This window comes from Natator depressus, chromosome 7 (assembly GCF_965152275.1).
Source record: "Natator depressus isolate rNatDep1 chromosome 7, rNatDep2.hap1, whole genome shotgun sequence".
Classification (NCBI taxonomy): domain Eukaryota; kingdom Metazoa; phylum Chordata; order Testudines; family Cheloniidae; genus Natator; species Natator depressus.
The window spans coordinates 105,001,732-105,062,679 of record NC_134240.1 but is presented as its reverse complement, the minus strand read 5'-3'; the positions used below and the strand labels follow the sequence as shown (position 1 = coordinate 105,062,679).

At 42.2% G+C, this 60,948-nt stretch overlaps 1 protein-coding gene across 1 annotated transcript; it reads left to right on the top strand.

Moving 5' to 3' along the window:
- The first annotated feature begins 462 nt into the window (after nt 1-462).
- Nucleotides 463-50,797, top strand: HTRA1 (HtrA serine peptidase 1). Its single transcript, XM_074959210.1, has 9 exons — nt 463-1,026; nt 28,986-29,085; nt 29,484-29,688; nt 42,419-42,613; nt 43,347-43,379; nt 45,623-45,737; nt 45,882-45,939; nt 46,362-46,457; nt 50,120-50,797. Exons 1-9 carry the CDS (start codon nt 564-566, stop codon nt 50,286-50,288), a joined length of 1,434 nt encoding a protein of 477 aa, XP_074815311.1. The 5' UTR covers nt 463-563; the 3' UTR covers nt 50,289-50,797.
- The last annotated feature ends 10,151 nt before the right edge of the window (nt 50,798-60,948 follow it).

Sequence of the window (60,948 nt, the reverse complement as noted above, 5' to 3'; positions counted from 1 at the left end):
TCCTTTTCCCGGCTTGCTATCTGCAAAGTACTTTGCCCCCTCGTCGTGTTGTCCTACCCCTACCTTCTGCCCTGTGTCTCACTCACCTCTGCCCCGCCTGCCCCTTTTCTCCACCGTCACCCGCCAGCTTACGAAAACTGCCGTCCTTCCCCACTCCCCATCCCCTCCCAAGCGGTGCAAACCAATGGGCCGCTTTCGACGCAGGCGAGATGGTTTATAAGGCAGCCCCAGCCGGGCCCCTCCCCTCCCCTCCCTTGACCCTCTCTCGCCGCACGCCCCAGCCCAGCGCGCGCTCCTGGCCGCTTCCCCACAGCCCAGCAGCGACGTCCCGCCTTGTGCTTGGTGCAGCTCCGGCTGGGGGGGTGAGCGCTGCCTAGTCTCCTCCGTGCAGCGCTCGCCTGGGGGGGCGCCCTTTGCACCGCTCCCCAGCTCTCCCCGCTGCAGAGCGGGGCTCGGGTTTCAGCGGCTTGGCAGCCCGGCGCTGCTGGTCTTCGCTGGCCGCTGAGCATCTTGGGGGCTGCATCCGTCTCCGCTCCGGCCGGCTCTCGGTTCCCCGAGCCAGGATGCTGCTGTGGCTGAGCTGGACAGGCGGCTGCTGCCTGCTGCTGCTGCTGCTCCCCGGCGGCGGCGGGGCTGAGCGGGCCGCCGGCTGCCCCGAGCGCTGCGAGCGGGCGCGCTGCCCCGCCGTGCCCGCCGACTGCGCGGGCGGAGAGGCGCTGGACGCGTGCGGCTGCTGCCTGGTGTGCGCGGCCCAGGAGGGCGAGCCCTGCGGCGGGCCCGCCGGGGAGCCGCCCTGCGGAGAGGGGCTCCAGTGCCGGCTCCCGCCCGGCGGGGGAGTGGCGGCGACGGCCACGGTGAGGAAGCGAGCCAAAGCCGGGCTCTGCGTCTGCACCAGCAGCGAGCCCGTGTGCGGCAGCGACGCCAGGACCTACGGCAACCTGTGCCAGCTGCGGGCGGCCAGCCGGCGCTCCGAGCGCCTGCAGCAGCCGCCGGTCATCGCCATCCAGCGGGGCGCCTGCGGCCAGGGTAAGAGCCGGCGGGCGCCTCCCCAGCCGCCGCGGGAGTGCGGGGCGGGCCGGGGGGAGCGAGGGTCTGGGATTCCCTGGGGCGCTAATCCAATGGGCAGCCGCACACTTAATGATCCGTATTACCTGGGCGGATGTCCGCTCCGCTGCCGAGCTTCGTAGCGAGCCCCGGGCCTGAAATCGGCTCCGCTGACCGCAAAAGAACCTCGTCGCCCTGTAAGGAGCGGGGGTTGTATTGGGCGCCTCTGTCCGGGCGGCGCCCAAAGCCTGCTCAGGGCTCGGCCAGCAACCCAGGTGCCTGCTGCTAATCTCGTCTCCGTTTTATAGTACCCCATTAACAACGGCTAGCTGTGTTACTTGTGATCTCGCCGTTGATCTCAGTTTTGACTGGGTAGGTGCCCAATAAACTGACGCATGTAAAGGAGATAAACGAGACTCTGAATGTTCAAGTCTCAAGACTTGGTCAAGGATTCCAGAGCAAGCCCCTTTGCTCGTGAATGGCCTTGTCGAGCTCGATTTTTAAGAGCTCACCCCACAGGCACACAGTAAATTGCAAAGAAGAATGGAGTGTTAATCCAGGGTGGTTTTTTTGTTTTTTTGTTTTTGTTTTAGTCTGTGGTTTCCGGGAATCCATAGTTCAAACCATTCAGTGGCCATTCAGCCTGATACAGTGTACTGGTCCTAATAGAGACTTCAAACCTAAATTTATAACAGGTTGCTGCTCAACACCTTTAAAAATGACCATGTAGACTGTTTTTCATTTATGCATTTCTGTAGGTTTTGTAGCAAAACGAACATTAGCAAATAAACTATAATTCTCAGCCTCTTAGAATTTAAAACAATTTTAAATAACATTTTGGGGTGAGGGGAAGAGGAGATCTTCTGCTCTTGCTTGAAGTGGCTTCCCCTTCCAGTTGTAGTTTACATACCGGGGTGAGTGGGAGTGAAAAAGTTTTAGCCACGTGGCCTCCCACTAAATTAGTATAGGGGAGTTGGGAAATCTCTGAGACAAACTAGCAAAATCTCAGTCTTATCAATTGTCATTGTCGTCATCATGCAGGGAACTGTCAATATTGAGTAATAAGGCTCCCTAAGTGCTTTATAAATTGGTATATAATTTCTACAGGAAGATTGTACCACTGAAATGCAGCCACCTTGGTGGTAAAATAAGTTAGTTTTATTATATATGCATAAAGGAAAGGGTTGTCCTTGACCGATATTTGGCTTTCAAGTTTGGTCAGAAACTAGGGCAAGAATGCAATATTTTTAGTATGCAAAGTAACAAGGAAAATTGTTTTTATGTTCCACTTAAAATAAAACAAATACCCCCCCCCCATCCTTTAAAACTAGATACAATAAATTTTATCTGAATGAAATTGTATTGCCTGATGTAGGTTCTGAGAAATACTGGTGAGGGCATTTATAACTGGCTACTCTTTCATGAAGAGATGTCATGGAAAATGAAATAAAAATACTAAGTTGGCAGCTTCTGTTGTAAAACCAGGTATTACTAAATGAATGCAGTATGTCCATGACAACAGAGCAAGCAGTGAGCTGCTGCCACCCACCTCATCAGATGTTTTATCTTGTTCTGTTTAGTAATAATACGTTTAGGTGGGAGTGGGAAAGATATAAACCTAAAAGCACAATAGGTCAACTTTCTAAATTCTCTTCAAAAGGAACACAGGATCAGCACAATACAAGTAACAGTGCACATAATAATGAAGAGGCATAATGTTTTCTCTTTGGTATTGTTTATAAGCATTTATGGTTATGCTAATTGAATCTGACAAATTAGGGAAAGTGAATATTTATTTGTAGTTTAATGAGATTATTTTTCCCCATAACAAAAATATGATGGGTTTTAAATTAGTTTTGTTAGGTATAGTTAAATGTATTCCAAGGTAGAGTTCTGTAAATTTGAGCGGTTCATTGAAATGAGGTCTCCTCACATATTATATCAGGATAAAAAAGGTAATAGCATTCTGTTCTCATATACATGAGGCCCTACCAAATTCAAAGTCCATTTTGGTCAATTTCACGGTCATAGGATTTAAAAAAAAAAAATCATGATTTCAGCTATTTAAATCTGAAATGTCACTGTGTTGTAATTGTAGGGGTCCTCACCCAAAAAGGAGTTGTCGGGTGGCGGGGGTCGCAAGATTATTGTAGCGGGGGGTTGCGGTACTGCTATCCATACTTCTGTGCTGCTGCTGGCTACGGCGCTGCCTTCAGAGCTGGGCAGATGAAGAGTGAAGGCTGCTGGCCGAGACTCCAGATCTGAAGGCAGCAGCGCAGAAGTAAGGGTGGCATGGTATGGTATTGCCACCCTTACTTCTGCACTGCTGCTGCCAGGGTGCTGCCTTTAGAGCTGGGCGCACGGCTCACAGCCGCCATTCTCCAGCTGCCCAGTTCTGAAGGCAGCGCAAAAGTAAGGGTGGCAATACCATGACCCTCCTAAAATAACCTTCTGACCCCTGACTCCTCCCTTTTGGGTCAGGACCCCCAATTTGAGAAACGCTGATCTCCCCTGTGAAATCTGTAGAGTGTAGGATAAAAGCACACAAAAGACCAGATTTCACCAGGGGAAACCAGATTTCACGCTCCATGACGCATTTTTCATGGCTGTGAATTTGGTAGGGTCCTACATATAAATAACAGTAAGAAACACATAATGAAGTTACATGACTCTATTATACTCTTGTACATGGAATTGCCATACTGAATCAGACCAATAGTCCGTGTAGTCCAGTTTCAAGTCTCTTAACAGTGGCCAATACCAGATGCTTCAAAGGAATATGCAGTATCTCCTCCAAACTCATCCTTAGGCAGGAGTGGGATAATCTGTCCCCCATTTCTCTAGAAGGTTTCATCTTAATCACTTACAGTTAGAGATTGTTAAACCCTGGATCATAAGGATTTATATCCATTCCAAACTACCCAGCGCTTTTGGAAGTTGTTTACAAAAAATAGGATAGAATATATGGCTCAGTTTCTAAAATGTTAGTCATGTTTAGTTATTCAAATGTTGTTCCCCTTGAGGTCAATCATTCTGATAAAAAGCATGCAGAAACTTTTCATCATCTTTCTTCACAGAAACATCTGCAACTGTTTGAATGTTTTACTCTTTCGTGTTCAATAAAATAATATCTGTGTGGCTCAGTGCATGTATATTCCAGCTCTGAGTGAAAAACTTTTGTGGAATAGGTTTTGAGTTTCAGAAGTGATTGATATAAGTGTAGTGGTTATACAAATCTTGCTTTAATGGAGCATCGTATTTGGTACACAAACAGAAAAGTGAGATCTGAGTTTTGTACCTCTCGGTACAAATTTTTTAAAATTTAAAAGCTATACTACATTCTATTAGAACAATCTCAACCAGTTAACTTCAGCAAACACTCAAAGCTTTCATTTCCTCAGTAAAATATAAGCTTTTGATTTTAGATCTCAATTCATGAAAACAATATTGTCTCTTGGTCTTTTTGCAGAATGGTCACAGAATTTGGGCTGTGTTTGAGCAGTAGGGAAATACCACTCTGCTGTTGGTTATGCAGATAAAGCATAAGCCTGAATTGACTCATTCAGTTCATAGTCTTACGTTTTCAGTAGAAAACCTAAAAGTTAGTTTTTAGGGTAAATTTTCAATAAAAAAACATCAAACATCCAGAAATAGAGCATGTCTGGACAATTATTCTGCTCCTGTAGCATTTCTGATTAGTGCTTTGTTTGATGTCTGTATCAATGAGAACAAAAGGGAGGTGCTGGAAAAGCAGACCAGTTGTGTGACATCTCATCCCTGGTACAGAGCAAATGTTGTTGTAAGCAAAAATGTTTCAAACACAAAAAATTCCAAAACAAGGACACAGAGGCTAGTCTGTAGGCAGGCGAGAAGGGAGGGAGGCTTCTAGTGATTTCTGATAAAGCAAGCATTGCCTACTGCATGACTTGTAAAACTTTAGCTGTGGCTTTTTTTTTTTTCCCCAATCCTATTTCTAACAAGAAGGTTTTTTTATTCATATCCAATGAAGTTGGGTTTCCTAACTATAAAATTGAGGAGAGGAGGGAGAAATCCTATAACAGTCTTTTATTTGTAGAATAAACGTACTGAGTGTATCATGAATTGCATAAGGAAACAGGGCAGTGGATTTGTAACAGTTTCCTTCAAATTCAGAAAATACAAAGCATTTTACATAATATTGGGTCATTTTAACAACTGATATAAAACAATCCATAGTGCAAACAGTCAAGTACTATGTTCAAAATCCCTTTTTTCTTGAAGTTGTCTGAAGATATGCAGCTGTTGACCATACAGAACAACTTCTCCTCCAGTTATTTCCCAGGAAAGCATATAGGAAATTCTATCCCATCTTTAGTTTTGTAGGATATGGAATTACTACCTCTGCCTTGTTCTTCACAAAAGGTCCTCAGATCAGAAAACCTGCTTGCCTTTCGGTCTCAGTACATGGACCAGCATTAGGAAAAAATGAAATGTACTTAACTTTGTACCGCCTATCTTTTGGTTCCCTGGGTGTTGTAAATATTCTTTACTTGTCCCAGGAGTCTTATCACAATGCTGCATAACTTGCATCTGTACTAGCCTTTTTCTTGGTTCTGATATTCTGTTTCATACACAGAGGTCCAGGCATGATGTCCTTTTCTTAATATGGCACACAGAGGACCGCAAGGATCCAAACATTATGATAATACATCTTATTCTTTAGCTATCAGTTATTCAGTACTTAAACTTAGGCATCACACATTTTGCTCATTGTTTAATCTATCGCAGTCTATGCTGAACATTTGCATTGGCTGTCTGCCTGATTGCTGCTGTGGGATATCTTTCTCCTCTAGAAATCAAACATTCAAATACATTTTATTTAACTCTAGGGCTATGTGTGTGAGTGTTGTGTTCTCTACAGAGAATGCAAAAGTGGGAATTTGAGTCATAGGTGAAAAGTTGTAGAAGGCCAAGTAAGTCTGGAACGTTTTCTTGTGCTTCCTTATCCCTTCTCTTCCCCTGGCCTTCAGTTACAAATATTGTGAACTCTAGGGAAGAGGCAGTTCACTTCAGGGTCTCTGGCAGGTACTAAGACCCTGCCTAAGGATGCAGGGTCATTCTGCCGGCTTGTCCTGGAAGCCAGATGAGCTTGGGAGAGTGAAAGTTGAGAACTTCTTGAAGACAGAAGGAACTAGGAGCCAGGACCCGCAGGGAGAAGTCCTAGGACCAGCAAAGTGGAGGTGAGAGAGCCCAAGCTGAATTGTTTGTTGTTGAAATTACCCCCTTCCTTGGGTTTCATACAATGGTAAGTTTGAATCAGATGAGATGGACCAATTGAGGAAACTTATGTACAGGGTGCCACATTCCACATACAAACAGGCTATTTGAATTTTTTTCATATACAAGCACCCCCTCATCTCCCCCCCCCCAAATGCATCCACAAAATTTTAATTTGTGAATTGCATGCCATTTTCATGCCAGTATATTGCAAACTACTTTAACAAAACAGAAGAAATTCTCCATCTTTGGAAAAGCATGAGAAATGTCAGCCTAGAGGGTTCAGAAAGATATTTTAATCTTTGTCCTATGTAGAGAGTCATTATGAAGACAGATCTTTTTTCTTCGGCAGTGTTCAGAGGTTTCAATCAGGCTTTGGGACCCCATTGTGTTAGGTAGCGTACAAGAGCATACAAAGATATTGGTAATGTCGCTCAGCCCTGGTAAAGGGGAGCTTATCTATAAATGCAAATGTCATTATACTATAAAAATAACGAGGAAAGTGAAACAAAGTATCAGTACTTGGTATCTAGATACTGCAGCAATGAGGGCATTAGAAATAGCTAAGGCAGATCACCCTGAGTTACTAGGAAATAAACTTTCTGTTGCTTCTTCCTCCACAAGGATGTGTTTCAGTGGCTCTAACTTCCTCCTGGTCCTGTAGGTCAAAGGGAAGAAAATCCTAGACCTTTGCAAATAACTTCCTAAATATCATTTTTCTTTTTGCTGTCGCCTCTCCCATTATACAGTTACAGGCATTCGAGGACAGCATCCCACACAATTTTGTATCCTTGCTTGACATTCTTATGGGGTTACAGCATAAAGTTTGGACAAATTTGGATTTTTTTTTTTTTTTTTTTTTTTAACATTTGCATCTAGTAGGAAGGATAGAAACTTTCTTGTGAATGTTGTAAAATATTAACCCTTTTCTAACAGCTCTTGTTCTGGAACGTTAGGACTCTGCCTTCTATTCTATATAGGTTCTTATACTGCCCTCATCACTGTAGTATGTGGGTGCCTTTCAATAGTGCATTAAGCAGTGTGACTATGGGCATGTCTACACTTACCTCCAGAGAGAGCGATTGATCTAGCAGGGGTCAATTTATCGCATCTAGGGAAGACGCAATAAATCGGCCGCTGAGTGCTCTCCTGTTGACTCCAGTGCTCCACCAGAGCAAGAAGCATAGGCGGAGTTGATGGGGGAGCATCAGCAGTCGACCTACCGCAGCGAAGACACCACGGTGAGTAGATCTAAGTACGTCAAGTTGCGTAACTTAGATCGATTTCTTCCCCCCTTGTCCCCCCCCCCCCCCCCCCCCACACACACACAGAGTAGACCAGGCCGAACAATGTCACATGTGGTTCCTCCATTCTCTCATTCTGTCCCCAGGGGGAGGATTGTGTGTGCAGTGCAAGGTTATGTTTTGGTAGAGTTTTATTTTGTGGTTTTTTGAAATGTATATTCTGCCCTATGTTTGTATGAGAAAAGGCAGATTGAAGAGGCGTGCCTTGCACTGAGAGCAGAAGGTAGTGAGGTTTGGGATGTTCCTTAGTTCTTCTGGGACTCTGTCTCAGACCAGCCCCTGAGAAGGCTCTGTGTCCTACACAGCCCAGCTTTATGGTTTACTGAGTTTTATAACCTCCAGTCAGCACATCTTCCTTTCATAGTTTCAGAGATGGAAGAAGTTTATTCATCGCTAAAGCTGACTGACTTGATACTTTGAAATGCACTAGAGCCATACATCTTGTCCAAATAACACACTATAATTATCTGACAGAATGATTTAAATGGAAGGTCAATAACCAACCATTTGTCATTAATTCTGAGTATTTTGAAAACAACAGAGAAATGAGAACTATGCAGCAAACGATGGGAAAGAACAGTAAATGGAACGACTTAGATTCTTTAGCTTATAGGGCTGAAGTGGCTGAATGGTTTTGGCAGTGGAAAGCAGTGGAATAGTGGGGCAGGAAGAGAAACTCAGCTGAGAAATCTGGGAAGGTCAAGAACTTAGCCAGATATATATCAAGGGGAAAGCTGATATGGTTTGTTGTGAACTGAGCTTTCAGCTGTTTTCCTGAAGATAATAATAGACATGTCATGTTTCACATTCTGGAGGGATTTTAAGAGAACTCCATAGGTTACTTAGTACACACTAAATCCACAAAAATGATCTGTGTTAGACTGGGGGGTTGAATACAATGGGTGCACAAAATAGAGCTCTAGAGCAAACGGAATAATTGACATAGCTTTCTTCTCCTCCTCTCCTCCCCATTGTGGCTACATCTTACTCTATGTAGGTGGCCTGAATTTGATTTTTTCCCTCTCTCTCTCTTTGTCTGGTTCTTTCTTACTCAGTGGGGAGTTGTTTTTTGTAGTGGAAATACAACAACAAAATATTTCCTGAAGAACAGACGGCATTCCCAAACTGTGGGTATTGAAACTTCTCTGAAGCCAAATATTCAGATTAAGAGGAGTGGGAGCTGTGTGAAGTGGATTGTCTGAAGTAGCTCACCTTTTCCCCCCCTTTCCATTCTAATCCTTCCTTGGTGGGAGTCAGCAGCAGTTTTGGAGTTACTGTAGGCTTTCCTTCAGGTCCTTATCAGCAAATAAAGCTTTGGAGGGTTGGACTTAATCCTCTTCTCCCCCTGGATTTGAAATTTAAGAGCACCTTACAGGAATATATTAAAAACCAAGAGTAAGCGGCAAGAACTTTAAAAGTGGAATTTGAATGTGGTGGGGCATGTTATAGTCTTACTGTTCCTGGAAAATGTTGTGCTGTCCAAGAAAATGGAGACCTTGGAAAATATTTTTTGCAAATAAGAGCTTGTGTGTGCTTGAAGGGTAATGTTGGAAATAGAATCTGTGAATGGCATGCAAAATCTCTCTGAAATTTTGTTGAAATAAAGTTTGGGCCACTCTTTCCTCCCACCTCTCCCCAAACTGATTGGGCCTCTGGGATCCCTGGCCTGCCGGGGTGGTAGTACAAGTTTCAGGGTATATATAATTGGGTCCAGTCAGAAAGTGAATGCATTGCACTATTGTAGTGATTTGGCTTCAGAATGTGGCAAAGGAAAGGAGGGTTCTTTATGGGGTTGCAGGTGCATGTGTTTCCTGACTTTGCTCGTGTGTCTTAATTTAGGAGAAGGAGTTTAACTTCTTTAAAAAATCTGACTTCCCTGTACTGGAGGAGCACTACAGGGTATTGCCTTGATTTACACAAGTTTAACATATAATCTGCAGGTGATTAAAAAAAAAATCTACATTGTAATAAATAGCACAGTTCATTACTGCTGTAGTTTTTGGAATCCATGAAGTGAGAAGATTTTTGTGCCCGATAGCTACAATCTCATAGTGAAGATGAATTAGGCAGTCAAACATGCTAGGCTTTGCATTTCTGGATTATTCTAGCACACCTTGGCTGGTGGTAAAAGGTAGAAGGCTGAAGGCCAGCTGACACTCTTAAACTGCTTGGGTTGTGTAACACCTTATGAATGCTCTGCCAAGGAAGTGTTCTATTTCTGGGAGAAGTCATTTATAAAGGAAAATTAATTGAATAAATACCTATAAATAAAAATACACAGTGTTGTTGTAGCAACAGAGCTCTGGAGAAGAAGAGCTATGTGAATGCTCGAAAGCTTGTCTCTCTCACCAATGAAATTGGCCCAATAAAATGTATTACTTCACCCACCTTGTCTCTAGAAATAAAATGAAATAGGAAAGTCAGACTTCTGAATGTACACCTCAATCCTCTAAAACAGTGGTCTCCAACCTTTTTACGCCCAGGATCACTTTTTGAATCTAAGGGCAACCCCGGATCTACCCTGCCCCTTCCCTGAGGCCCCATCTCTTACCCAAAGCCCCGACCCGCTCACTCCATCCCCCCTCTCTCCGTCACTCGCTCTCCCCCACCCTCACTCACTTTCACCGGCAGGGGCTTGGGTTCGGGAGGGGATGCAGGCTCTGGGCTGGGGCCGAGGGGTTCGCAGTGTGGGAGTTTGGGTGCAGGAGGGGGCTCCAGGCAGGGGCAGAGTTTTGGAGTGCAGGAGGGGGTACAGGGTGCTGGCTCTGGGAGGGGGGTCAGGGCTGGGGCTTGGGGTGCAGGAGGGGATTTGGGGTGCAGAAGGTGGTGTGGGGTAATGGCTCTGGGAGGGGGCTCAGGGATGGGGTTTGGGGTGCAGCCTCCCATCGGGCAGCACTTACCTTCGGCAGCTCCCAGTCAGCGGTGGGCGCAGTGAGGCTAAGGGAGGCTCCCTCCCTACCCTGGCCCCACACCGCTCCTGGAAGGGGCCAACATGCCCCTGGGGGAAGGCAAGGGGGCACGTGGCTCTGCGTGCTGCCCCTCTTTGCAAGCACTTCCCCCGCAGCTCTCCCAGCCAATGGGAGCTGCGGGGGCGGTGCTTGCAGGCAGGAGCAGCGCACTGAGGGAGACTCCTGCCCCGCATTCCCGGGGCTGTGCTGGCCACTTCCAGGAGTGGTGTGGGGCCAGGTTAGGCAGGGAGTCTGCCTTAGCGGCAGCCACACTGTGCCACCACAGATCGCAATCGACTAGGAGATCCTCTAGGATCGATCAGTTGATCGTAATCGACTGGTTGGTGACCACTGTTCTAAAACGTTCCCGCCTATGCTTAACCTTCCCACAAATAGTCCCACAAATGGGTATAGTAGTCCCATTAAGTAAAGTATGTATACCCATTTGTGGGAAGGTTAAGCACATGTTTAGTATACTTTTTTTGTTTTGTTAATTTTTCCTCATGAATAGATTTTTTTTTTTTTTAAACAGGCTGCTTATAATGTACTTAATTGGTCTTCCTTTATGCTGTATTTTCATCTTTTCAGAGTTCAGGTGTGATCCCTGAAAATATATTCTTTTCATCACCAGAGTTTGAAATCCAGTTCTACCGACTTGCATAACTTCTCCACAATGAGCTATTTGTAAGATGTTACCAGAAACACGGATGATGCCAAATTTAGGAGGGGTTTACATAGTAGTTGGAATTAGTAAATACACTTTAATTTTTAAGGCATCCATGCTTCATGCCTTACTTGGATATTTGTGTTTTTAAAGAAATGAGTAAATAATTTTCCAGAGTAGAACATAAGTTTTTGAAATTTCTGCAAAATAGGTTTAGGTGTACAAGCTTTTCTGTACACCTCACTTCTTTCAATTTGATGCCTATCCCTGGCCTTTTTATTGCAATAAATGCACCTATCACTTCCTGATTTCCTGGGGTTTAGTAATTAGAGGTAGGCAAAGAAACTATTTCAGTTTGAAAATAACATGGGGAAAGAATGAATGTGGGCCCTGCAGGACGTAAAGTAGCATAGACCTATGGATGAGAAGTGCTGTATAAGAATAGGTATTATTAATAAAAATATGTTGTGGCTGTTACACAGTAGCTTTAAAATCTCCAGATAAGACTACAGTCCCGTCTTCTTCTGTGATATCAACCTTTTTAGCATAGTAATTTGTATGTGTCTTTAACTTCTGCCATTAGGGGAAGCTATGCAAAAGTTGGGTTTGTGTTTTTCCCCTGCTTTCTTGTCCTTGATAGCCAAATATTCCTAGAAAATGAAAAAAAAAAAATCAGTCTCCCCAAAATAGGGACATCTGTTAAATATTAAAAGCAAAAGTCTCATGCTTTCAGAATGTGACTTTACTTTTTTTTAAATACTTAAACAAAATGTTCTGGATAACACTTTTGTTGTTTACATTTGGAATAGGTAAACTTGCAATGTGATTGTTACCTAATACCATTTAAATGGGCATTTTATTCATTCTCTCTATGAGGCATATGGAACTGGGAAGGAGAACAGGATGATGACCTGAATTGGAAACTTTAAAAGCTGTAAACTGAGCTGGGTGGAAAAAGGAGAAGGCGGAATGATTGCTGACTCATCCGTCGTGTTTTCAGAATTCTGCAGAAAAGAAAATAACACGTCTGCTTTGAATCCTGTTGTCTGAAGTGCTCATTGCTTCTGCCTACAGGATCTATTACAGATCCTTTTCCACATCTACCAGAAGTACATGTCTTAATATTTCTATTTCAGACAGGTTTTCCTCAGTGATGTTTTCCAGTTCAGTATGCCTCACTCTTTTCCTGAATATCTTTCTTCTACCTATTTAGCTTTTTCCTAGCTCTGGTCCAGATGTTGAGCAGAACTTTCTGGGGGTACATAAAACGCTAGAGAGTGGGACAACTGTTGGATGTTTAAGCTCCATTTCTATTGTTTTTTCCACAATGGAAGTCCAGCTCTCCCCATCACCACTTACATTTACAATGAGGGTCTTTCACTCCTGATTTATTTTAGTTGTTTGTCACTGTGCTCTGCAGTTTCTTTCCATTTAATCATCCCAGCGTGTCTCCCTCATTGATTTGAAAATCAATTGGTTTGATGTGGATGTTTCCACTGATGTAACTTTTAGATTGTTTTGATGGCACACTAATGCTGCACAGTTTAAAGAAGAATTTCTGGAGGCTTTGAGCATTTATGTAGCAGCTTCATTTGAGGTTCTCCAAGCATTAGTTAAGCCTGAATATACTTCATTTTAAAGATAAACTTGTAATATTGAGAGGATAAATGGCACTTCCATGATTGCACAGTGAATCAGTAGCATAGCTGAGAAGTCCTGAATCCCAACCATAACCACGAGACACACTTCCTTCAGCAAAAAATGTTCCGGTTGATGTTTATCTAGCAATCCTGATATTACTTTGCAGCAAGAGTCATAATCATAAGGATGTTCCCCTGATTCATACACCACTAATGGTGTCTTTCATATTAGCAGTGAGAAGATCTGCTTGAAATACATCATTAAAATCCTAGCCAAATAAGGAATACACTGTAATACTCAATAAGAAAGTCATAGGCACTTTATCCAAGAGAGGACATTTACCACTTCTACTCAGTGATAAGGAGATACAATATTTGCACGGGCTGGGTGTCAGTAGTCGGTATGTGTCCACAGATGTCTATTTCATCCTCACTAAGAACCTAGAGTAATTTATGGATCTGAAATAACAAATTCTTCGAAGGCTTCTGTGGTGGATAATTAAATTCTCTAAAGATGTTTGCACGTTTTGACTCCAATTTTATAAATATGCAAGTGCATTGCCTATGTTACATTGTTTACATAACATGATTATTAGTAAATGTCCAGTACCTATGCTTGTTCCTTAATAATTTGTCTCCAAAGCACTGCTCCTTTTTAGACCCCTTTGAAATGAGTAAACTTTACTGTCCATGTTATAGTTTGGGGGAGAGGAGGAACAGAAGTACAGAGTGGCAAAGTGAGCTATCCAGCACCCCACAGCAAGTCTGTGGTATAATTCATGTTAGAACTTCCTGGCTGCCAACCCTCAACTCATCCCTTCAGTCCATTCTGCCTCCAGTCAGAAGTTGTGGGAGCTATTTAGTTCTATAGCCTTTGGTATAGATTCCTGTGTTTGTTTAACCATGAAACAGACTACAGTTAGACATCAGTGCTTTTTATCCACAAGGGAAGCAAGAGTTTTCAGGCTGACATTCATAGGAGCATGATCAGGCCATGTGACACATTACTTGTAAGAAGATCCTGACAGCTGGCCAAGAAAGAATTGATCCTCATGTAAATATTATGAGGATGAGAATACAGTGCATACTGTTGACACCAAACAAGAAGCTTTACTTTAAATCCTCACGAAAGCTTATGCTCAAATAAATTTGTTAGTCTCTAAGGTGCCACAAGTACTCCTTTTCTTTTTGCGAATACAGGCTAACACGGCTGCTACTCTGAAACCTCTTAATCCTGTAGAGTTTCTAGCTTCAGGAAACCTTTGATGAAGTGAATACTAGATTTTGGTCAATTTATTATTCACTTGACTAGGACATTTGAAATGTCTCCATGGTACTCTCTGTCATGCAAGTATATTCTTTGTTAGGGATATTACGTGATGGGTATAGCTATTTCCTAAGCAATTGTCAGTGAAATCTCTTTAGTTTGTCCTCTCTAGTTTGTTAGCATAATAATGCTGGCAGTATTGACAGACCATCTCAAAACCCGCTCCTTTGATCTTCATTTATGTTGTTGGATCCCACTCTTGATCTTTTTTTATGCTGTTAGATAAGTAAGTGGGTTGTTTTTACAACATGTAAATTGCTGCTCCTTGTTTTATTAATACCATCGTTTTCCTTTATAGTGAATTACACTATATTTATCCTTCAATAGTGCGTGGAATATTATGGTTTACAGTTTGATGTAATTTTAAAGATAAAATGGAAGAGATGGGGAGAAAAATTTCAAATATCATTTTTCTTTACTTTCCAATGGGGCAGTAAGTACCTTTACCTGTGAGCTAAATAAATACGCCGCACTTCAAAGAAAAAAAAAAAAGAAAAGAAAAACTACAGTTATAGAGCTTTAAAATACAGCTGTTCTGGATGACTAGACATTTTACACTGCAACTCATTGTTCAGTGGAATTTTTCCCCACAGAGTTGGAAATCACCTACAGGACGGATAACATTTTCAGGTTCTGTGGCCCCGAATCAGCAATCCATCCTTATTCAAACAAAGCACATAATCGTGCGCTCAGGTCCTATTGACTTCTTTTATGCGGGGAGTATTGTGACTTCAGTTGGGTTTAAGCATGTGTCTAAAGTTAAGCATGTGTTTAACTACTTTGCTGAATTGGAGCCTATAACCATAGTGTGTATGTAATGTTAAACAAGTAGCAGGTAAATGAAGTAATAGTCGATCGGCAGCAAGTCGATTTGCTCGTGCAAAATTGATACCGTTTGTAGCTTATCAGTAGACAGCGGAGCAGGATACTGTGGGTATAAATTTATATAGAGGGCCAGTTGGGGGGGGCGTGGCCCGGCCTCCACCCCCCCCCCCCGCTTCTTGCCTCATGACCACCCCCCCTGTTCCCTGACAGGCCCCAGAACCCCCATCCCTGACTGCCCCCCACCACCCCATCCAACCCCTCCTCTCCTTCCTGATGGCCCCCCTGTGACCCCTGCCCCATCCAACCACCCCTTCTCCCTGTCCCCTGACTGCCCCCGAACCTCCGCCCCTGACTGCCCCCCACCGCCCCATCCAACCCCTCCTCTCATTCCTGACTGCCCCCCCAGAACGACTGCCCCCTATCAACCCCCCTGTTCCCCACCCTCGGACCGCCCCACCCCTCCAAACTCCCCTGCCCTCTATCCAACCCCACCGCTCCCTGCCCCCTTACCCCGCTGCCTGAGGCACCAGTGGCTGGAGCCAGCCACACACCGTGCAGCACAGAGCACCGAGTCAGGCCGGGCTCTGCAGCTGTGCTGCCCCAGGAGCTCACAGCCCCACCGCCCAGAGCATTGCGCCGGCGTCACGGCGAGGTGAGGCTGCAGGGGAGGGGGAACAGCAGGGGAGAGGCGGGGGGGGGCGCTAGCCTCCTGGGCCAGGAGCTCAGGGGCCGGGCAGTAGGGGCCCGTGGGCCGGATGTGACCCACAGGCCGTAGTTTGCTGACCTCTGCTTTATATGGTGCAAGGACCTTCTGGAAAGAATTTTGATAACTGTAGCATTAACAAGGAAAAAGAGATTAATCCTTGGATATGATTCTTACTCTCTGAAGGGCTACCAGGCACCAGCCTGGTTTTAGCATACCACGGGATCTGCTGCTGAGCACACAGATCTGTGTTGTTAACAATGGTTCTGATGAATGAAGGAAAAAAACTCTTGAAACCAAATCTTTTCATTGAGGATGCTACTGCTTCACAAAGAGTCCTAAACAAAATAAAGAAAAACAAAAAACCCAAAACCCATTATTTCATTGAAAGCACCAGGGTGTTGGTGGTAGAGGAAATCTTTTTCAAGTACAAAACTACAATTAGACCAGCCAGATGCCCCGTTTTTCTAGGGACAGTCCTGGTTTTGGGGACTTTTTCTTATATAGGCACCTATTACCCCCACCCCCGTCCTGTTTTTTCACAGTTGCTATCTGGTCACCTATTTAGTCATCATATTTCAAAGAGGATGCTTCAAACAATTAGCATGTATATGCATGTACACTATCTTTTATTTTTGTTTTAATAAGAGTACTGATAATCAGAGCTGTCCAGAGAATAATTCTGTTTTGCAGCAGTTTTTGAGGTTTCAAAGTTTGTTTAGGTTCCATAATGAAAGAAAACCCATTGAAGATTTTCACACAAATAGAATTGCGTCTAAATGTCTGTTTTCTGATTGAAACGTAAGCTTTTTGGTTTGGAAAGGTTTTTTGGGTACAGGGGTCTCTGGTTTACCCTCCTGTTTGAAACAGCATTACTTCAAAGCACACTGCAGAACTTTTAGTACATGATGTACTGTCCACATGGCCAGTTAGTGTGCTGTAGAGTCACACCCCATTTTGCCACACACTAACTGACCTGATTCAGAGTGTTCTGGGATGAAAACTATGTCCTGAATCAGGCAGAGCAGAGCCTTGAACTCTGGATTCCTACATCCCATCCCAGTGCCCTAACCACCAGACAATAGAGCATGATCATCTTTCTTTGTCTTTCCCTTTCTTGAAGTGTCCAGAGACTTGGATGAATTTAAATTGTTCATCCAAATGTTTCCATTCCCTTTATTGCTAGTGTTCTTTGACTGCTCTGTTTCTTTTCTGAAGTCTTTGATTAGAATCCATACTGGTCACTTGCCGTTCCAGCACTCTGTTACTCTGCTGGGAAATGCAAAGATCAGAGGTGGGATAAACCTTTAGTCTAAATCCTTCAAGGTTTTGAAGGTAGGGTATGAATGTTTGTTGTTCATATTGCAGTAGTCCATAGAGACCTTTTCCTGATAAGGTTTGTGGAGTTACTGTATAAACACACTGTAAATGACAGTCACAGCTCCAAACTGCTTACACTTTATGTAATGTGGGTGAAATAAACAAAGTAAAAGGTGGAGAGGGAAGATGGGGTGGTAATAGGATGTTTTAGCATATATTAGCTGTGGGGTGTGCAACTCGTAGATACAGGAGGCTGATCAATAATAGTGATCACAGACATCAATTTGCCACCTGCCCACAGGGTATTGAATGGAACCCAACCCCTACAGTTCTGGTACCAGGTTGGATTCAGAACTGGATGGGGAGGGGAGGGAATCTGGATAGTGAGGGAGTCCTCCTGAGTGTCAGCCCAAGATGATGAGAAGCTCACGTCATAAGATTTCCAACACGCGAGATGGAAATCTCATAAGAGTAAATGACCTCCAAAGTTGCCTTCCAGTTTGGGCCAAAATCTTAAAAAAACAAAAAACAAAACCAGTTTGCAAGATATTGGCTCTACTAAACACTATAGCCTTGATTCAGTCTCAAACTAAATCTAACATAAATCTAGATCCAGATATGCTCTTTGGCTCATCTCTTTTCAAGGTAGGTTGTCACTGGAGAGTTACTCAGGACAATGATTTCAAATACTTGACTTTCCCAAGTGTAGTATACAGCAATGGTTCTCAACCAGGGGTATGCGTACCCCTGGGGATACGCGGAGATCTTCCATAGGGTACATCAACTCATCTAGATATTTGCCTAGTTTTACCACAGGCTATATAAAAAGCACTAGTGAAGTCAGTACAAACTAAAATTTCATACAGACAATGACTTGTTCAGACTGCTCTATATGCTGAAATGTAAGTACAATATTTATATTCCAATTGATTTATTTTATAATTATATGGTAAAAATGAGAAAGTAAGCAATTTTTCAGTAATAGTGTGCTGTGACACTTTTTTGATTTTTTGTGTGAGATTTTTCTAAGCAAGTGAGGTGAAACTTAGGGGTACACAAGACAAATCAAACTCCTGAAAGGGGTGCAGTAGTCTGGAACGATTGAGAGCCACAGGTATACTTCATGTAAAGTATGTGTGAGTGCATTGCCCTCTAATGGCTAGTCCACTGAAAATGGCCGCCATGCTGACAGCTAATAGAGATTTTCTTTATGTCCAGTTGCAGAGAGCCATGATGTTTTCCAATTATTCTTTGAAAATTAGTTGCCTCAGGAAATTTTCATGTTGTAACCTATTAGTGTTTTAGTCAGTCAGTCATCATCTACCAATTAATCATCACTAACTTGATGATCATCCTCGTAACTTCATTAATTAATCACCACTAGGCATTGTATAATAGTTCAATACAAGAATTACAAAACCCAATAAACAGTGTGCTATAAATAGAGATGGGTCCAATCTGCAAAGAACCAAACTTCCCCAAGTTCAAAAGTATTCAAAGTCAGAGTTTTGTTCAGGCTCCTCTCTCAGTATAAGGCTTTTTCTACACTGCCAATTGAACTTTTGTCGTTCACAGGTGCTTAAGCCTCCCCTCCCCCAAAAGAAGCAGCCGTGTACGTTGTCTACTGACAATGGTATTTTGTCAGCAAAAGTGCCAACAAACGGCGTTTACACTGCCCGACTTTTAGCGACGTGACTGTGTTGCTAAAAGCAGTGTAGTGTAGACAAAGCCCTAAGACACCATCAAGAAAATACCAAGTGGAAAGGGAAAAACAATAAGGGTGTGACAAAGAAATAAGAAAATAAGCACAAAGGTTTTAAATATGGAGCCAATAGTGTCCATACCAAATGTAGGTTAGAAATCTAGATTTTAATTAAAAGTTTACAAGTGGGGAGAGATCCACAGAAATGGAAATAAAGTGGGCTCTAATTACAAGCCTTATCTAATAGTGGGCTCCCTAAACAGCAGGGTGAAGGTGTCTGCTTATGCATATCAGCATGAAACACAAGGAGGAGTTAAAATTTGTAAGAACCTACACCTCTAAGGGCTTCTGTATGATGCTTTCTATATTAGTAGGTGGAAAGTGGTGGGAGTAATTAGATAACATCTCTGAGTTTGGAGGAAGAGACATTATCTTTAGTCAAAATAGTAACCCAGTCTATTTGTATTTTTTGTTTTGGTAGTCATGGCATAGTAAAATACAACGTTCTAAAATGCTGCAGTTAAAGAGAGTAACTTTCATTATTTGAAATCAGGAAGTACTTTGTTTGCAAAAGGAACTTGTAAAACCCTGTAAATCACTCTTTGCACTCACTTTTCTGTCGAATTCCTTGCTGTCACCAAAGCTGGTTGGAAAATTTGGACAACAATGAAACAAATGAAATTGCTCAAAGTTGAGAATTTTTGACCCCTGTTTTCCAGTCAGCTCTAGCTGTTGCAGCAATTACCTTGTGATTCAATTATGAGCAACTATTGTTCATATACAGTTGTGTGAGTAGAGATTACATGATAATTTAGACTGCTATGTGGATGTCTTCTAGTGATTTGTTTTCCTCTTGGTTTAGCCTGTTTATTTTTGGTATAAAAGATACAATGACAAATGTACTTAATGGTCACTGCCACTGTTATAGGAAATAGTAAATATATATTTACATACATAACAAATAGCTGTGCAAGTAGCATTTTAAGGAAAAGCAAACTTTGGGGTAGGTTTCAGAGTAACAGCCGTGTTAGTCTGTATTCGCAAAAAGAAAAGGAGTACTTGTGGCACCTTAGAGACTAACCAGTTTATTTCAGCATAAGCTTTCGTGAGCTACAGCTCACTTCATCGGATGCATACTGTGGAAAGTATAGAAGATCTTTTTATACACACAAAGCATGAAAAAATGGGTGTTTACCACTACAAAAGGTTTTCTCTCCCCCCACCCCACTCTCCTGCTGGTAATAGCTTATCTAAAGTGATCAATCCTTACAATGTGTATGATGATCAAGTTGGGCCAATTCCAGCACAAATCCAGGTTTTCTCCCCCCCTGCCCCCCAAACCCACTCCCCTGTTGGTAATAGCTTATCTAAAGTGATCACTCTCCTTACAATGTGTATGATAATCAAGGTGGGCCATTTCCAGCACAAATCCAGGGTTTAACAAGAACGTCGGGGGGGTGGCGGGGGGGGAGAGATTTGTGCTGGAAATGGCCCACCTTGATTATCATACACATTGTAAGGAGAGTGATCACTTTAGGTAAGCTATTACCAGCAGGAGAGTGGGGTGGGGGGAGAGAAAACCTTTTGTAGTGGTAAACACCCATTTTTTTCATGCTTTGTGTGTATAAAAAGATCTTCTATACTTTCCACAGTATGCATCCGATGAAGTGAGCTGTAGCTCACGAAAGCTTATGCTCAAATAAATTGGTTAGTCTCTAAGGTGCCACAAGTACTCCTTTTCTTTTTGGGGTAGGTGTCACCCTGTCTCTGTGGGTCACAACTGAGAACTCCAAATTCAGGACAAACCCCTAAGAAATATGGTAGACACACTGCAAAATTGGTGGTTATTCTTCCATAAGAGATACCAAACCTGCAAGAAAAGTAAACTTCTGTTTTACCACACTGGCTAACAAGAAGTCAGAAAAGCAATCTCCTTAGGCATTCCAGTCCTGGATTCAACACCAAGACACTAGACTTAAAGATGAGTGGTTATTTAAAACCAATTTCATCAAACAAAAGGGTTCTTCTGATCCCAAAGGACCAGCCACATACCCAAGTCAATATACAACTCAGATCTTACCCAATAATCACGCTGTTGCCAGTTCTCTAGTATCTAATATCTAAATGTTTATTTATAGAAAGAAAGAAAGAAAGGTAAGAATTAAAATTGGTTAAAGGAATCAAATACATACAATAATCTACTCCTGGGGGAATTCTGTGCCACTGCATGTGTGCAGAATTCATGTCCCCCACAGATTTCTTTGCTTCCCCGCAAAAAAATGCTTCCCCTTTCTCACAGGGAAGGAAAGAGAAGCTGCAAGAGCAATCACGCACCATTCCCTAGCTGCGCAGGTACATCGTTTCAGGCAGCCTGCAGAAAGGTAAATCACCACGGTGATGGGGACACCTGAGCCAGGATTAGCTGCTAGTCCCAGCTGGGCTGGAAGCAGGAGAGGATGGGACTCTCTCTTCCTCTGCAAGGAGTGGCTGGGGCTATGTCAGACCCACCCCCAGAAACTTCCCCCAGCTTCAGGAAGCTCAGCATCTTCCCCTGCTTCCTGCCCCCATCACTCCTCAGCTGCAGAGGGGAGTGGTCACTGTATGGGGAGCTGCTCCCCCATCTTTCCGACCCCGTGCATCCAGACCTCCCATACCCAGATACCTCTGCCAAGCCTCACCCAGTACATCCAGAACCCCCCTAGCCCTCCATACCTGAACCCCACTCCACTGAACCTCAACCCCTGCATCTGGAGCCCCCCCTGCACCCAGACCCCCTGCCTCCGGACCCACCCCCCACTGAGGTCCCTGCACTCAACCCCCCACCCTGGTGAGTCCCCCCACACCACCCTGAGCCTCCACATCTAGACACCCACGCCACTGACCCCCCAACTAGTTGCACCCAGACCCCTACCCCACTAAGCTCCACTCCCATAGCACTCAGACCCCTCCGCTGAGCCCAACCACCATCACCTGGAAGCCCCTGCAGAGACCCATTGCCCCTGCACCTGGGACCCTCCTGAAGAGCCTGTGTGCATCCAGATTCCTCCACAGCTAGAGCCCCCACTGAGCTGCCTGCACCCAGATTGTCCTACACAGAACCCTCTCACCCCACACCTGGATCCTCCCCACCCTGAGTCCCTTCACACTTGGATCCTGCCTGGCTGAGCCTGCCTTCCCCACACCGAGTGTGCCTGGCGCAGAGGGTTGTTTCTGGGGCAGTCTCGGGCCTTGTGCTGGGTCAGGATCTGGTGGAGCCTCACCGTTCAGTCCACGTCCCAGGGGTGGGGGGGCTGTAAGGTGATCTCCCGCCTTCATGCAGCCAGTGTTCTGTGCTCCCCACTGCCACGCTGGAGCCTCTGCATTTATTTATTGACAAAACTTGCAGAATATTGTGCACAGAATGCCCTCCGGTGTAAATAATTGCAAAGTTCTTGGATCAGGCTTGTAGCAATGATAGAATAAACTGCTGGCTGGTTAAGTCTCTGGTTGCTTCCAAATCATTGGAAGGTCCTCAGTGCCTTGGTTAGAATGCTCCCATCAGTATAAATTCATAGTCCAGAGGTTTGAGCAGGAAAGAGGCCAAATGGAGATGTTTCCAGCTTTTTATGGCTTCTGCCAATTGAAGGGAAAACCATTGTTCTTACTGTGAAAAATTACAGGAAACAAGATGGTGTTTGGAGTCACATGTCCGTGCATGCTTAGTCATAGTAGAGGCCATCACAGGAAAGTCCATTAAGTGTAGATAGGTATCTCCCCTCATCCATTGTGAGTTAAGTGTTCTTTGATGAGCCTTTTAAATTGAATAGTCCATTCAAGATGTGCAGGCTAAATACCTTGTGGGCGTTACCACAGGAGCAAACATATTTGAAATACAGGTATAGACCCAGTGCTTATAACTTCAAATACAAAAATGATACATGCATACAAATAGCATAATCATATCCGGCAAATCATAACCTTTCCATGGACCCCTTATTTGACATACTTTGTACAAGTCCCATTGTTAAGAATCGATCAGCGTTCATCAATGAAATCTTTCACTGGATAGCACTCTGATTTTTGTTTACGTATTTTAAAAAAACAACAGGTGTCTTCCATTCCATTTTTAAACCATTATTGCAAAACCATATTATACAACACAAGACTCTTTAATACGTAAGAAGGGAAAAGGAAGGTCTGAGTTATTTAGGTCACCATGCCATGACTCAGTTTTTGTTACCTAATGTTTTCAGACAAAATATGAATAATTTTGGCCTTTCAGTTGTGTATGCAGTTTGACTGGAGACTGCACAATAGCCCAAATTTTAGACCGTGACAGTCTTAGCTCTAAAGTTCCTTGCAATTATAGATTCAAATGTAAAGTGAAGACGACTCATTTAATATCCTTACCATGTATGCATTTGTTATAATGAAAAAAAAAAGGAAAACAATTCAGTAATGCTACGTACTGTCTGTCTGTGAAGTTCCCATCACTAACAGTGCGAGTTCTAGATATGTTTCAGTAACCAGATATATAGCCCTAAGTGCCTACAACATTGTTATTAATATCCAGTTATTTTATAAGTGATGTACAAAAAGTAAACTGATTTAAGTGGCAGTGTCCATGGCTTTTTTTAGCCAAACAGAATAGTCATCCAAGCTGACAATCTGTCAAGCTTCTGTTTAGTCTGAATGAATACTTCCAAAGTATAATTTTTATTCACCCAGTTTCCAAAATAGCTTGGTAGTACAGCTGGTCAGCAGAGCTTTACAGATGATGGTGCTGTGGTTCAGTGGGCAATGAATTTATCCAATAAGCAATACGAATCTCATTTAAATGAGATATTAATCAGCCATCCTTTATGCCCTGTTCTGATGACTACCTAAAATGAAGTTCAAGAGCCTGCTGCACTTTGAGGAAGAGATTATGTGGTGATAACTCTGGTATCCTGGCCAACATTCTCTTTGTAATACAGATTCTTATGTCCAAACTGAGAATTGTCGCTATAGTTCAGTACGTAATTACTACTGCTTGCTATTGTCCAGTGAACAAAGTGCTATATAAAGCACTTCGGGGGCTTCAAATATTATGGTGATGTGGAGAAGCGAGGAATAGCAGATGATACTAAACTGGGAGGAGTGGTAGATACGCTGGAGGGGAGGGATAGGATACAGAAGGACCTAGACAAATTGGAGGATTGGGCCAAAAGAAATCTGATGAGGTTCAATAAGGATAAGTGCAGGGTCCTGCACTTAGGATGGAAGAATCCAATGCACCGCTACAGACTAGGGACCGAATGGCTAGGCAGCAGTTCTGCGGAAAAGGACCTAGGGGTGACAGTGGACGAGAAGCTGGATATGAGTCAACAGTGTGCCCTTGTTGCCAAGAAGGCCAATGGCATTTTGGGATGTATAAGTAGGGGCATAGCGAGCAGATCGAGGGACGTGATCGTTCCCCTCTATTCGACACTGGTGAGGCCTCATCTGGAGTACTGTGTCCAGTTTTGGGCCCCACACTACAAGAAGGATGTGGATAAATTGGAGAGAGTCCAGCGAAGGGCAACAAAAATGATTAGGGGTCTAGAGCACATGACTTATGAGGAGAGGCTGAGGGAGCTGGGATTGTTTAGTCTGCAGAAGAGAAGAATGAGGGGGGATTTGATAGCTGCTTTCAACTACCTGAAAGGGGGTTCCAAAGAGGATGGCTCTAGACTGTTCTCAATGGTAGCAGATGACAGAACGAGGAGTAATGGTCTCAAGTTGCAATGGGGGAGGTTTAGATTGGATATTAGGAAAAACTTTTTCACTAAGAGGGTGGTGAAACACTGGAATGCGTTACCTAGGGAGGTGGTAGAATCTCCTTCCTTAGAGGTTTTTAAGGTCAGGCTTGACAAAGCCCTGGCTGGGATGATTTAACTGGGAATTGGTCCTGCTTCGAGCAGGGGGTTGGACTAGATGACCTTCTGGGGTCCCTTCCAACCCTGATATTCTATGATTCTATGATATGAGACATTAAGGATGAGGGACGCAGTGCAGACTAGCTGGTACAGTGTCTTGTCTGTACAAGCCCGCCGGGAATCTTGGGTGCCGATTTGCGTTGCTAATCTGTGCCAGAGTCCAAGCTGCTGCATCTTCACTTCTATTTTAGCCATGCTACTTAGATTAAAGCTAGCATGGGTATTCCCACCTGAGCTGCCATCACACCTCCGGTTGCAATATAAGATGTAACCTAAAACTCACCAGACTTCCCGGGGCTTTCCTTTATTCTTCGTTTAAGAACAACCTGAGCCTGAGATCCCCCTTGAACTGACTGCTTCTAGGTTTTATATTTTCTCTGCAATGCTTCCCTCTCTTGCCTTAGAAATCATCTACTTTTTGTTCTTCTGAATTGTAATTAATGAGACTCCTCCATGTATGATGCTGGGGTGAGTCATCACAATAGCCCTGCATCTCTCACCAGGGTCCTAGAGTCTGATAAGATATCACAGATACCTATGACAGGTTTCAGAGTAGCAGCTGTGTTAGTCTGTATTCGCAAAAAGAAAAGGAGTACTTGTGGCATCTTAGCGACTAACAAATTTATTTGAGCATAAGCTTTTGTGAGCTACAGATCACTTCATCGGATGCAGTCAGAGCCAGAAGAGTACCCAGAAGTCACCTACTACAGGACAGGCCCAACAAAGAAAATAACAGAACGCCACTAGCCATCACCTTCAGCCCCCAACTAAAACCTCTCCAACGCATCATCAGGGATCTACAACCTATCCTGAAGGACGACCCATCACTCTCACAGATCTTGGGAGACAGGCCAGTCTTTGCTTACAGACAATCCCCCAACCTGAAGCAAATACTCACGAGCAACCACACAACAGAACCACTAACCCAGGAACCTATTCTTGCAACAAAGCCCGTTGCCAACTGTGTCCACATATCTATTCAGGGGACACCATCATAGGGCCTAATCACATCAGCCACACTATCAGAGGCTCGTTCACCTGCACATCCACCAATGTGATATATGCCATCATGTGCCAGCAATGCCCCTCTGCCATGTACATTGGTCAAACTGGACAGTCTCTACGTAAAAGAATAAATGGACACAAATCAGACGTCAAGAATTATAACATTCATAAACCAGTCGGAGAACACTTCAATCTCTCTGGTCACTCGATTACAGACCTAAAAGTGGCAATTCTTTAACAAAAAAACTTCAAAAACAGACTCCAACGAGAGACTGCTGAATTGGAATTAATTTGCAAACTGGATACAATTAACTTAGGCTTGAATAGAGACTGGGAGTGGATGGGTCATTATACAAAGTAAAACTATATTTCCCCTTGTTTATTCCCCCCCCCCCCCCCCATTCTTCAGACGTTCTTGTCAACTGCTGGAAATGGCCCACCTTGATTATCAGTACAAAAGGTACCCCCCCCCGCCCCCACTTTCCTGCTGGTAATAGCTCACCTTAAGTGATCAGGTCGTTACAGTGTGTATGGTAACACCCATTGTTTCATGTTCTCTGTGTATATAAATCTCCTCACTGTATTTTCCACTGTATGCATCCGATGAAGTGAGCTGTAGCTCACGAAAGCATATGCTCAAATAAATTTGTTAATCTCTAAGGTGCCACGAGTACTCCTTTTCTTTTCACAGATACCTATAGTATTATAAAACCACATTTTATTCTCATCTATTTGACAGATCAAAGGATTACAATATGAAGGAAATTTGGCTAGAAATTTACATTTTTATAAATTTATGTGCATAACAAAACAAGTTTGAAATTAATGTGCTTAATTCTATTAGGGCAAAAATCTCTCACATATGGACAAAACCCAAATAATTAAGCTTTGTGTGGTTCGTGTAAGAAGAAGGGGATCCCTGTCACACAGGCAGAGCCTAAGACATTTCAGTAGTCCCTCCACACTCACTACTTCAGACCGTGACATATTTAAACAGTTTTGGGGAAATTGGTCAGAACAACCAAAAAATTGTTTATGGAACCTTGCACTGCATTTACAGGGAACACAATGTTTCTGCACTGAAAAAAAAATTAATGACTTACGTAAAACATAAATGGTAAAAATACTTTAAACACTTACAGTAAGGACAAATAGAGAGGAAGGGGAAATACTACATTATAGGATAAGAAGAGTCCCTTACTTTTTCTGTTTTACCATTTCTTTTTTGTGCTTTTGTAACGTGAGATCAGTGTATGAGATCAAAACAGTCACATTGATGAAAACAAAGCAATTGTATTTGCCTCTAGGCACATGCAGAGAACACACGTGTTGTTCCCAACACTTCCGTACCAAGAAACAAGGCTTTGTCCTATAACTGTAGCAAGCTGTGGTTAAGAGACTGAGGTTAAAACAGTGGTGGCTAAGCTCTTACCATATGGGGCACAAAGGGCCACTAAAGATGCAGAGAGGCACCTACTAGGACTGTCAAAAGTGCCTTGGTACCAATGCCCATTGGAACCAATGGAAGTTAGGCCCCAGGTGCTTTTGAATATCTTGCTAGAGGCTATGTTCACAAGGGGAACTTAGTCACAAAGTGGCGGTTAGGCTCGAAAGTCTAGCGTTTAGATGCCAGTGGCATTCATAAAACCATGACTCAGCTTTTGCCTAACCCTGTAGGTGCCTACTGTCCTCCAGGCACCTGTATTTCTGTTGGGGGAATGCACACAGTCCTGATACCCTCAGCAGCTCAGCACCTAACTTGTACCAAGCCATGGGAAGATTCACAAATTAGGAGATCCCCCTGCCTGTCTCACCTCTAGTACCTGATCTTATAAGTGTACTTTGAACATACCTATCCCACACAAAGGACAGCCAGCAGGAGTAGATGTGATGGTGCTGCACATTGCTCCCCAAATTCCCAGTGCTTACGGCACTCTCCTGGGAGGTGGAAGACCTGGGTTCAAATCTGTCCTCTGCCTGATTCAGAGCAGAGATTTGAACCCAGCTCTCACATCTAAAAGGACTGTGCTATAAACACTGGGTGATAGGGTATTCTGGGATGTGAGATTCTCTCTGTCTCTCCTGTTGAAGCCATTCCACTTTATATGAAATACTTTAGTCACTGGCCCAGTGACTAAAGTGATAATGACTCTAGCCTGGTGGTTAGGGCACTTACCTAGAATGTGGGAGACCCAAGTTCATGTCCGGCTCCAATGACTAATTATTAAAAATAGAACCACTTCAGCAGGAGTGATTAAGAGATTTCCATACCTCAGTGACTGCGGTGCCCTTCTGCAATGTGGGAGACCCAAGTTCAAATCACATCAGGCAGACAGGGAATTGGTACCTAAGATCTCAGGTGAGTGCCCTGTACTAAAAGTTACCAGTAGGACAACATCCCCAGCCACTTCCTTTGGTCATTTTGTGAATCTAACACTTTAAAAATACCCAATAGAAAATGGTTTCAAAGTAGCAGCCGTGTTAGTCTGTATTCGCAAAAAGAAAAGGAGTACTTGTGGCACCTTAGAGACTAATTTGTTAGTCTCTAAGGTGCCACAAGTACTCCTTTTCTTTTTGCCAATAGAAAACGTTTCAGATCAACTACATGTTTCATTCAACCCAGTATGGATTTTTTGATTCACTGGAGGGTTTTCTTTTGCAGTTTTCAGGTTCAGTTCAACCCAAACCATTTAAAAAAAAAATCGGCACTGTCAGTGAACCAAAAACGTAGTTATACTCCCAGCTCTACAGGCAATTAAGTTACAGCCAAGCCCTGTATGAAGGGGTCAGGAGGATAGAGGCCAAATTAGGTAATCTCAAATTTGAATTAATATTATTACTTGTATTACAGCAGCCTCAACTGAGATTGGGGCACTGTTGTGCTGAATAGAACAGAGAAGGGTGAGAGGGGAAATGGAGGCACATAAATATGAACTGACTTGCCTACAGAGACCCAGAAGGTCAGTGGCAGAACTGGGACTAGAACCCAGGTCTCCTGATTTCCAGCCTAGTACTCTGTCCAATGGCTGTCTCCCCCTCTGGTGCAAGGGCATTGGATATAGAAGGAGGTTCCATATCTATTCAGAATTTTCCATAGACCCCTTTGCCCTATGAACTGGCTATGTTGCCAGTAAAACTTTTCCCAAAAGTTAGGGGAATGGTTTAGGGCGGGAATCAGACTCAGAACTACAAGACTCTTTTGTTCCTTTTAAAAAGTCATCTCTGCCTAGTGTTTTTTAATACAAGTGTTTTGCAACAATTCTTCTCGTGCCATTTGAAGAACAACATGTGTTTTCTGTGTCTATTCTCAGGCCAGGAAGATCCTAACAGCCTACGGCACAAATACAACTTTATTGCAGATGTGGTGGAGAAGATAGCCCCTGCTGTGGTTCATATTGAATTGTTTCGCAAGTAAACAAGATATCCAGTTTTGATTTATATTTCTGTAGCTCTCAAGGATTAAACTTGCCAGAATTGGTTAATATACTGATATATAGATATAAAAGAAAATGACGCTGTTTTCAAGATATTTATTCAAGATAATAAATATTTGTTACATTTAAGTAATATAGTATGTTTCACTTTTTAATTTTTTTGCCACATATTTTGACGATAGTGGACTAATGCATGTCCAATTAAATGTTAACGGATATACTTAATAAATTATAATAAATTTTCTAAAATATTTTTAAAAGTGCCAAATACTTGTTGGCAGTCTAGGAACGAAAACAGTAATCACAAATGATTTGTCATCTCTGAAGAAAATTCAGGTTGTTCAAACTTAAATGTTTATTTCCCATATTTTCTAGGCTTCCTTTTACAAAGAGGGAGGTTCCTGTTGCTAGTGGTTCAGGCTTTATTGTCTCAGAAGATGGACTAATAGTGACAAATGCCCATGTAGTTACCAATAAACATAGGGTAAAAGTGGAGCTGAAGAGTGGTGCAACATACGAAGCCAAAATTAAAGATGTTGATGAAAAAGCAGATATTGCACTAATTAAAATAGACACTCAGGTGAGTCAAGACATTGTCAGTTTCTCTTGCTACACTATATTATTTCTAAAAGTGATGGTTAATTCTAATGTTTACAGAAAACACAGCTTAATGGCATGGACCATAATGTATCTGTGTGATCTGACAAGATGAATAGATTTTTAAAAGCTGTGTCACAGTGAATTTTGGTAGTTACATTCTTCTGTACAAAAACTCTGTACATTATAAAAGCAAGGGTATTTGGTCTCCCAAAAAGAAAAGTATAGTTTACTAAATGGTTAACCCAGGCTAGTGTAATCATTAGAGCCATGAGAGGAAATTTTGTCTTCTGGCTAGTACGGGGCTGTAGCAGTACATATCTCATGTACATATTGTGAAATTGTCAGTTAGAGTTTATAAAACATGTTGACATCCTCAGATGGAACATGCTATATTAACACCAAATGTTAAAATGGACAATATTTATATTTGGTATCATCTTTTATAAAAATTTGCTTAAAAAATACCCATATCAAAAGCATTCTTTGGGAAGAATACTGAGTCACTCTTCCATTGAATGTGGACTTGTGAATAAAGCAAAGGCATGATTTTCAACACTTCCTCCTATCTGCAAAAATGCTACATTTTGTTTGAACTTAATTGTATAATTTAAATGTTGCTGGATTCAGATGATTGCTTGAGATGCTTATCATACTGTTTACTTGTTTGGGCTTCCTATTTAAATGAACTTCATACATCCAGTGTAAGAAGGCAAACCATATTTAGGAAGAATATTAACATAAATACAGCAGGCAAGTAGGCATCATCTGAAACACATGACTCAAAAATGTGTAGCTCCTCCAGTGTTTTTAGTTCTAATCTATTCCACATCAAGGTCAGAGGATTTCAGTCCAGAGTTCATTAAAATAGCCGACATCAGTCATCTCGGAACTCTTGTCTAATTCATCCTATGAAATGATACAACATGCTTTCCCTACTATAACATTTAAAGGTTCCTTTTGCTCTTACCAGCAGCATGCCTGCAAAATCTTTACTGTACCCAAACATTCTTTCCTGTGTCTTTCTGACTCTCACTGGATCAAATGACTATGACATACAAATACAGACATTGTTTCACTCCATACTTGCAGGTACAGTTTGGCTTCACCTTCATTTGCGTATCTACCAACTTAATCTGAGAAGTCTTAAATTCTTCTTTGTACATTTATGGGTTAAGATAATCAAATACAAACCTGTTCTTTGGAAATAGTGACAGGGCAATGGGAAGGAGGCAAGAGGATACTATAGGTGAGAACAGACACTGTCAAGTCGAGTGGGATGGGAGAAGGAGAAGATAGCAGGAAAACAGGAAGTCAGAAAAGAGGAAGTGTGAGCAAATAGAATGATAATGTAATGGAAAGGCAGGACATAGGCTATAAAATGGTGGGAAAGGTGGCAGGCAGGAGTAAGAGAAGGAAAAGAGGATGGTGAGAAAAAGGTGTGGAGAAGATGATGAGGTAGTGGAAGAGGAGAAGAAAGGAAAGAGAAGACAATGGAGAGGAGTGGCAGGATGTGAGGTGGGGCGGACTGAGTTTTCTCAGGACAGGTTCTTTCCACTGACACTACCACCCACACCCAATAGATATGACTCCTGGATTTCATTAGCACTTTCAGGGAGTGAGATTAGAGTAGTTTTAGAAAAGAAAAATGCTCAGCTCTGCAGAGCCACACATGCTAAACGTTGTAAGGACTTGCTCTGCAGAACAGTTTGATGGTGGTCCATGGAGAACTAGCTGGCTGGCTGTTCTTATTTCCAGCTGCTTCTACAGCTCTCTAGGATGGTGGGCTGCCTAGGAAGGAAGAGCCTGGAGGCTGTAGAAGCAGCTGGAAAAAAGAAGAGTGGGAGGCAGTCTCGCTACATAAGAACATGAGTTTATGGTCCCTTGGAGTAGATAAATAAGGAAATGGCAGATGAGCATATATGCTAGCTAAGTGCCGGGGTCTCTTTGGGGTTTGTACATTGGTTTTTAGAAAGAGAAAAAAAGAGATGCATGAGTACAGTATGCTCCTAAAACATAAAGCACAATAATTCTGTTTATATACAGCAGGAAGTTAACTTGTTTGGATATCCTGACAGAGGTTATCCATGATTTTTATTACACCTTAGTTACAATTCATAGCTAGTAGATTATTTTATCAGTGCCATTTTTTAAAAAAATGTTTGCACAATGTCCACGAACAGTTTATTCCAGTTCATTTTTTGCAACTTTCTCCAGCAAATAATTGTTGATCAGCTGGTAACTTGCAATTTGCTATTCCAAATTCATGGTATGTTACGCTGTCCAAGCAGGGAACAGAAACAATACCATGTGACTTATGTAATTCATCAGTACATTGTGCATTTTGAATTTTATATTTAATTATAATATACCCAAATTGTTCTGTGTTGGTTAGTTACATAAGGCACATGGTATTGTCTGTTTGGTGGTTAGATGACTTGTGTAGCTAACACCATATAGCACAGATAGTAACACTGACAATTTGCAATCTAATGTATATATTCTAATTTATAGGCTGTTTAGGGCACGAACTGTCTGCGCTATGAGTTGTACAAACACACAGTAGAAGTGGGAACCCAATCCTGACTGAGGCCTCTAGGTGCTTCCATTTGTTGTCCAAATAATAGTGCATTTGTATTTGGTGAACATCAAGTTAAAAATTCATTCTTCATCAGTGTTCATGCTGAGAAGCTTGAATGATGATGGAATGTGAAAATAAAAAGGTCACAAATGCAGTCAACTAAAAAAATTCACTTTCAATCTGAATATTCATGAAACACTTTCATTTATGTGCACAACTAGTGTTTATGTATCCTTTTGCATTTAAATGTCACACAACCTTTAGATCCGTAAAAGCCGTTTAAAAATCTCAAATTTACTTGAGTCAAATTTATTCAGATTTTAACTGATTTCTTGATTAAAGATTCTGCTATAATCCTTTCAAATCCTGATGTGACATGAAAACACCCATCCAACAATTTAATTTTTAAGCCGGAGGTAACCTACCTTCCTTTAGATAGATCATTTGAAGACGACATCAAAGATGAAGAATAAATTGTATTCTGCCCTAGCATGTTAAGGCAGGCTCTGAAAGGCACAAAAATGTGTCTGTGGCAGAAACAGATAGACCTGAAGTATGAGTCCAGGTTACCAGTTGGTATTCCCAAAATAGTTAAGTTCTTGCAGCAATGTGCATGCTATTTTCCTTTAAACAATGCACTTCTGACTGAAGACAGACTGGTTGAAGTAATGTGGCTTTTTTGAGTGGAATAGGAAATTAGATAGGATATTAGGCACCAGTAGAATGGAACTGGTTTTCACTGACTGACCTATTTCTCTACTGAAAATCTACTTGAAATCAGTGAGAAACAAATCTCTTTGGGGGTTTTCTTCTTCTGCCCATTAATTATGTTATGGCCTAGAAAAAAAGAAACCTTGCATTAATAAGAATGTCTATGGTCAAATACAGTTAAATTACTAAAGCATTAAAGATAGGAAATTAAATCAGAGCCAACCCCAGAAAAGCCCCCAAACAATATATAATATTTGGGAAGATAATTCCAAACTCATGATACTCAATGGAAGAGAGAGATTTGGAAAGCAGTAATGCTGAAAAAGGTCTAAGGTCTAGTCTACACTAGGGGGGGGGGGGCGAGCAATCTAAGTTACGCAACTTCAGCTACGCGAATAATGTAGCTGAAGTCGACATACTTAGATCTACTCGCCTTGGTGTCTTCAATGCGGTAGGTCGATTCCTCCTGCACGTCTTGCTCCGGTGGAGTATCGGAGTCGACGGGAGAGCGCTTGGTGGTCGATTTATCGCGTCTTCACTAGACACAATAAATCAACCCCAGCTGGATCGATCGCTCTGGAGGTAAGTGTAGACATGCCCAAAGAGTGGTAGCAGACAGGTTACTGGATATGATCTTGTGATGTAATAAGGCCCCAGAAAAAAAAAAAAGGCAGCCGCGCTGCACTTCTGAGCCTGCGCAGGCAGAAATTCTGTCCCAGACTGGAGGAGCAATAGTGCACTGGTGAGACTGCAGCTCGAATGCAACATCTCAAAATTGTTGCCAAATTGGAGGGCATTCTGAGAACAGCAACAAAATGATTTATGAGCTAGATGGCTGAATTATGTGGAGTATTTTCAGACAAATATTTATGATTTGGTTAAATGATTGCATATAGCTGCCTTCAAATATTTGGAAGTTGTAAATGCCAAGGAAGGAGAAGCTTTTGGGGTGGTCTAATGGGTAGTAACTGGGACAGGCATAGCACAGGAAAAGTAAGGTTGCATAACAAGTTGTGTTTCCTAATGACAGGGTTGGTTAGATTGTCTTCAGCAAAACCAAACTGGGCAAAGCACTTGGGATTGTTGGACTAATCCTGTGCTCCGTCAAGCAGTGGAAGCAAAAGCACGTTTGCTGCTCAGTGTCAAAACTGAGGCGAGCCCCTGATGACTGTATGCCCTAGAAGTGAACTCTGTGGCAGGTTTCTCAGCTCACTCCACAAGGGAGCAATGTGGGTGGGCCACGGTGTACACTCTGGGAGCCAACCCCACCACAGAGGAGCCCAACACTGGTCTGCTTACTCTATTCTCTGTAATTGCAGCTATGACATGGCTACATGGGCTCAGTGTTCTCGTTTCTCAACACCACCCCAGTCATTTGGGCTTTGCTTCATTGACAAGATTTGGCCCATAAACTAGGGAGCAATGCTGCATTGGCAGAAGGAAATGGGTAGATGACATTATGAGAAAAAATACAGATGAAAGACCTTTAACTTCCTTCAAACCTACTCATTACAGCGCTTTAAAGTAAATCAGAACTTTTGCCCTCATTTCTCTCTCCTTTTTGCCTGCCTTTCAATCAGATTTCACTTTCCTTGGAGCACCACAGTTTGTCGGTGTGCAGAGGGGATTTGGCTTTCTCTGTGTGCACAAACTGGAGGAAGCAGAAAAGTGATTTTTTTCTATTTATGCATAAATATTTTAATAGCCAGCATCTTTGAAAACAAACTAATTGAGCTTCAGATGTAAGTGACTTTTAAAAACATGTGGAATCAATGCTTATTTTACTTGAAATACAAAACTGAATACTATGAAGCTTCCTTGCAGGAGTCTACCGCTAGAAAACCCTCATGGTAGTTCCAGGAGATCTTAAATGACACACACAAATGAAAGATGGTGGTGGGGGTCAGCGGGAGGAACAAAGGCAATCCGTGAAGTGCTTTCAGGTGGAAGTGCTGGTGATTTATTGTTTTTTAGATTCCAATAATACCCACCACGTGCTAGGCTTTATCAAACAGAGAAGAGTTTCCTGCAATATTTGTATGAGAATCTAGGAGTATGTTCACTGGGGATGGATCTGGGGACATGTCTTTTATCAGTTCCTTTGTCAGTAGAAATTAGGGTGTGGTTTTTTTATTTTGTTTTTTTAAATATATTGAATGCAATGTGAAAGATTTCTATGAAAATACAACCATGTAGCATGGGCTACTTTCTTTCTAAGACCCACTGTTTGCTAAAACAACAAAGCAAGATGCTTTCAATTACAGGTTCACAAAAAGAACAAAGTATATTAAGCTGTCTCTGCTGAGAGACCCATAAGAATAAGAAATTCCAATGGACTGTATGTTTCACAGTTCTTGTAACACCTTTCTTTAAAAGGAAACAAGTGAAATACAAGTACAAATTTCTTCAAATCCGAGCATCTCTTTTCCCCCAATATTTAATTTCCGCCTTATCAAGTTCCCCCTTGCCTTACTACTTTCCATCTTTTTTCAGGTTTCAGAGTAACAGCCGTGTTAGTCTGTATTCGTAAAAAGAAAAAAGAAAAGGAGTACTTGTGGCACCTTAGAGACTAACCAGTTTATTTGAGCATGAGCTTTCGTGAGCTACAGCTCACTTCATCATGCTCAAATAAACTGGTTAGTCTCTAAGGTGCCACAAGTACTCCTTTTCTTTTTTCTTTTTACATCTTTTTTCACTTCCTTTTTCTCCTTCCCGATCTTAAGACTTGATCTTTCCTTTTCACCTTTTTCTTGTTTTTTTAATCAACATAATCATTTGTTCGGATGCTGAGCCTGCAGTTATCCTAGCGTAGAGGATTAGTATACTGGATGCAGTTGTGCTCCTATTTCAGTACTGATTCTATTATATGTTTTAGGGTTAATGTTTATGTGTTGTTAGATGACCTAAATCCCAATGACATCATGAAATATTATTTGTCCTTTGTGCAAGCTCATCAGATTTTATCTGATGGAAATTTTTTAAAATATGTGAGAATACTACAAGCTGTGAAACTATCCAAAATTGGAAGTATTTTGTTTTCTTTGGCATTTTGTCAAGGAATTCATAGATTGTAAAGGACATTTCTTGTTTTAATATGGTAAGGCCTTTGTATTTTTTGGTGTAATTTATTCTGCAAGTTTAATTGAATTCCATATTTATAATAGAAAGGCAGTTCCCAAGACTTTCAGAGTTATATTTTTTGCAGAAGTTGAAGTGACAGCTGAATTTGTAGATGCAAATATACAAGCATCTGTTTCTTTTCCACTTAAAAACAAATTAAGGGACTATAATGTCACGTCTCAGCATAAATCAGAATGTTGTCCCATCTTCACTGATTTATGGAGCTCCAAAACCACTGAGTGCAGATTCATCACATTCCTTCTGTGAATTTAGCAGATTCTAGAATAAAAAGAGAGAAGTCAACATGCTTTTCCCCACCCAGATGCATTCACATGTCTTATGGTTTAAGTTCTAACTGAAATATCCTTGTATGTTTCTGGTTGGACTGTTATCTCTTATGTTTTTAACCCCAATGTACTAGGCAAATTCTGACACTGATTATTACAGTCTGCCTGTCTAGATTCCCTGCCCTTAGTTTCAGGGTGCAATCCTTATCTGGTACAATTTGGCAAAATTCCATTGACTTAAGTTGGTGTGGCTCCATTGCCAGTTTACACCAGCTGAGGATCTGGCTGTCAGGGTACAGAGTTTGTCATCCCTGTGATAAAGTTACCATTGGGTAGTGTTACTGTGCACAGTTGAACAGCTGCTGAAATCCACAGAAGAGAGAGCTGCATTTCAGTGGTGGTTGAAAGGATTCATTGGTGAATGAAAGTAGTGGGATATAAACTTAGTCCTGTAAATCTACTGTGGAACTCACATTATACTCAGTGGAAGTTCTGTGTATCACGAGTTTGTAGGGTTGAACCCATAGCCTGTAAAATGTGCAAAGTAGTGGGATGAAAAGTGCTGAGATATTATTTCTAACTGATGGTTCATCCTATGAGAAGGTGTAATTGTGAATTATGGGTTTACATGGTTAGTCATATGTTAGTTTGCAGACTGTGTACTCGCATGTTTATACTGTTGTGTTACCAGAGTTGCCCGAGGTCACACAGTGAGTCACTGGCAGAGGTGGGATTAGAACTGGAGTGTTTGGCTTTCAGCCATGTGCTTTATTCACTGCATTATGCTGCAAGGCAGATGCGTTAACGCTGGATTTTAATTAATCATCATGGCATATCTGTAGTTAATTTGAAGTGATTATCTCTGATAGTCTGTTTTGGGACAGTAAGCTGATCTACGACCTGCTGGTGTTAGATAAAAAGAAAAATGAATCAATTTATTAATTGTTTCATGAGGCCCGTGGACACAAGTGCTTAAGCTTGAATTACTAAGTGGTGTTTTCATACTCCAGCCATCATGAGAAAGGATTGTTAACTGGAGCTTGTGGAGGGCACCTTTTATAGTTTTGTTTCAACTACTGAATTATAAGATGCCTTGTATTTAATCAGACTCCTCTTGTAGGCTGGAACAAGATCCTTTATGTGGACCAGGTGTGTTGTACACATCTTATTATTCATTTCTAACAAGGTCTACTAATTTTAGTCGCATTTTTCCCTGGTTCCAGTTGATAATTTTTACCACTTGGATTAAATTCTTGTTTGTTTTCAAGAAGTGAAATACTGCTAGTTGTCACTGTGGAACGTAAAGATGACATACCATAGGTAGCTTACAAAATCGATTGACTATAATGAGTGCGTTTACATGTACTGACACTTAGCAATTGCTATCTCTTTTTTTTTTTATAAATTAACATTTGTATAATGCTGTAGGTGTCTGTGACACTATACTGAGAAATTAAAGATAAGGATTAACATTCTGAAAAGTGTTATTGATTTTCAGTTATCTGAAAGTCTTGGGCTCCTAAGCCACTTAGGTGCTTTTGAAAACTTTACCTAGGATTCTTTGCGGTCTAGGGTGCTTGCAATAAGCTCTGCATGGATCATCCCTTATATCCACAGAGCTTCATTAAGGGTAAAAATTAACTATGTACGCTGATGCGACTTCAATAATTTTGACTAATAATAATAATGAATCAAATTTGTAGTTACAGACCATAAGCTCAAAATGCTTTCTCTTAAAGTACACAACAGTCTCATCAAGAAACACCCTGTATAGGGAACACATGCTTTTCAAAACCATGTTTCATAATGTGTGCAGAGGGAAGCAATTTTCTGAGTTTGTTTTTTTTGTTCTAAGCCAATGAAAGGTTAGTCTAACTCTTTCCAGAAGGCACGTTGAATCACACAGATGATCCACAGCCAATCCATACAGTGTTAGATTCTGAACTGAAGTTTAACTAATATGGGCCCAGGCTTGAAAACTCAGCACCATTAAAAAATAATTGCACTAGTCAGTGATTGCTTATAATGTATTTTCTTTCTACTGCCAGATTTCACTTTGGCTACAAAAATGTTTATACAGGAATATTTTATAAATCTCTGAAGTATCAACAGAATAATGTGTAAAAAAAAAAAAAAAAAAGATTAATTGAAGAGAATATTGTTGATTCAGATTTTTTTTGGTCAGTTTCTTTTTTAATCTGTTTTTAAATATCCCCCTGCTCTAAAAGTACTTTACAACATACCACTAAAAGTTTGTGCTCTAATTGATTAAATCTGAAGTAGGTTGAAATACAAACATAGGGCAAATTTATGCTTCTACAAAAGAGGAACTAGGCAGAGAGGGAGGTGTGACACCCAGAGCAACAGCATCTTGAACTTATGCTGTAAAGGTCATAAGCCATTTAGGGGAGTGTGCTCAGCACTGGCACTTCCACCACTAATAGCCGAAAGAGGAGGTAGGACTATGATCCTATCACCATCGAGACAGTACCCCTCTGGGGCTGCTAGCACAGCTGACGTTACACACACTTTGTACTTCTCAGTGCAGCCAGTCAAATTATGGCCGCCCTGCATATTGTATTGGTGAGGTTCTCTGGGTGAATACCAGATTAATCTGTATTCATGGCCCTTATTTGGCCCATAGATAGTGCTTGTTTAATCATACTATATTTTAACTCACTAAAAGTGTTTCTTCTAAACATGATTAGAAATTAAACTGTTCCTCCCTTGCTGTGTTGCCTATTTCGTTGCCTACCCAGATGAATCTCTTTAGTCAGCAGCTGGTTAATTATTTTCTTGCTGTCTTGAAACTGCAGAAGATGAAATATCTTATCCTGTTTTATGGGTTTGGCACTGAGTTTTATTAAAACAATATGCTCATCTCAGTAAAACTTTGTTGGTAGAACTGAAATGCAGTTAGATAAAACGATATAGTGAGTCAAGCTTTAGCTGTGAAAGTTGGGACTGCTGTTTTCATTGTAGCATATATGGATCTGATCACTGTAGTAATGGAACCATTTTTATTTTCTTGTTACAAATACTTAATATTTTCCGGAATATACTTTGAAATAAAACCCTAACTGAAAAATTCCAAGCAAAATATTCTTGAGAGATTTGTATATTTTGTTGTTTTACGCTAGGGATTTTTTTCTCAGTCCCAAACTAAGAAATTATGATGAAATGATTGATGAATGAAAACTGTTAAGGGTCTGACTCCAGAAACTAGCTGTAGCCAAATTTCCAAAAGCGACTAGTGATTTTTGGGTGCCTCATGTTTTGGGTGCTCAACGCAAAGATACCTGGAAGGGGACCGTTTTTCAAGAAACGCTGAGCCCTGAAAATCAGGCCCTTTAAGGTGTCTCAAACTGGGCTTCCCAAAATAAAACATCCAGAATCACTGGCCTGATTTGAAAATTTAGGCTGGTGTGTTTCATTGCTGCTGCTTGAGAACAAGGAAGTGAATCTTAAAATGGACTGAGGAAGGAGGAAGTTACGCCTAGCAAGCAGGTTACTCCTCTGTTCAGGTCTGTGTATGTGAGACTTCTACTTTATTTATCTGATTTCCCTTTTCCGTCATCCTACCAATCAACAGTATAACTCCTGCATCATGCTCTTGTAACAAAATCAGTGTAGTTTAAACTAGATTTCAGAAATCTAGGCCCTTGGCCTATGAACATTTACGTATGTGCTCAGCTTTATGTGCTTGAGTTAGGGCTGCTGCCTCGTAGGTACAAAAAAAGGAACGTCTGCCCTCTTGGGTACAAAAAAACCAGGATATCTACTTGTTTGCCTGCCCTCCAGACTCCACATAGGGCTGCCACCTCTGAGGCGCAAAAGTCCACGACATGTGTGACACCCCTGGGTACTGCCTGCCCCCCCCACCTGGGCACTGTCTCCTCATCCCATCCCCAGGAGATGGCATCAGCCCTCATGGACTCTTGCTCCTGGAGCTTCCCCAGGCGCTAATCTCACCAAGCTGGATGTGGCACTGGCCAGATCCACCCCATTCCCGCCTGGCTATGACCCCCATAGCCGGTACTGTGCAGTGGTGACTAGTACTGCCAGCCCCGAGCTCCCTCTGTCCACTTGCTGCTCCCACGCCATCCTGTCCCTGCTGTTCCTAGACACACTAGAGCCAGAGCTCCCTCTGTGCAGGCTCCGCTACCTTGTGGGTCCCCCTGCTACAGCCACTCAGGGCTGCGAGGCAGCAGGGGTGCAGCTAACAAAACCTGGGAAGGTTCATGTCCCAGGAGGACCTGCAGCTACCCTTTTAAATAAATAATAAATAAAAAATAAAAGGAGGGTGGGGAGAGAAGATGAACCTGGAAAAACCCTACAGTGAGTAATGCATTGACCTCAATGGGACCTGTCGGATGATTAAATTAAGCACACACATAACGTTCAAAGGATCAGGGCCATGTTTACAAAATGTTAAACATCTTCCAAGAACCAGAGAGCTAGTTAAATTATGGAGAGCAACAAAATGGAGATTGAAATAGTTACTCAGCCTAGCCCTTTCTTAATATCGGTTTGATTAAAAGTATTTTTATAATAGGTATAACTTAGGGGGGATAAAAATCCCACCCACCATGCCACGTTTGTAGACGGATGCTGTTGAATAAAGAATATGGAAGTTGAGTGACCATTCAAAATGAACTCTAATACAGGGGTCTCTTGAGAACCTAAAGTAATCCGCAAGTTACTGCTGCCTTAGAATTTCAGTAACAGTCACCCAAATATGGCTCCTGTTGGAGGGAAAGAAGGGGTGGAAACAAGAAGGGACCCATATATTTCCTTATATATAAATAAATGTGAGGGTGGCTAAGGGGCCAATCTTCTCCAGTTGCCATATGGGAATCTTCATCCTGACAGGGCCCATCTGTGTTCTCTCCATAAGATAGCCAGCTAATTCAGTCTTTCGCTAGATGTTAGTCAGCCTGGGAGGAACCCAATCCAATACATTGGAAAAGCACTGCACGTGCCTTCACTGCCTTCATTCTCCACAGCCCAACTGCCGTATGTGTCAGTTGAGTGGATAGAACCACTGTCTCCAGGGCAGGTGTATTACCAGCCATGCCAATTTGCTGCTGATAGTTTACCACGGACGCTGCTTGGGCCTGCATTTGGTTCACTGAAAGCAATGAAGAGTGAAATGAATTCTTCAGAAGTGGAATCCTTAGGGAAATGCCTGGATCTCTTGGATGTTAGAATGGGTGTTCTTTGGCTCAGTGCAATCTCGGTTAGGGATAGTAGGTTTTCCGGCATAGGGTTACCAGCCTAGAAGTTAGAAAGCATGTTGGGGGTATCTTAGATTGTAAGATCTTTGGACAGAGACTTTATTTTTGTTCTGTGTTTGTACAGCTTCTATCACAAAGAGGTGCTGGTGCATGACTGAGACTTCTAGATGCTGCCATAATACAAATAATAATACTGTAAAACCTTTATTAACAATGTCCCCTCAGAAGAAGAGATCAGCATGTCAGGGAGGAGATAGGGTTAATTATGTTCCAGATTTCCCCAAAATCTCTAGGATGGAGTAGCTGTGTCTGATTTAATCTCCTCTTCAGAATAGAAATTACTTTTATCCACCTGCACGTCTGGTTATGTACCTTAACTCTACTTTGTATTTTACTTTTCAGTATTATTAAGCAATGCACATATTTTATTTTACATCTACAGCTGTTTTGCTAATTTATTTCAAGAAGCTGTCAGACAAGTCCAAACCTGGTATGTTCAGCTATTTGCCTTGGATAGTACAAATATTAATTTATTTTGTAATTGCTTTTGATTTAATGGCTATACTATGTGGAAAAAAGAAATGTTATCTGAAGAACACACCCCTTAGATTTAAAAGCTCATGGAGATATTATTTACATAGTCACACAAAATCCCTGGTGATAGCCGAGCATGTTTCTTCATTTTTTCTGTGAAATCAATTTGTGTGTGTTTCAGCGGTATAGATTTTATTTGCAAAGGAATATCTTATGATGATTCTGACCATAATTTATGCATAGGGTAAATTGCCAGTCCTGCTGCTTGGTCGATCTGCAGACTTGAGGCCTGGAGAATTCGTGGTTGCCATTGGAAGTCCATTTTCACTCCAAAACACAGTGACTACAGGGATTGTTAGTACTACCCAGCGTGGAGGAAAGGAATTAGGGCTTCGAAACTCTGATATGGACTACATTCAGACGGATGCAATTATCAACGTAGGTTACTTCTACACAGCTGAATAGCCCTTGTTCCATTCAATTTAGACTTCTGACTCTAGCTGGAGCTAGAAGTTTGTCAACCGTTTTCCCAAAGAAAAGTGGGTATTGCTGGATTTTATTGTTTAAAAGGATTTTTATCAGTATGAACATGGACAACTGCCATGGCTACAGTATTTTTGAAAAGTCCCTAAAGGGACAATATCAAGTAATTAATCATAAAATATCTGACCTAACTTGGAATTGTTTGAACTTGTAAAGAGTATTCCCTGGATGCTAAATAGCGTTTAAAAATTCATCACGCTGTCACCAAGAAATTTTTTTACAAATATCCAAGCTTGTATTTATGTGGACCATGGCAAAGCAATATGCTGACATCTGTGTTCTTACCCTTGGCCTCAAGAGCTGTTGTCATGGTCCTGGGAGTTAGGTTTGATAGTTAACAATACTACATAAACTGTTAAAGTTTTCTGTGTTGCTATGTGTATTTTCTTAAGCTTTATTGGCAAAAGAATTAAAAACTCAGTTTTGAAAAAGTTGAACTGTAAGGGGGTATGGTTAGCAGGGAATTATTTTCCGATTCCAAAGGGGTGCTATCTTGCAACTTGTTTATAAAAAGTGGAAAATAATGTTAGAAATATTTCAACATTTCTTTTAAAATACTTAAATTTGTGCTTGTCGTAACTTCATGGAAACGGATATTAAAATATAATCTGTCTAAATTTATTTTCAGTATGGAAACTCTGGAGGACCTTTAGTAAACCTGGTAAGGGTTTCTTTTTAAACAAAATTCTTTAAGTTTGTGTGTTTAATATTGAACCCGACCATTTTTTGAAAGAAATTTTTAAACTTTCTTTTTATTGTTTTTATATAGAACATAAACACATAATGAAATAAAACATATACATATGTGCACAAGTTGGAAAAAGAATATAAACAACAAAATTCATTGTTCCGAAAGAACTTTGCCAAAGAAAGTGATTCAGTTCTGATGATAACTGGCTGACTGTACAAACATGGCAGGGTGCTTACTAATTGCTCATCAGTGTTTATGTTGGCCAGTCACCTGATATACTTGAGGAGTTCAGTATTCCAAGTGTTTGCCATTTGCATAGTTTAAAATGAGTGTAATGACTAGTATGTTTGCTCATGCCATGCAAAAGGTAATATTAAACATACATTTTACGTTTAAGAAATAATTGCACGTGTCAAAGTATGTAAGCTCTTTGCAAACTGAAGTTAAGTTCAGTGGTATCCATATGTATTCTCCTTCATGGTGCGTTCGTCACTGTGATAGGGCAGAAAATCGCCACTCTGGATCAGGGCAGGAAGGGGTCAATGGTCTGTTCTACAGTCAGATGTTGAACTGACCCAGCCCAACAACTGCCAGGAAATTCAAGTACAATTTTGTCTTGTGGGCATTTCCAGACATTTAAGAATAAAGTTGTGGCCTAGTTCTGTCGTCCTTCCAGCATAGCCAGTGTGACAAAGCTCCAAGCCTGTATTGGTGGGTCCCGCACTTCCAGGCGGGATTCAGTGGCTTCAGAAGCTCGCTAAAGCCCTCAGTGTGACCTTCCTTTCCCAGTATAGCAGCAAAGGTCACAGCTTATTGAGCTACTTTCATCATAGGCCAGTATGGGAGGTGAGAAGGTGGAATACCCACAGTCTCTGTTGCTCCTTAGAGCTCTGTAGGTGCAGTTTGGCCTCCTGTCTGGACCAAGGCCTGCTTCCCCTCTCAAGGGGATCTCTGTAGAGCATGGGAGGAAGGAGGGAACCTGGGCGTCCTCTACTACAGGTTCTAGCCCAGAGACCCTAATGATAGCAGCTGTTGGTGGTTTTCCCTTCACCACTGATGCTCTTTGATTCCCTGGGCCACTTCCCCGTGGTCCCCTTTTCCTAGCTTCACCCTTACCTCAGGATTCAGCAGTGCTTCCTCTCCTCCATCTCCTTTCACCTGGGGCCTCCCCCAAGGGGGCTGGAAAGGAGAGCTTTTAAGGAGTATGAGTGAGACCTTGATTGGTTCCAACCGTCTCCATTAGCCTAATGGCCTTAACTGACCCTTTACCAGTTAATTCAGGTCAGGTGCTGGCATTAGCCTAACTACCTTAACTGGTTAATTGGCGTCAGGTGTCTTGATTAGCCTGGAGTAGCCTTTGTTTGGCTATCCAGGGAACAGGGACCTGCTCATTCTGAAGCTGATATACCTGCCTTCTAAGTGTTTCAGATATAGTTTGTATTTGTATTTTTTTAATTGCTTCATGAGTTTCTTGTAAGTCATCTATAACTGACAGATGATTGTAGACCTTGCCTGAGTATTTTTTCTAATAAAACAAAAAAACTACTCTTATATTCTACTAGTCTGAGTCTGTCACGCCAGACAATGTATGCTTGGAGGTCCTCACTATGGAGAAACTACTTAGTCTGCATCAGAAAGGACAATTTTGCCTTGAAAAAGATACAACAAGACTGATAGAATATTAAAGTTACTTTTGGCCTACCACACTGTACAAGTTCAGCAATGATTGTCTGACATTTTAGTATTTCCATTTAAGGGCCCAGAATCCGATAAAGTTACTCATGCTGAATATAGGGTGCCACTGAAATAAGCAAATTGAAAATATGGGACCAATTGTGCAATAGGTGCTGTTTATTGCAAGTAGAAGCATTTCCAGATTCTGATCTTGACTATACTGGTGTAAATCTGGAGTAGTTATATTGGATTTTAATGTAGTTACTCTAAATTTACAGCAGTGAAATTTATATCAGAATTTATATCCCAGACTTTTCTAATTACGGCAAAATCTTTGCGTTTAAACTTAAAAATATAAAGTTAAAAAACCTTGAAAAAAGGAGTTTAAGCCAAGTTTAGTGGCTAATAAATTAGCTTAAAAACACTTTGCATACACCTTATTAACTTTCTTTGTGACTTCCTGCAGAAAAATCTTCCCTTGCATTGTTTCTTCGTCATGGTGTTTCATCTTTACTAACATATTTTTTTTATTTCTCCAGGATGGTGAAGTGATTGGAATTAACACTTTAAAAGTTACAGCTGGAATCTCGTTTGCAATTCCATCTGATAAAATTAAAAAGTTCTTAACTGAATCACATGACCGGCAAGCTAAAGGTATTGTACTGTACTATTTAAAAAATGGGCACATGTCACACAGTAGGGAACCAACATCAAAATATTTGGTTATCTCTGTGTTTAAGTCCACCAGGACTTCTGTTAAGAGCAATAAGTCAAGATTTTCTTTTCTCTTTCTAACAGGAAAAGCAATAACTAAAAAGAAATACATTGGCATTCGAATGCTCTCACTCACTCCTAGGTGAGTAAAGATAAATTCTTTCCTCTGCCTATAATTTTATTTAGGTGTGGCCATTCCCACAAATTTTGCTTCTGTCACCTTGAAATGGGTTATTGTAATACGCTTCTCAAGGCTCACCTGAAGATCTAAAAATAATGGCCTGATTTTTTCATTATTTTTGTTTTCGTCTGTTTATTGCCAGTGGAAGATACTTATCAGTATTAAGAAATCCGTATGCTGTAAAATAAGTGTAAAGTTTTAAAATCTTGTCAAGTCTTTAGGAATCTGAACTGAATTGTACCATATGTGACCTCAGTATGTATAACATACCATAGCAAATAAAGGTTAAGTGACTGAGGTTTTTCAATCCTTGCAGTTTAACTTCCTTATAAGTGAAATGACCTTCTGTCTAAATAATTTTAAATTGGTGTCACTTCTTTCAGCAAAGCTAAAGAGCTGAAGGAACACCATAAAGACTTTCCTGATGTTGTTTCCGGGGCCTACATTATTGAAGTAATTCCAGATACGCCAGCTGAAGCGTAAGTGAAAGGACTTTTTTTCTTTTATTTTTTTTCTAACAGCAACCATCAGCGTAACGAATTGGAAATGAGATGCTTTCACCCTTACGACAAGTTTGACTATTCTAAAATCAACCAAACTATTGCCATCTGACAACTGTTTGGCTGTTTACATGAAAGGAGTTGGTGGGTTGAGTCCAGTCCCTTGTGGGCAGCCCTCTCTATCACAAAAAAGATGATCACAGTGGAGCCCTTGTCACAGATCTCAGCAGAGAGGTTAAGCATGGAGTGGACATGCTGGCTAAATCATCCTTTCACTTCTAGAGATGATCTCACCCGGTCACGATTTGGGGACACATTGGTAGGGCAGGTTGGGGAAATTTGTGTTTCTGCTTCCTGTGCGATTATTTGTTTCATGGTCAGAGGATGTATCCATCGAGCACCTTACATGGGCAATTAATTCCCATGATTCACTTGGTTAATTTAAAATACATACATAAATAAACTACTTAATTCAGGTGAGTGAGGAGAGAGTTTATCCAAAACATGAAATTAGAGATCTTCTAGGAAAAGAGCAAAGGTTACTGTGCAGCACACTTAGGGTAAGAGGCATGTATGTGTGAAACACATTGGAAAATTACCATTTCATGGCACGCACTTTTAATAATCTTTGTTCAAAGAAGGGAAGAGGGCTGGCTGGCATCTCTGTGGAGCGGAGTGAAAGCAGTTGCAGGTGCTTTTTGTTCTGTAGCTCTTTTTGAAAGGTAACGCTCATTCAAAGCATTGATGTGTGCCTGCAACCTGAGCCTCCCCTTAAATGATTGCAGGAATAATCTAGTTCCTTGTACTGTAGTGTGGGGTTTATACTTGTCTTCTTGACCTGAATGGATAACACTTGGCTGTATTTGGGATGAGAAAGTGAGCCTGCATCTTGAGACCATGCAAAAAAAGATGTTCTGTAGTGTGGGAGTGACACAGTTAGCAAAGAGACAGAAGGGAAAGAAGAGAGGTAGAAGACAAGTAATGTAATTTAGCACTTAGGAAGTGAGGCCACTCAGAATCTGAATGCTTCAGGAGTTCAGAGTCACATTGATATTAACATGTTGATCATTATTACCCACCCCCACCCTCCCACAGACAACTTTATTGATGAAATTTGTACAAACTTTGATCAGGGCTGGGTTTTTCACCAACATTTTGTATCGTGTATGATATCATCTCAAAACAGCTCTTGCTGCCACAAAATTCTATCAGACTTTTTAACTGAGAGCAGGGTCCTGTTGCACCTACCCACAAGGGCCAAGATATTCCAATCTGACTCGTGATTTTTTGGTTGCCCAACTTGAGACACCATAAAGGAGTCTGTTTTCAGAAAGTGCTGAGCCACCTGGCCTCTGAAAATAAAGCCCATTTAAGGTGACCTGAGTAGGGCACCAGAAATCTTAGCCAAGGCATGTAGTTGAGAGAAGCACTTGGGTAAGACATTTCTCTGTGACTGGAAGAGGCGTATGATTACTGTGTGGTTGTGTAAAGAGTATGCTCAGAGGTTGAATCCTGTCTGATCTGGTTACTTGTGTTAGTATTTCCATGACTTGGTGCCAGAGTTTTGTGCATGACCGGGCAAGCCAATCTGGTATGTACAATATTTCCCTTTCCACTCCTGTTCCTCAGTCCCAGCTGCAGTCTTAGCCAGCTCCTGTGTATAAAATATGAAAGGGACTCGGCACAGAATGTGGAGGATCTGAAGTAGAAAGAGCCTCAGTCTGACTTATCTAGTCCCCGCCTATCTGTATCTACCTGTTGTCTCTTTACATTGTAAGCTCTTGGGGCAAGGATCATTTTTTTTGTTTTGTGTTTGTACAATACCTGGGATGCAGAGGTCCTGGTCCATAATTGGTGCTCCAAAGTGTTATTTGCAATAAAAATAACAACAATGGGTGGAATAAAACTGCATCCTACAGAGTCCATGTGTAATAGATCTACATTATTTTCCACTTTACTTTTGAATCATAATGGGGCTGCATTTGAAATGTAATTGAGCCAACTAAGCTATTGTCATAAATATAAAGGGAAGGGTAAACACCTTTAAATCCCTCCTGGCCAGAGGAAAAACCCTTTCACCTGTAAAGGGTTAAGAAGCTAGGATAACCTCGCTGGCACCTGACCAAAATGACCAATGAGGAGACAAGATACTTTCAAAGCTGGACGGGGGGAGAAACAAAGGGTCTCTCTGTCTGTGTGTTGCTTTTGCTGGGACCAGAGCAGGAATGCAGGTCAGAACTCCCGTAAAGGGCTAATAAGCAATCTAGTTAGATATGCGTTAGATTCTGTTTTGTTTAAATGGCTGATAAAATAAGCTGTGCTGAATGGAATGTATATTCCTGTTTTTGTGTCTTTTTGTAACTTAAGGTTTTGCCTAGAGGGATTCTCTATGTTTTGAATCTGATTACCCTGTAAGGTATTTACCATCCTGATTTTACAGAGGTGATTCTTTTACTTCAATTAAAATTCTTCTTTTAAGAACCTGATTGTTTTTTCATTGTTCTTAAGATCCAAGGGTTTGGGTCTGTGTTCTCCTATGCAAATTGGTGAGGATTTTTATCAAGCCTTCCCCAGGAAAAAAGGGGGTGTAGGGTTTGGGAGGGAAAGATGTTTCCAAACAGACTCTTTCCCTGTTATATATTTGTTAGACGCTTGTTGGTGGCAGCAATAAAGTCCAGGGGCAAAAGGTAAAATATTTTGTACCTTGGAGAAGTTTTAACCTAAGTTGGTAAAAATAAGCTTAGGGGTTCTTTCATGCAAGTCCCCACATCCGTACCCTAGAGTTCAGAGTGGGGAAGGAACCTTGACATGGTGGCAGAGGGGTGGGATTAACTTGAAATCATTTTGAGATCAATTTGAGATTTTTTGAACCAGAAGCACAGATTTTAAAAGGACATTTTTTTTTCCCTTTGGGCGGCTGGAAAGTAGATTTTAAGCTGAAAGCAGTTAGAGGGTTTTTTTGTCTCTGCTTGGGAGCCAGGGCAGAGACAAAAGGGAATTGTCTTTTGTGAGCTGGAGTTTTCTCTACCTAAAGGCAGGGTAGTTCACAAGTCTTCACAGACTGAGAGAACCTTTGTTTCTCCCCCCCCTCCAGCTTTGAAAGTATCTTGTCTCCTCATTGGTCATTTTGGTCAGGTGCCAGCGAGGTTATCCTAGCTTCTTAACCCTTTACAGGTGAAAGGGTTTTTCCTCTGGCCAGGAGGGATTTAAAGGTGTTTACCCTTCTCTTTTTATATTTATGACAGCTATGTACAGAGAACAGTGTGGGATGCTAAATATACAGTTCTATTAAATGGTACAGGTCCCCTACTGGAGTGGGCTGAGATGTGGGTTGAAATGTATGCCATGTGTGCCTGCCACTGTACACAGTGTTGCTCCGATGGAATTGCTCTTACATTGTATAATTGAGTGAAAGGTTTGAAGGTTTCCGTGCTGAAATAAAACTCCCTCGTCTTAACTATCTGATACATGTCACCACATAACTCATCAAACCTGTTGTTGCTTCTATGCATCTCAGATTAGAATCCAGTCCTTTGAATGTTGGTCCTGGTGAATTGTGAGCATTCAGTTCTCTTTTTCAGTCGCATTATGAGGAGGATAAAATGGCAGTTGCGATAACGTATCCCTTTTTTGTATTTTAGTGGTGGTCTGAAAGAAAACGATGTGATTATAAGCATCAATGGACAGGGAATAATCTCAGCCAGTGATGTCAGTGACATTATTAAAAAGGACAATACTCTGAACATGGTTGTACGCAGGGGCAATGAAGATATTATGATAACAGTGGTTCCTGAAGAAATTGACCCTTAATCAGAAACATGAGCTGGATTTCATGTTTTCTTTTAGCAACAGTGGACTGCTTACATTATGTCTGTGCTGGTACAGGAAACATTAGACTTTTGACCAACATTCTGCTTGTTCAAAAGAATAGTATTGGCCAACAACACCAATGTAATGTCACAGATATTCCAGATGATAATATTTTCCTTCTGTATTTTATGTATGCAATATATTCTTTACTGGCTAACACAACTGTTACTGCTTAAACAGTCAACATTTTTTTTTCTCTGTGTCACTCTTTCAGCTAAGACTTCAACAGAACAAAACTCATGCACACAATGTGTGTTGTGGTATTCAGGTATAAATAGGATAGCTGTTCCTTTAACTGGAAAATGCCATTGTAATAGAATTGTGGGATAAAAACACAGTTGGAAAAATGTTGGCTTGTAAACAAAAACATAAAATAACCTTTTCAGAATCCATGCCAAATTTTTACTACTTCAGTCTTTTCCTAGTGTTATTAAAATAATTCTACAGTATTTTTTTTCTGGTGTCATTCATTTTGCCTCATGTAAGTTGTTGGATGTTTTACTTTTGAAATGTACCAAATACCTACCTTAAACTATTCCTCAATGTACTTATCTCCTCTGTCATTGAGCCAAAACCCTTTTACTTTTCAATGTACTATCACCAAAGTCTAAGGTAAACATTTGAAGGAAACAAAGCCTAGCGTTTGCACTCTGGTTTCTTAGCTTAGTCTTTAACTATAGTATCTCAGCTATCCTAGGAGGACAGGCTTCCATGTATAATTATATTTTTTACCACATTTTCTCCTCTTTACATTAAATTATACTGCAAACAGTGTCTGAAACACTTCTCCTTCAGCAGAGGTTCCTAACCTTTGAGTCATGGACCAGTGATGGTCCAGGTATAGCTATGTGGTCTCATTTTGCTATCTCTTCTTGTTCCAGATGCTGAATTTGAATAAAAGACTGCTATAATGCATGGAAAATTTTCATAATATTGCTTTTTCAAGTATGCAATTTCTGCTGCTTGTGAATAAGAGGTGGTTTATGGGACACAGTTCAGATGTGGTGTATTCTGTATAGGTTATTATATCTGTCACCTTTTTGCTCTGTTCTCTCCCCAGTGTGTGCAGTGGACTGTTTTGGAATTTTTTTAATACATACACATATGTTACTGTATGTATGTTAGAGAAGGAAAGATCAAAGAAATATACCTTGCATTCGGAGGGAAAGGTGGCGAGGTTTGCGATGGTCCATAGTACTTGGGGGAGTTCATTACAGTCTGTGGATGGATCTTGATAAAGCTAGGAAAATGAACCACTGGCCTACAAGAGCTGTGTAGAACACTGTTCTCTCTTTGACAGTCAATAAAGGGATCATTCTGCCCCTGCAGTAGTTTACCTTCCTCACTTTAAAAAGTTTCTCTGTAACCCCTGACACATGACTAGCTGCAAAATATTATTTAAACTGGGTTCACCCCTATTTAGGTAATAGGTTTTGACCTTGAATCATCCACCCTTGTTGATCATAATGTTCCATGTTTGGACACAGGCCATAGAATTTCCCTAAAATAACCCCTACACAATATCTTACTCCTGAGGGCATTCTGCACCAAAAAATAAAAATTCTGTGCACAATATTTTAAAATTCTGCCAAATTCTGCAAATGTTATTTGTTAAATAAATGTGAAGGCTCCAGCGTGGCACTGGGGAGCACAGGCCACTGGCTGCACAGAGGTGAGAGATCATTGTACAGCTCCCCCCCACCCCTGGGACACAGACTCAGCAGTGTGGCTGCCCCCAAGCCTGACACAGCACAAGGACCAGGCCTGCCTCAGAAACACCGAAGGTCCCTGCCCCCCCATGCCAGGAGCACCAGGTGTGAGCAGGCAGGATCCACCTGTGGAGGGGCTTAGTGTGGGGGGGATCCAGGTATGGGTTGAGAGGGTTCTGTGTGGGGCAATCTGTGTGCGGGCAGCTCAGTGGGGGATTTGGATGCAGGAGGGATCTGGATGCACAGGGGCTTGTTGGAGGATTCTGGATGCAACAGTAATGGGACTCCGCAGGGGGGTCCAGGTGTGGGGGATCCAGATGCTAGGGAGTGGGGTGGGATTCCAGGTGCAGCTGGTTGGGGCTTGGTAGGGTGAGGATCTGGGAGTGGGTGGCTCGTCAGGGAGGTACAGCTGCAGGGGGAGTGGGACTTGCCATGGGGAGGGGGTTCTGGGTGCGGGGGGAGGTGAGGCTTGGCATGAGGGTCTGGGTATGAGGGGGTCTAGATGCACAGGGGTTGGGCAGTTTCGGGAGCAGCTCCCTGTACAGTGATCCCTCCCCCTGCAGCTGAGGAGCGATAGGTGCAGGAAGCGTGGGGAGGTGGGGGTTTGCAGAGCTTCCTACAGTCAGGGGAGAAATTTGGGGGTAGGTCTGACACTGCCCCGGATGCTGCAGAGGGGAAGAGGAAGTCCCGTCCTCTCCAGCTGAGCCGGGACTAGCAGCTGATCCTGGTGCAGGGTAGGAGCCACCAGCCGGCTCTTCCCCAGTCCTGCTCCCTACCACACAGTGATTTACCTCTCTGCCGGCTGCCCTGGGCACCCAAACATACTGCTGGGGAGGGTCACATGACTGCTGTTATGGCTTCCCTTGACTTCCCCATCAGAAAATAATTTTTCTGCAGGAAAGCAAAGAATCTGCCGGGGACATAAATTCTGTGCATGCATAGTGGCACAGAATTCCCCCAGGAGTAATATCTTTTAGAAAAACATCCAGTCTTGATTTTAAAAATTGTCAGTGATGGAGAATTCACCACAACTCTTGAAAAGTTGTTCCATGGTTAATTACTCTTGCTGTCAAAAATTTACTTATTTCCAGTCTGAATTTATCTAGCTTCAACTTCCAGGCATTGGATTCAGTTATGCCTGTCTCTGCTAGATTGAAGAGCCCATTATCAAATCCTTGGTCCCCATGTAGATACTTATACCATTATATAATAGTTAATATCATTATTTCTAATCTGGTGCTCCCTCCATCTGTTCCTGTATCCACCTCTTGTCTCTCATCATATAAATGGTTTATAAGCTCTTTATGGTAGGCACCAACCATCTTTTCATTGTATGTATACAATGCCTAGCACAAATGGGGCCCTAGTTCTGGGGCATCTGGGCTCTACCACACTGCAAATAATTACATATGTGTACACTTACAGTTCAAGTTTGGACATTGGTTAGGAATTGGTTGACCATCAAGGTATTACTTGGTCCAACCACAGATGACCATGTGCTATTCACAGGCAAACAATGGATTCAAACAGTGGATTGTGATTTTCGTGGTCAAGTTATGTATGAAGAACATTAAATTCATGGTCTAACCATATAGTTATCCAATGACCAGTGTCCCTAAACGTATTCTGCCTTAGTGAACTCAACGAGCTGTATTGAGAGGCAATGATGTTCAAAAAGTGATTTATCTGGCAATTTATGATTTTCAAACAAATGGAAAAATGCCAGCCTTTGAAACTATAACGAGAAACTCCGAAACCAACAACTCTGACATATGTTCCTTCTCTGAGTGGATGTATTTCTTTTCCGTTTCAGCCAGCATATGACAAAACAACTGTAAGGAATATCCTGTTGCTGGATGAATCCTTATATCCCAAAACTGCATCAGCACTTATTACATTGGATCTTCTTACATGATAGAATGATAACACAGGTGCAGAGCTCATTTTTGTGTCTCTGTCAAAAGCCTGCTCCTTAACATGACCCAACACCCAATGATATCTCTCTTGTCAGTCACTGGGGTGGATCAAAAATTACTCATTTGGTAGGCATCTGTCTTAATCATTAACTATGCCAAGCATGTGCTGTAGCTTTGCAGCACCCTGGAGCTCAATGGTGGAAAGAATTTCAGATGGCAGTAACTCCTGCTGGTTTGCATTTTACTCTATTTCCACTGATACGGGATAATTATACTGACATTCATCCGTGCGCTGGATTCCCGTTGAAGTAATAGATGAGAGATTTGCAGGTAGTACATATCCTATGAAAAGTGGAGTGAGATCATATGGGACCAGCAACGATTAAAGCTATTTAGCATATCCTGCCTTCCTCCCCAACTCCAACCATGCCTTTTTCTCCAAAGCAAACCTTGAATCATCCACACAATAGCTGAGATTTATATGTGTACCACGAAACTACTAAGCATTGTAGTTTGTGGAGTGTAATTGCCCCAACCACTGTCACTTCCTCTCTTGTGTATACATTGGCTTTAGTGAGCTTTGTATTGCCAACCCTAATACAAATTCAAAAATCATGATTCAGACCCACAAAATCATGAGATTGTGTTACAAATCAGGAGATTACAAATAATGGGTTTTGCTCTGGCTCCTGATATTTATTTTTTCCTTTGAGGAGAAGCAATGATCAGTTTGTGTGATCATTTCAGGCTGAAAAGTTACAATCAAGAATGCAGGCTCCCCCCAAACCTCTGGTTTCTCAGAGGAGCACTCCACTTACCATCTCCTAGCATTTAGGGTGGGGAAGCTTAAATCCATTCTCATCTCCTATCAGATCACCCTCTTTCAGCCCTGCCCTGTAGTATTCTGCCCTCCTTCCTTCCCATATAGTGTCTAGATGTTCTTTTATCCCCCAATCTTCTACCTCTCACAACCCCCCAAAATATGTAGAGCCCCTGTCCCTGCAGTATTCCTCCCTAGGCCTCCAAGTATGCCTATTACGCTTCTCCTCTTCCAACTCCTTTTCTGGATCTCCACACCCTCTTGACTGGAGCCACATACGGTGAAGAGGTAAGTATCTTAAGTGAGGGCAGACTTGTTTCTATCCTACTAAGAACAATGGGAGATGGTGGCCATTTTTACTAGAGACAACCTCACTTCCATCTGTAAATGTAGTCATCTTGACTGTGAGGGAAGCCTGTGGCTTCAGTCTCACTGAAGAAAAAAATAGTGAGATGGTAGTCATTTCTGGGGAGCAGAGGGGGTTACTGTTACAGCATTAGTAAATTTATTTTTTTAAAAACCCTAAACTGGTGAAACTGAATAATGCCAAAATAGTTGGCAACTCTAGGTCTCAAAGTCAGGGACCTCCATATGTAACAATTGATACCACACACATCGCTGAATAATTTACAGAGCTGGTAGGGATTTTTCAAAAATTCAAAGTTAACCCCATTCTATTACTGGTGGCCATTTACCCATGTCACTCTTTTAATATGCAGATCACTTGACATGGTCTGTTTTGGTTTCTTGCTAGATAATTCTCCCTCCTGATGTTCTTGCAATTGTAAGAAGCGTACAACACATCTTTGTCTCCCATTTTCAGTTACTGCTATGAGATGAGGCGTATCTGTGCAGGGGAAGGGAGGTCCCCTTTGCATATGGATCCTAGGAGGGGAAAATGCACCTCATTTCAAAGGCCTTCATCCCACACCATTGAAATTAATGGACTGTGACGAGATCGCTATACTGTATAAAATGCAGCTGCATCCTATAAGTTCCACCTAGTGGCAAGTTGGTTGGTCTATCATCTAGCAATCCTGTTCCATCATATTTGCAAAAACACATTTTATTCATTTAATCCTGTTCGTAATTGTGATAGATGAATGGTTCTTTGTTTAAGAAGTCTAAAAGGAGAAAGTGGTGTTGCAATCAAAAGCTTTTTGACTCCGTTATGGATATCTTATAAAATGTTCAGATTAAAGATATGTTTGCATAGTTCTTGGGGCGGGGGGGGGGGGGTTCCTCCATAAATTAATGTTTGTAGTTTATTTGTGGGGTGATGATAGCTTGCTACATTTTATATAATTGTTTAAATAACAAATCAGCTAGACATGCTGCTGAGTGTACTTAAATAAAGTAACTGACGCCTGGCCTATGCTACAAAGTTAGGTCGACGTAAGCTGCCTTGCGGCAGGCTAGCTATGCAGCTGTCTACACTTAAATTTGCCTCCCACTGATGTAAACTCCCTGTTTCAGTGACTCCGTAACACTATCTCCCCAAGCAGCGTTGAGCCATGGTCAATGTAGTGAGGGTGACGCAGTGCGTGTGTAGACATGTCACTTATGTTGAATTGAACAGTCGTGCAGCAGCTGTCAATGTTCAGCGCTGACAGCTTTAGTGATCATTGTGAAGTCTACTGCCCAGGGGTCATGGAGACTGGAAGGTGCCCAGGCTCCCTTTAAAAGCCCATAAAATTTTTTAAATGTCTGATTCCAAAAATTCCTAAAAGTCCAGCTTGGCGAGCAAACCTAGCATTCCATTGTTGTGTCTCACTGCCCATGCCAGCTACATGCTCCGGACACACTCCAGCTTGGAGTAGACAGGAGATATAGGATCTCCTGGGGGGTGGGGAGAAGAAGCTGTGCAGACATAGCTATGGACCAGCCATAAAAACGTGGCACCTACAACTAGATTGCACAGGGATGCAGGAGAAGGGGTATGACGGGGATTAGCAGCAGTGCCAGGTGGAAATGGATGAACTGCCTCAGCTATATCTAACCATTGGGCTCCCTGCCCTTCTATCTTGTGCTGAGCTGCAGACCTGCTGCTTTTACAAAAAGCTAAATGCCATGCTTGTCAGAGACCCCCACTACCATGCTGCAGATCACCATGGATACCCCAGAGAAGCTTGAGTCACAGGCCCCTGACGTGAACAGCAAGGAGGTGGAGAAGGAAGAGGAGGAGGATGGGAGACAGGTGCCTGGGGGATCCAGCTATGCCATGATCTAGGACCTGTTTGAAACTTCACCAGTCCAGTCAGTCATGGTAGATGAGCTTGGGCAAGCTGGATGTAGGGGAAGGGACCTCAGGTAAGTGTATAATTATGTTTCCCATTACAATGGTGTACTGATGGTGCCCCCAACTTCACAGGACACAGCTATCGACTTTTGATTAATTTAATTGTACTAGAAGAGGTGGCAGTACAACAAAGAGAGTCGGAGTTATCTGCTTTCCCCTGAAGAATTAGGCACGGGTAGGGGCGAAGGGCGGGCAGGTGCATATGGAGCAGTTTGTTTATGCACACAGGGATGTCCCTTGAATCCTTCTGAGAGATCTCAGTGAAACTTCCAGTGAGCTACTCTGCCATCCTCTCCTGAAGGTTTCTAGGGAGAGCAGCCTTATTTCTTCTTCCACGGTAAGACACTTTCCCACACCAGTAGGTGACAACTTCAACAGCCACCATTGCAATAATCAGGCCAGCAGCACAGGGGCTCAGGCAGCTTCGGGAGGCCAGCAGGTCTGCCTTTGTTGCCCTCAGCAGTGATATATCCACTAAAATCACCACTGCCTGGGGAAAATGTGACCAGTATTCAGTGCCATTGCCCTTTGCTTGGGCCCTATTAAATTCACAGTCCATTTTGGTCAATTTCAGGGTCATAGAATTTAAAAAAATCATAAATTTCATAATTTCAACTATTTAAATCTGAAATTTCACAGTGTTGTAATTGTAGGGGTCCTGACTCAAAAAGGAGTTGTCGGGAGGGAGGCAGGTTTGCAGTACTGCTACCCTTCTGCACTGCTGCTGGCGGTACCGCTGCCTTCAGAGCTAGACAGCTGGAGAGTGGCGGCTGCTGGCCAGGAGTCGAGCTCTGAAAGCAATACCAGCACAGAAGTAAGGATGGCATAGTATGGTATTGCCACCCTTCCTTCTGTGCTGCTGCCTGCAGAGCTGGGCCCTCAGTTAGCAGCTGCCACTCTCTAGCCGCCCAGCTCTGAAGGCAGCAGTGCAGAAGTAAGAGTGTCATGGTATGGTATTACCATCCTTACTTCTGCGCTGCCGCTGGCGGGGCGCGGCCTTCAGAGCTGCGTGCGCGGACTTCAGAGCTGCGTGCGCGGACTTCAGCCGCCGCTCTCTGGCCACCCAGCTCTGAAGGCAGCGCATAAGTAAGGGTGGCAATACCGCAAATCCCCTAAAATAACCTTGTGACACACACACCTCCGCAACTCCCTTTTGGGTCAGGACCCCCAATTTGAGAAATGCTGGTCTCCCCTGTGAAATCTATATAGTATAGGCTAAAAGCACACAAAAGACCAGATTTCCTGGGGGGAGTTCAGATTTCATGGTCCATGATGCATTTTTCATGGCCGTGTATTTGGTAGGGCCCTACCTATACTCATAGTTTCATCCAACTGAGCAATTCCCTTCTTGTTTCCCTCAGCCCTGGCAGGCCATACCCACTGCGTCTGGTGCGGAGAGTGGCACTGTGCACAAGCTCTGTGAAGCAGAAGTGTCAACAAGCATGTTGTGTTTACAACTTCAGGGAATCAAGGGAAGGGAGTTCTGAATCTTCACTTTCGCTTTCCGTTGTGACTATATTGACAGTGGCACCTCTGTGTGTTTCATCTGCAGCTTCAGCCATTGTGCCCTTAAGGGGATCCCCCTCCACAGCTACAGAACATGAGAGTCAGATAAGGCAAAGAAAGGGACTCAGGATGACATGTTCAATGAGATCCTGCAAGCCAGTGCTGCATCAGACCATGTGCAAAGGGCCTGGAGGGTGAACGTTGCTGACAGATTGGAGAAGGAAAGAGTGGACAGGAGAAAGTCCCAGCAGAAAAAGAAGAGGGAGATGCAGAAGGACATAATGGAGCTTCTCTGGCAGCAAACACAGATGTTGCAGACTCTTGTGGACCTTCAATTTCAACGGTCAAGGCTCGCCTCTCTTTGCAGTCTGTGGAAATCTCCGTTACATCACCTCCTTACATCCCCTCTCAACATTCCATGTGGCATCATGGGTTGTATCCCTATCCCTACCACTCCAGCCTGGGGGACATTAAGGACAGCCACCATTTCACATACAGCAATTGTGGCTTTCATAGGTCAGTGTATATGAAGGTAAAATGGACATGAACGTTCTTTCTCCTTGTTAAGTTCTGTTCCATTAAGTTTTTCAGGTACGTGCTAGTAAATTGCACCGATATTTCTTTGCTCTGCTTTTGTTACTGAATAGCATTCTATTACTTTGAAAGTAATTTGTCTTTACTCGTTCAAAATGTATGCTGTAGTGCGCCTGGCAGTTCTGAAAGCACCCACTTACTTGTTACTGTTCAGTGTGACACAACTTATAGAATCAGTGACAAACAGCGTAATAATCATAAATGTACAGCAAGCACCACACAATTCCTAACAGGCCCAAAAACAGCAGGGCCCCGTGGAGCACGGTCCCCCACAATGCATTACTGTGACTCACTGCTAAAGTGCTCTTTCAAAGCCTCCCTAACCTGTATTGCTTGCATTGAGCTCTTCTAATAGCCCTTCTGTCTGGCTGTTCAAACTCAGCAGAGAGCCACTCCACCATTGCTCTGGCAGCAACTTTTCCCCCTTTGCTTCACAGATATTGTGCAGGACACAGCAGGCAGCTATAAACATTGCAATATTTTTTTCACTGAGATCCAATCTTGTGAATAAAAAATGCCAATGTCCCATCAGTCTACCAAAAGCACATTCAGCTGTCATTCTGCATCTGCTGATCTGGTAGTTGAATCCTTCCTTGGTGCTGTTGAATTGGCAAGTGTATGGCTTCATGAGCCAAGGGAGCAAAAGTGGTAGGCTGGGTCCCCCAGGATCGCTACTGGCATTTCAACATTGCCAATGGTAATCCCGGCACTGGGAGAGAGGCACCGTGATTGTAGCTTTCTGAACAGTCCTGTGTTCTTAAAGATGTGAGTATTATGAACCTTCCCTGACCAGCCAACACTGATTTCAGTGAAGTATCCCTGGCGATCCACCAACACGTGCATAACCATAGAAAAGTAGCCCTTTCTGTTGATGTACTGTGCGTCAGGGTGGTCCGGTGCCAAAATAGGTATATGTGTGGCATCTAGTGCTCCACCACAGTTTGGGAAACCCATTGCTGCAAATCCATCCACTATATGCTGCGCGTCACAGTCCTGCATAGCAGGAGACGATTAACGGCCCTGCACGCTTGCATGCCAATGGCTCCCACAGTAGACTTTCAAACTCCAAAATGATTTCTCACTAACTGGTAGCAATCTGGCATTGCAAGTTTCCACGCTACAATCACCACTTGCTGCTCCACTGTCAGTGCAGCTCTCATTTTGGTGTCTGACCGTCTTTGATTTCAAGCCTATTGCACTGTGGAAACTTGAAATTCCAGATTGCTACCAGTCAGTGAGAAATCATTTTGGAGTTTGAAAGTCTACTGTGGGAGCCATTGGCATGCAAGCGTGCAGGGCCATGTTTGTCCAAGCCTATATGAGGACATAGTAGTGTTTTGAAAGTTGTACACCATCTGCAAGTATACACAGCTCTGAAAAATATAATTTTTTAGCAGGTTTCAGAGTAGCAGCCGTGTTAGTCTGTATTCGCAAAAAGAAAAGGAGGACTTGTGGCACATTAGAGACTAACAAATTTATTTGAGCATAAGCTTTCGTGAGCTACAGCTAGCTCACGAAAGCTTATGCTCAAATAAATTTGTTAGTCTCTAAGGTGCCACAAGTACTCAATTTTTTAGCAGAAATTTCAAAATGTGTTGATTTTCAATTCCTGGAGAAACTTCCTCTGTCCATAGATGCTGATGTATTGTCAGGTTTATGCTCTGCATTCTTCCGAACTGGGTTTGTTGGCCCTTTTTTTGCCTTTATCCTTTTCCATTATAGAAACATATGTCCCTGAAAATAAATTCAGTGTTCT

Excerpts from the sequence above, each read along its gene's own strand:
- HTRA1 (XM_074959210.1), top strand. The coding sequence starts at position 564 with ATGCTGCTGTGGCTGAGCTGGACAGGCGGCTGCTGCCTGCTGCTGCTG. Across the intron at positions 29,689-42,418 it reads TAATTAAAATAGACACTCAG|GGTAAATTGCCAGTCCTGCT; the intron begins GTGAGTCAAGAC and ends ATTTATGCATAG. Across the intron at positions 45,940-46,361 it reads ATGCTCTCACTCACTCCTAG|CAAAGCTAAAGAGCTGAAGG; the intron begins GTGAGTAAAGAT and ends CACTTCTTTCAG.